Genomic DNA, 70806 nt, shown 5'->3' on the forward strand with positions numbered 1-70806 from the left:
AAGATGAAGGAGAAGCAGAAGAAGGAGAAGAAGAAGAAGGAGAAGCAGAAGGAGAAGGAGAAGAAGGAGAAGAAGAAGACGAAGAAGATGAAGGAGAAGCAGAAGAAGCAGAAGGAGGAGCAGGAGAAGGAGCAGAAGAAGGAGAAGAAGCAGAGGAAGGAGAAGAAGAAGCAGAAGAAGGAGAAGGAGAAGAAGGAGAAGCAGAAGGAGAAGAAGAAGAAGGAGAAGAAGAAGACGAAGAAGATGAAGGAGAAGAAGGAGAAGCAGAAGAAGCAGAAGGAGGAGCAGGAGAAGGAGCAGAAGAAGGAGAAGAAGCAGAAGAAGGAGAAGAAGAAGGAGAAGCAGAAGGAGAAGAAGAAGACGAAGAAGATGAAGGAGAAGAAGGAGAAGCAGAAGAAGCAGAAGGAGGAGCAGGAGAAGGAGCAGAAGAAGGAGAAGAAGCAGCAGAGGAAGGAGAAGAAGCAGCAGAGGAAGGAGAAGAAGCCTGTAAAGGAAGCGTACTTAAGGTAAAACAAAAAGATGCTAGCCACCTCTTATTCAGTCTACTGAGGTCCAACAAGCCGATCTGAAAGGACTTAAAAAAAAAACTAAAAAAACCACAAAGCAGGAAAAGAACATTGCAAAACTCAGAAAAGAAAGAAAGTGAAATTGGGCTGAATGTTGGACTTCTGAAGTCCACATACTCTGATGTTTCCTCCACTTCAACCATCAATCAAACAATTTCATTGTAGATAAATTGTGCAGTAAAACTCTTCAGACTACTTCCTGCAGGCGTTTAGTTTCCCCGTGGAAAACACGTTTTCTCCAATCTGAGAAAAAGGGTGTTGATGAAAATACAAACAAGTTATTAGGGCTATTAATAGGTTCTTTCATGGTCGTATATCATATTTGTTATTAGTTCTGTTCATCATAAGCCATAAATGTGTTTTTTTTTTTTTTTAAATTAACTGTCATCGAATAAATCAAATATCAAAGTAAAAATACAGATATTATTTGTTGTTGTTGTTTGGAGGTAAATTTCAGCTGCGATTATTTAACATTCATCATCGGGGAATCTAAAAATGAGGAAATAAAAGATCACAACAGAAGTAATAAATCACCAAAACGTCCCCAGAAACCAAAGAGCAACCTTTAAAAAAAAAAAAAACATGCAACATTAAAATATGAAACAATAAATCTCCATGTTTTGAGAAGTGTTTTTTTTAATGTAGATATCAACGAGAGTAATAAACAGGGTGTGATAGAAAAGTGCACAACTTCAGAAGTGAAACAAACTTTTAATATCGTGTACAAAAAGAAGAACAACGATTCAGCACAAGAGAACAAAGTAGTGAAGTACAAAAAAAAACAAAAAAACAGGTCAACAGTCCTGAAGAGAAACAAAAACCTGGAAGTGGAACCAGAAGACCGTTTTAATACCGTTTTATCTAGGAATCATCTGGAATGAGATAAAGTGCAGTCGGAGTTTATCGAGCTCGTAGTGCTGATGTTCGAAATCTGAACGCAAAGAAAATGCGGAGTCTCACTTCCTGTCTGAGCTCCTTTAAACGTGAAAAACAAGTTGTTCGGCGCTTTTAGCAGCTCTCCCAGAACATGAACCGCCTACTTCCTGCTTCCGTCGGCTTTAATAGATGAAACATTTTCATCAGCTGCAGTTTAAGACGTCAAAATAAAATAAAAAAAATCAGCTTTTCAATACAAAAAAATTGCACTAAAACATAAAAAAAGCAGCATAATTTGAATAGAGTATTAAGTGCATGTGATTTATATATATATATATATAAATATGTATATATATATATATATATATACACACATATATATACACTTATAGTGTTTACAGTTGAATAAAGTATGAAGTGTCATTTGATGGTAAATGTGGACGTCATTACTGCTTCAAAAGAAAAAAAGAAAAACATCTAGCAATTAAAAATTAACTAATGATTAAATGCTTTTTCACCATTTTTAAACTAACAATTTAACATTCTGCTGAATAAATGTGTTTATTGTCAGCGTTAAATGATATCGCTGACATGTCAGCGGGTTATTTCAGGACGGAGCTGGAGGCTAATAGTTTAGCATTAAGACTGGAAGCCGCTAAATTAGTGAATTTATTTCTACACTTTGAAGGGTTAAACATTCAGATTAAATAAAATAATTTGGATTTGTTACAGTAGAAAAATTAGCTGGAGCAGCTCCCTTCATTCGTTAAGACACAGAAAAATAACCAAAACCACCGGCTGTGCAGTCCGATATGAAGGTTCATTAATTAATTAATTAATTAATTAGCCATCCGCGAGCGCAGGCGCCATTTAATGATCTGGTGATCGCTCTCTTTCTCCTCCGGCTCTCTGCTGATGATCTAAAAACGAGACAATGAGGGCCAAATATTAAAAGATGTCAGTGTTGCTGTGTTTGACTGGAGGTGTGTGTGTGTGTGTGTGTGTGTGTGTGTGTGTGTGTGTGTGTGTGTGTGTGTGTGTGTGTGTGTGTGTGTGTGTGAGGGGGGGGGGAAGGAGGGGATGATGTCACTGGTGATGTCACTACCTGAGAGCAAACAACTGATCTATGAGGGGGAGAGTTGCTGATACGGTGTTTTTTTTTTTTCTTCGTTTTTTTTCAAACTGTCGACACCTCCCGGTTACCATGGTTACCACGGCTCACGCTGGTTGTAAATCACACCAGGACCGTTTCTATTCAGGCTTCGGTGGTGTCGTCCATCTTTATGTATACAAGACAATTTATAACCAGCTGAAGAAAGCGGAGACATGTTGACACGGAGAGTGTTCAGGAACAACGGAGAGTTTGGTGTAAAAACAACATCCCAGTTATTGGGTTTCATTAACAGAACCTCCCCACGAGGTCCGGTTTCATTCATCAACATCCTTTTATTAAAAAAGTTATCGATGGAAACCGTCAGGAGAAAAGAACCGCGAGCTGCTGTTGAACAGAAGTCTGTTTCTTCATATCATGAAGGAGCAATAAGGTGAATTATGAGGAATATTTTTGAGAAATTGTTTAAACGTGTTGTAACTTGGGGTTAAAGTGCGAACAACAACTCTCGAGAAAAGTCTTCTACCCGTTCATGAAATAAAGAACTGCTGAAATAAAAGTTCTGTTAGAATGAAATCAATCAAATCTACCGGTGCTTTTATTGTGAAAATCCGGGTTCATCTCGGGCCGATGTCAACAGACGGTCAGACAGTTAGCGTAACGATAAACTGTCAGGGATCCACTCACGACTTCCTCTCTGTGTGTGTGTGTGTGTGTGTGTGTGTGTGTGTGTGTGTGTGTGTGTGTGTGTGTGTGTGTGTGTGTGTGTGTGTGTGTGTGTGTGTGTGTGTGTGTGTGTGTGTGTGTGTGTGTGTGTGTGTGAGAGACTTACAGGGTGAGGAGGCATGTCCATGGGGGAGGAGATCTCAGGCCGGTAGAGTTTCTTTTTGTTCTTCTTGGCTCTCAGACTGGAGGAGGGAGAGGAGGAGGAGGAAGAGGCGGCTGCTGAGTCGGCATCACTGCGACCGCTCACCAGACTCATCATCTTCTTGGCTGCAGAGACGGTTGGAGAAGAAGAGACGCTGATTAATTAATTTACTTTCATTACTTTCATTGTTCCTGGTTGTGGTGGAATCTGTTGTTTTAATGAATCAGTTTGATTACAGGAAACAGAACCAGAAATAAATTCACCTGCTGACTGTTTGACTTCTGTAAACTGGACCTGCTGATTTAGTGGTCGGTTATAGAGGAGGAGGAGGAGAAGGAGGAGGAGGTGGTGTGTGTGTGTGTGGGGCGGGAGGGGTAAAATTATGAAGACAAAAGACACATGAAGGTGAGAAATAAAAGATGGAGGGATGGAGAGGAGGACAGAGGAGAGAGGAGGAGAGAGGAGGAGGGAGGAGGAGAGAGGAGGAGGGAGGCTCCCCAGGGCAACAATTAACGGACGGAGTGAAGCAGCCGTCTTCACGTTCTCCTCCGAGTCATCTCTCTCCTCCTCCTCTCTCATCCTCCTTTCTCCTCCAAGCCATCATTAGTGTCCCCCGACTCGCTGCCTTTGCCCGGTTGCTTTATGTCCAACCTGCATTCGTCCCCGAGGTTTCGTCCTTGTGTTGTCCTACATTATGATTTTTATTTTTTTATTTCCTGGAATAAATTGTAGAGATTGTAAAACCTAATGAGGGAGAACTTCCTGCAGGAGAACACAGAAGAGAAGAGAGGAGGAGAACACAGAGGAGGAGAACACAGAAGAGAAGAGAGGAGGAGAACACAGAGGAGGAGAGCAGAGGAGAAGACCAAAAGAGTCCACAAGAGGGGATACAAATGTCAGGCCAGTTCTTCTGAGGAGGAAGTAGGAATATTTTCAAAATAAAGTATTTATTTGTCAGTAATTTAATGATGTTTAAGATTAAAGCCGGTTGTTTTTATTTTCTTGCTATCCTCTTATTTTGTGGAGCCCTCTGTGTCGCTGTCTTCATACATCTAACATAAAACCACCCGAAGCACCGAGTCGTCACTTCTCATCGCTCTCTTCATTCACTCGGACAAAAGACACCAGATGAACGTTAGACGTGTCCCTCGGTGAAGAGCCTGACCTTTGGAGCCGAGCAGCGTCGGGGAGCTCTGCAGGAAGTCTCCGATCTTCTGCAGCGTCCCTTCCTTTCTGCCCTGGACGCTGCTCTGGGAGTCATGGCGACCGGCCGGGGACGAGCTCTGATCACAGAAAACAGCGAAGCGACGGTTAGTCTGTCAGCAGGTGGAACCGGTGTTCAGTTGGGAAAAAGATGTCTCCGTGTCCCCCGGTCCAAACGTCCTGGGGACTGACTTCAACCGTCGTCAGGAGAAGTAGATAAACAGAACTCGACTGCACCAATGAGACGAAAACACACTAAATGTTCTTCATGGTGTTTCTGTTGCTGCCGTTAAATGGACTTGGTGTGCGCTCAAGTAGTTAAATCATGAAAAAAAAAAAGGTTAATTTAATACTTTTTTAATTTTATAAAAGTTTTATTTGATGTTTTTGAGCATTCTCAGGTTTTCACTGACCAACTGGAATTAATTGTGTGTGTGTGTGTGTGTGTGTGTGTGTGTGTGTGTGTGTGTGTGTGTGTGTGTGTGTGTGTGTGTGTGTGTGTGTTTGTTTTCTCACCTCCTCGTGGCGTTGAGTCCGTTTCGGCGTCAGTTTGGCTCTCGTGTTCCTTCTATTCTCTGCCTCCACTTCCTCCTATCAACACACACACACACACACACACACACACACACACACACACACACACACACACACACACACACACACACACACACACACACACGTCATTTGTACCAGACAATCAGCAACAGTTAGAAGAGGAACTAAAAACAAGCCTGAAATGTTTCATGATGACGGGACGACGCAGACGTCAGGAGAAAAACACTCAATTCCAGTTTCACCGGCATCAATAATTTCCAAGGAGAGAAAACAGGCTCTAATTTGGGGTTATTTACCTGCCGGAGCGCCTCGAGGAGTTTCACCAGGTCGACTGAGAACAGTTCGTCTGGGTGCCTCTGAAACGGCCGATTAATCTGTTCACTCTAAACACGGGACGCTGCTGTCGGCGGCGAGCCGCTCAGCCGTGTGAGGAAAAGCTTTCATTACGGAAAACAAAGAACACAGAAGACTTTGTGTTGTTGTCTTCAGTCGTGGGTCAGTGAGGTTTTAAAGTGAAGCCTTTTATTTTCTTTTTTTATGTCTCCGTGTGGACGTCAAACATAATCAGCTATTCTGCAGGTATTCAATTTCATCAAGTGAAGCATCTGACGTTTTCCTCCGCGGTCTGCTGAGTGATGAGTTGAATGACATGATGGCAATGAGGTGTGAGCGAATGGAGAATGAAAAATATCATTAATTTTTCACAGAGTTTTTGTAGTTCTAAAAAGTTATTCCACCATCTTTGCTAGTTCGGAGCGGTTTGGAGCAGGAAGTGACCATATTTGGACGAGCTGGGGGAGGAGCCAGCGGTGGATCTGACCGATCTGATTGGAAACCTGACGATACTACGTCCCGCCCACCGATAGCTGTAACCTGACTGCACCACAGGCCTGTCAATCAAACAGACACGCCCCCAAAAACAGGTCTTCTTGAATCTTCTTTTCTAATGAATGAGGGATTATTTTCAGATGGACCTCCAGAAAACTAAGAAGAAGGAGTGACTTTAGCTAACAACACCGAGATAACTGATGGACACATTTTATTCACTTTGGATTTGATGAGAGAAGTTGAATGGGAGTCTATGGAGCCGGAGGCTTTTTGGAGCCGACCTCTAGTGGCACTCGCTGGTATTGCAGCTGAAGACACTTCTTCAGAACCATTTTACAGACCTGAAGCTATGAACACTTTTATAAACAGTCTGTTCAACTAACTCTGGTGGGTTAAAGGAAATAACTCGGTCTATAGAGGGTTTTTTTGTTTGGAAAGCTTTGTGTGTTTCAATAAAAACCGGTGTCCTTGTTTCAAGGTGTGAAAGCCAGTGAAGAATCATGTTTACATATCTACATTACCAGTAGGCTTATATGCCTACATGTAAAAACATAAATGCAACAACAATTTAAAACCCAGAGACTCAGATTAAGATGTTGATTTGTCAGTTGTTGTTTTTGCCTGCATCACTTCCATCACAACAAACCCCCGGAGGTGTTCTGGCACATCGAGCAGCTGATTGTGAGTCATAAGGAGGTGTTCGGGGATGAGGCGGACCTGAGTGGGAGGCTCACCAGCCGGGTGGAGGAGTGGGCTTGACGGAGGAGATAAAAAAAAAATACACGCTCCACTTTGGGGAAAAAAAGAAAAGGTCACAACAACACGTCAGTGACTCGGTGGACGTTTCTAAAAACTCGACGTAGAACGGGAACCGGAGAGAGAGAGGGAGGGAGGGTGAGGAGGAGGTGGGCGAGGAGGAGACGCAGATGAGCATGATGAGTGATCACGATAAACCATAATTGGAGTGTGTGGAGAAAGTAAACAAGATGAAGCGTGTGTGTGTGTGTGTGTGTGTGTGTGTGTGTGTGTGTGTGTGTGTGTGTGTGTGTGTGTGTGTGTGTGTGTGTGTGTGTGTGTGTGTGAGAGAAACGGTGGGGAGATGAGATGATAGCGGGAACGTGTGGAGAAAGTAAATGAGACGTGAGATAATGTGAATCAGGAGTGTGTGTGTGTGTGTGTGTGTGTGTGTGTATATATATGTGTGTGTGTATATATATGTGTGTGTGTGTATATATGTGTGCGTGTATATATGTGCGTGTGCGTGCGTGCGTGTGTGTGTGTGTGTGTGTGTGTGTGTGTGTGTGTGTGTGTGTGTGTGTGTGTGTGTGTGTGTGTGTGTGTGTGTGGGGCGGGGGTGATGCAGAAAAGATAGTTGCAGCGAGTCGGTGCCAAATTTTAAAGGTGAACTCGTTTCAGTTGTGTTTGATAATAATCGTATTCATTGAATATACTGAATATATAATAAATACAAATCACACACCTCCTCCCCTCAGATCTTTAGCACTTGAAAAAAGAAACACTTTCTTTTCATGTGGATTTTTAAAGTACTTCAAACCTTTTTGAACTGTAGTTTTTAAATATTTCTCCACTGATGCATACAGAGAAACAGACATTCTTGCTATAAGCTGACATATGCTAAAATAAATACCTGACTTGGGAAACACACCCTGATACACCTGTGGACAAATGGATGTAATTACGACACTGCAGTTACATTCATGCTCTCATATTCAGGAGGAACTAATTGAGCTAATCACCTGACAGCTGTTATTTTGTTTTTGACAGCCACAATCATTATCTTGGAGTAACTGATGACTAAATAAGATGACTGCACCACAGGCCTGTCAATCAAACAGACACGCCCCCAAAAACAGGTCTTCTTGAATCTTCTTTTCTAATGAATGAGGGATTATTTTCAGATGGACCTCCAGAAAACTAATAAGAAGGAGTGACTTTAGCTAACAACACCGAGATAACTGATGGACACATTTTATTCACTTTGGATTTGATGACAGAAGTTGAATGGGAGTCTATGGAGCCGGAGGCTTTTTGGAGCCGACCTCTAGTGGCACTCGCTGGTATTGCAGCTGAAGGCACTTCTGGATCAGAACCATTTTACAGACCTGGAAGCTACGAACTCTTTTATAAAGAGTGTATGTGAGTGAATTATAAATACTCTCTACTACAATACAGGCTGAAAGAACAAAGAGCACATGTTGTAAATTAACAGGGTTCATATCGTGCAGTGTATCAGTGGCTGACAGATTTGACTCCTCAGCACTTCTGCTGAAAGGGCCAAGAAGTTCTTAACACCAAAAACAACTAAAAAAAAAAAATATCTGATAAAGATTCTCTGGAACAGAAACGATGTCTCCTCGAAAGAAAAGTGTCAGCGTCATCAATAAATCATGAAGAAGCAATCTGCTGAACGGAAAGATGGAAACGGAGAGTGAAAAACGAGAGGGAGAAACGAGCAGTTCATTCTCTGCCGTGTGTTCACGTCTTGCCGGTTTACATGTCTCAGCCTGCCGTCGCTCCATTATCTCCCAGAGAAATTGGACAGCTGATGAAATCGGCCGCCGTATCGGCGTACGGATGTCAAACCCATCGGATAAGAGCCCACTTCATGCAGCTCCCCACCCGGGTGTCACACGCATGAAATACGAGCACTCCGGTTAGGATACGGCAATTAAATGTAAATGATCGCATGGATTTTAACAGTACAATTACTTGAAGAACAAGATGAATGGCGAGAGCGCTGGAAGCGTCTTCTTCGCATTCAACAACGTTTTGGAGTCAAAATCTCAGGAAGACAAACACGTCTTGTAAAAAGCATTTGAATAGAATTATCATATTATAATAGACAAAGGACAGAAATATAAATTATATGAGAAGTCAGTTTTGAAAAAAGAAGGCTCTTGGTAAATGAAATGCTGGAATGAATTTTGAATGATCAAAATAACTGCAAATATCTAATGTTATGTTCATGAATCAGAAGATGCGATCAAGGCAGAAATAGACGGAATTTTTTTTTTTTTTTTAAACGACAGCATTGATTAAATGTTAGCTCGGTTTGCCTGCAGCTGGAGTAATCAGAGTATGACATGAGGAGCGCTCTCCTTCGCTGCATGATTGACGGGCGGTTAAACTGCCGACCCAACTGTGACCAAGCTTTAGTTTTTAACCCAAAAACGATCGAGCACAGAAAGTTCTGCTTCTTTCTACTGAGACTTCTTGCTCACACCTCACAGAGAAATGTGTGAATGTGTTGCAGCTGGATCAAAGTCTTTTTAAACTAAAATTGAGGGACATCAGAAATTAGATATTTTGAAAATTCCTCACAGATCTTTTTTTTTTTTTTTTAAATCATATTTTAATTTGAAATACATTTTGCTTCCTTATTCACCTACCTTACCTTCCTCTCAGATGATTGACGGGACATGTGAGCCGTCTATGATTCGGTCTGTCCCCGTTATCTGAATGACAGAAGCAGCTCTCTGCATGATGCAACACAACTCAACAGCACCATAAAGTTGCATCAACCTGAACATGATCACCGGCTCTGGGTGGGATTTATTGGATGCACATCGGCGGTGCAGACGTGTATTTACATGCATCATGGAAGATGTGAGTTATTTGAGGCTGGAGGAAATGTCTCCAGACATCAGTCACACTTTACTCTGCAGCATGGAAACGAGTGACTCAACGGAAACGCTCCAACGAGGAACCCGTGTAAACATCCTCCACCCTCGCTTATTGTCTGTAATCAGATCATGTGCATGTAAATGAGAGCCTCAATTCTTCAGACTGTGAAACCGAGGAGAGAAAACGAGGCAGTCGCACCATCTGCTCTCAAAGGTTTTCCTGATGGAGGAAAAGCTGAATGAGAAGCTGCGATTTGTGAGGGGAAGTTGGGATTGAAGCCAGCGGCCTTATGGTCACTCAGCACACACAGTGTTTTAACTTCTGCTGCCGCCACGCTGGAAGTGGCTGAAGGAACGTGTTCGAGATGAGCAGATGGTTCAGTGGCAGCGAATTAATGAGAGTGGAAGTGAAATCTAAACTATTGTGATAAACGGTGATGAAAAATGCGATGAGGGATGTTTCTTTGGTTTTTAAGGATGAAAACATGTTTGTTTGGTGAAAATTACAAAAATTAAAAAGTACCTGACGTGTAGTTTGTCGTTTACTCCTCCTGAAAATGTGACACTTCAAAAAAAAAAGAAAAAAAAGAGACAACTTGTTAAAACAAGACTGTGATGAACCGTCAGTTTAAGAGTAATCTGATTACTTTACATCAGAGCACCGGGAAGTCCAGTATAGTGCTAATATACAAAACTACTAAATATAAAAATATTTTTCACAGCTTTTGGCAAAAATCAGTGAAACATTTTCATTTAACTGTGTTCATGAAGTGAAAAACATTATTTGTACGGTTTACTATCAGAATAACAAATACATCGCTGAGTGTGTCTCGTCTCAGTGGTGGAAACCAGGACGTGTCGGCTACATTCACAGAAACAGACTGACGGTGACAATAAAAAGGTAAGTACAGTTTACGTTAATGTCTTCAAGCATGAGTGACAACCGTTTTGTTTGTTTTTTTCACTTAAATAGCAGCAATTATGGTCGGGCAACAAAACGATCCTGATAATGATTACAGGAGAAAAAAAATTAAAGCGCAAACAACGAAATACTGATGAATAACTTTCAATACAGTCATCTGATTTGCATTTGAATGAAACCTCGTTGGAACAATCAGCCTTTTTTCTCGGGTACAGCGACAGGATGATGTAGCTGATGAGAGGAAGGCGCCAAAACAAGTGGAAAAAAAACAAAATCACATCGTTGGAAACGGAGCGACTGATGAGATGAAACTGAACTCGCACAACACCGGTGGTTCAGAACCGGCTGGATAAACAGCAGAGAGGCCTTCGGTGAACACAACCAACCCTTTCCATCATTTACAAAGAAAAAATAAAACCTCATGATGTCGGTGAAGAAAGTCTGAGCTCACAAACTGCAACACGACGAGTGAAACTCAAAAAACAAACCCGTCACGTGTTTCTGTCTTTTCAGTCATTACTCAATCTTTTTATAATTAACGTATTTCAAATTTTTATCGTAATGATGCACATAAAACTATCACAACTGTCAGCTCCACAGCGCAGCAGCACAATATGTGCAGCCTCTTCAATTAAAAGCACTGCGGAGGCATAATTGTTAAATTATATGTTGGCTGTGGAGAATATCAAATTATTGAATAATAGTTTAGAGACAACAACAAAGCTTTTTTGATATATTTAGGATTTAATGCTAGACTGAACACGACGTTCCCCCTTCGACATATGAAACACTGGACTGTGGATCCTTCTTGCAAACAAGTTCTCAAACAAACCTTTAACATTTTTATAAAAATTCATGTTGATCAATGTGAAAAATTGTCAGAAAATAACGACCCAATCTGAGCCGAGTAACCGTCAACGCTACAGGTGCCCGGATGCTAAAGCTGGTTGCCATGCCAACCAACCAAGACCTCCAGAAAGTTACCGCTCTTGACCTTCTTGATCTTCTAATCTAACAGCCAATAAGAAAACGATAAATCTATTGCTGCCTGCTTGATCATATTTAGTGTATTTGTTCTGAAACAAAAGCATACATCATGAACAACTTGCATCGGTCCAGTCAGATGATCAGAACCGGAGGGAACCGACGTGGTTTAATGTTTCATCTGGTTTTATTAAAAGGAAGCATTAAAAGTTGATAGAGTTCAGGCTCCTGATGGGATGTTATATGATCCTGATGTGATATGAAGTGCCACCACGCAGTCCCAGATGGAGGACATTAATATGCATGTTCTTAAAGTATATGTTCACACGCTGTGTCGTCATGTGTATGCATGTATGTGTGTGTGTGTGTGTGTGTGTGTGTACTACTCTGCAGTTTAAGTGCCACAGTGAAGATGAGGCCACTGAGAGGCCGTGTTAAAAATTAAGGTTTTATGTCTTCTGAGGCCACCAGACTTTTTTTTTTTTTTTTTTTTGTATTGTTTTTTTTAGATGCGCTCCATTAGTGTAGAAAACGCAGCGCTGGTTGTTTCATAGTGTTATTTTATGACTGTCGGTGCGACACTCCGGTCCGACACCACCGATATCGAGGAGAGACAAGTTTTTTTTGTTTTTTTTTCGATAAAAGATAAAACAACCATGAACAGAACATCACACGATATCTATACAACTTATACCGTATTAACATGCTAATAATCACAGATGCTGCAGCAGTTAAAACCAAAACATTCACGAGTGAATGCTCAGATATTCATTCATTTTCTCCTCAGTCACTTCCTCTTTCTTCCACCGCTAAATTTGTGCCAGATGGATTTGGTTCTGTTCAGTTGACCTAAAATAAAAGAATGTAAATGTGCAGACCTCTCTGCTCTGTCTGCTCTCTCCCCGACCTTCGCGAAGTGTCGTCCCATTAATCAGCGCCGACCCTTCGCTCTCGGTCCGGAGAGGCCACGATCCCGCCGGCGGACCGAGGAGATCCGCAGAGAGACGGATCGAAGGGTCGATTACAGAACACCTGAAAACACCCTCCGACGAACACGCGTACAAAACCCGCCGGACCAACCGCAGGTCCACACTTCATATTCTGCTCATTACGCAAGAAAGTCTTCCAACAACAACACTAAGAGAACTGCAAAGATACTGAGGCTCGACTGTTTTCAACCACCGAAGGGAAGAAAGACTTGAAAATAAACATAATTACCCCCTGAAGCTGTGTCTGCTAAGCAGATATAGAGTCTCGTTATTATTTGTAGTTAAACACAACTTCTTGTCCTCCGTTTGGTTGTTTCGCGGCCGCGTCTTCGTCTTTCTGGCGTCCGACCTCGTCAGCTGTTCGCTGCTTCAGGTACAAAACGTTTGCGAGTTCGTCGTCAGGGTTTCACAGCACTCGATTCTCTACTAATATCAAAAACATATCTCATAATAGGGTTTTAAAATAAAATCCGGGGACGTCAAAATCAGTCTGGGGGAGATTTTTTTATTCTGTCAAAATGCTTCACTACGACTCGACACAAATAAAATCGAGTCTTCGTCTTTTATGCCGGTTGGAGGATGAATTTAGAAGTCGTTTCGGTGCATTTATTTCTCCAATCGGTCTCCGTGACGACGGATGCGGCCGGTGATGCAACGATTTGGAGGCTCAGGTGGTGGAGCGGGTTCGTTCACTCATCCAACAGTTGGAGGTTAAGTTCCCAGCTCTTCCTCCTTTTCTTCCTCGTTATTGTGGAGTCGAGCACCTCGCACCGTGTATTTAAACATGTACGAGGTAATTTAGTACATCCGGTCACCGCAGAGCAACTTCAACACGCTGCGTCGTCTGCTGACAGTAACACTGTTGTGGACTGTATGAAGGATGTGTTGACACTCTCATGACCCCCTTTTTACTCTTTTACACTTCAAAAACCTCCCATATCGTTTTTTTTTTTCTTCCTCCCATGTTCAGATGAGTTTGGTTGCTTTTCCAGTAGAAACTGGGTCACGGCAGCAGCATGAACAGAAGCAGACAACAAACTAAAAGAGAGTCTCTGGGATGCTACAAACGAGATGAACCGCATTAACCAATCTTAAGATCCTATTGGGAGACTTTTTACGACCTCTTAAAAAAAAAAAGAGGTGATCGTACTCATGAATGTCGTCGATGCCCAGAATATGTCTCGATGTCCTCCACGACACAAACATCTCTATGATTTTCATTATATCTCTCCTCTCTGTGTTTTTGCTCCAGTTCCCTGTTGAATGCAGCACCGTCAGCAGAACGCCAGTCATTAGTGGAATTACTTTGGGGTTTGATCACACTGCACCCCCCAGCCTCCACCCTCCACCCCCGTACAAAAGAGAAAAATGTCGTTATACATACAGAGTACAAGGAGTCAACAAGGCCCGGGCACAATGGGAGGACGGATGGGGGAGGGGGAGGAGAAGGTTGGGGGTAATGGGTTCCAGCTAATGAGCTTTTGTCCGAACACGACCACATGACCAAACTTTCGATGTCCTTGATCGTCTGGTTTTAACGTTTACAGATTATTTATTTGGATATTTCTGGATTAAAATCAGTTTCAGTTTTGCTGATTTTAAGACTTCATTTTATTCCGCTACTTTCCCAACAACAAACAGGAAATGTCTTTGTAGACACGTTCCAACATTCACACCCACGATTGATCAATTGACTACGTCCCGCCCACCGATATCTGTAACCTGACTGCACCACAGGCCTGTCAATCAAACAGACACGCCCCCAAAAACAGGTCTTCTTGAATCTTCTTTTCTAATGAATGAGGGATTATTTTCAGATGGACCTCCAGAAAACTAAGAAGAAGGAGTGACTTTAGCTAACAACACCGAGATAACTGATGGACACATTTTATTCACTTTGGATTTGATGAGAGAAGTTGAATGGGAGTCTATGGAGCCGGAGGCTTTTTGGAGCCGACCTCTAGTGGCACTCGCTGGTATTGCAGCTTAAGACACTTAAGACACTTTTACCACTATTTGTCAAACTGCTGGTCAAAAACTCTTCAGTTGCTGCATCACAAAGTTGTCTCATTCAGTTTCCTCCCGATGTCCCCGACATCGATCTTCATCTTTTATTCAGGACGTTTCGCTCTCCGTGGAACGAAGACCCATCTGGGAAATCTGGTCTCGAGAACATTTACATAAAGTCACTAATTACAAGTTTGGATACTTTCCATTACAAAATTATAAGGCACCCTTTGCTCTCTGCTATTTGAACACGTTAATCTAATCTATTTTCCAATAACACATTATAAATATGGAAAAGTAGAGCAGAGCTGATGCCCATCTTGCTACCAACTGACTTAGTTTTTTTTGTTTTGAAGCCTAAAAGTCATTCTGACAGTTTGCATACCATTCAAACTTTTCTCCTCGGTGACAAAAACTCATTCAGGGAACCTTGTCGCCACTTTAGGTGTGAAACTTGCTGTCAAACGCGTCCCTGAGCAACGATGTCAAACTAATGCATCCGTCAACCGGCACGACGACGGGACGGCAACGTTAACGGGAGTCGAACTCATGTGGAAGACGCGTACATACATGTGATAACAGGGCTGCTCGTATGTTGGAGATCGTCATCATCAACCTGGAGTTACAAGCCAAGCGATTCAACAAACCAGCTAAACACTAATAAACCGTATGTTCCAGTACACTGGGACACATCAACCATATTTAAGGTCATCAAACTAAACAAACAGTTTTAACTGCAGCTCGCTCTGAATAAATAATCAATTATAAAAAAAAAAGAAAACATTATTTCGACTTGTATTTTGTTTTTTATAATTCCTACAATTTTATGCAAAAAACTCACTTAAAAACTCTGCAAATTACACCGCAAAGAAAATCCGCCGCAAAATCCAGCATTTTGGATGTTTTGAGCACTTCGTGTGATGCTTTAAGAACAAAACAAGCAAGACAACAACTTGTTTACAAGTTAACCATTCGCAGCACATTAAATCTAAAGCCCTGACCTGCAGACTTCAGCATTGATATAGTCGTCACTTCATGAGCTCATATCAACCATGACTATCCAGCAGAAGCCCGTCTCCTGTGTTTGTCCTTCAGATGTTATCATGTCATCGTTTTGTGATTTGTCCTCATTGCTCGTATGTTTTGTTTGTAAACTTTTACAAGAGAAAAAATAAACAGGCACCCGGTGTTTTCATGCCTCAGCACACTGCCGCCTGGGATTAGGTGGAAATAAGGAGGACTCGGTGTTCACAGGAGCAACAAGCAGCCAAGACCATAAAATTGCAATAATTATGATATATAACGTGGTGGTGAAAGCCAGACGGCTTTACTGAGGTGTACTTGGAACTATAAAAGTAGAAGAAATGTCCCCGCTGTCAAAGCAGCGAGGAAATCGTCGACTGGTTTATTTTTGGCCTCATCTGTTTGTTGTGATATATCCATGAATGCAGACAAGATGTTTCTTTAAATGTCTTTTTTCCAAAGGAGAGAAACAGAAAAGGAAAACAGTGAGTGACTCCTCCAACAGAGGAGCTGCAGCCGGCTTTAACCTTTGCAGACAATGACGGAGGAACAGCGATGTGACAGGTGACCTGTGCTCAACCCTGTGTGCCTTCGAAAGGGAAAGTTGTCTGGTGTGTTCACTGCAGGGTGTGGTGTGTGTGTGTGTGTGTGTGTGTGTGTGTGTGTGTGTGTGTGTGTGTGTGTGTGTGTGTGTGTGTGTGTCTGTCTATGACTTATGGTGTCTATTTGTGACGGGTACATGAGTTGTTTTTTTTACTATCTGCTCCGTTGGTTTAACATCTACAGGAATAATGTGTTGTATAATGTTGACAGCAGCAGAGATAAGCTTTTATCCATGACTGGAAATATACTGTCATAAGATAGATAGATAGATAGATAGATAGATAGATAGATAGATAGATAGATAGATAGATAGATAGATAGATAGATAGATAGATAGATAGATAGATACTTTATTAATCCCACAAGGGGACATTTTTTTCACTACAGCAGCATTATAGGTACATCAAATAAGAGCATGATGTATTTTAATATGAATATCAAAGTGAGGCTTTTAATGCTGTAATATATTGTGTTTATTTAGATTTTCTTGTTGCACAATTAGGAATTAGTTTTTTTCCGTCTTTGCATCTAACTGGCTGATTGGAAAATATTCAGGAGGAAAAATTGATTATAAAATAAAATTATATTTCATCTGTGATCATTTTTAAGACTGTCAATTTTTCAGGAAATATTCTAGCGTTATAAAAACAATATTACACACACACATGCACCCACACATACACACACGTATTAGGATTGGCATGAGTCACATGCCTCTGGGAACCCGAAGCAGCAGAAGCATTAGCCTACTTCCCTAACGTTAGTAGAAACAAACAAATTAACATAAGTGCAGCTCCTCCGCTGCGTTTTATCAAAATCCAGCGAGACGGTGACCTGAAAACGACCGTGACCCCGTTCACCCTCCGGCTCACTTCCACCTCCCGGTACGAGTCTCACGCCGTCTATTTCTCCGAGAGGAAGCTTCCATCTGTTTGGAGATCGTTTCTGAGACAATCTGACTTTCAATCTGAAGTACTGACCGATTTACAGGTGAAACCTGTGACTCGACGCGTCCGGCCGGTTGACCTTGTTATATGTACGAGTCACACGTCGCCTACACAGCATACAAACTGCATTTGTTGTGTTTTCCACCGTGTATATTTCATACAGATATGATTTCATGACAGGGAAGAGACATTTTGAGGCGGTGCCGTCTTACAGAAACTTCTCTAAATCCAGTGAAATTTTCGTGTGACACTGATTCTGGCATGTTTGTCCAACCAGCACTTCTAATCCCTCTCTAAGCTGCATCAACACATCACAAGAGTACATTGGATGACAGCAAACAGCAAACATGTTCATTTGCAAGCTAAGTTACGCCACAGATCGGTGCAACCGCTGAAACATTACAAAATAAATAAAAACAAGCCATGAAAACGTCAGCGGAAAATCCTCATCAACCATCGACCACTTAAACATCCAGTAGAGCCTCAAAAACACTGCAGAGGGTATAAGTTAATAACCAAGTCACGATTACACAATTATTATACAACAGGTAGCTCCGCCCCAGAGATCTGATTGGTCAACTGAACATCTGGAACAAATCATGACGACATCACATCCTGCTCATCACGAGAAACATCACTCCACCTCCTCAATGGAAAAATAGAATTAGAATTCAATTCCATCTAATATGTAATATAATGTAGTTTCTACTTGTTATAGGTCTACTAAATGACCCATTTGCTGAAGTCGGGTCTCTTTTGGTCCTTTTTGGTCGCTCTGAGCACCCGTACCGTAACACCACGGATAGTCACGCACTTACAATCCTAGCGGCGGCTAGCTGGACCGGTTTGGTTTGAACACATGACACGGAGCTGAAATGTTAAAAACACATGAGTCCATGGATATCTTTGTTCATCAGATATCTTTGTTCATCAGATATCTTTGTTTATCAGATATCTTTGTTCATCAGATATCTTTGTTTATCAGATATCTTTGTTCATCAGATATCTATGTTCATCAGATATCTATGTTCTTCAGGTATCTTTGTTCTTCAGGTATCTTTGTTCTTCAGATATCTTTGTTCATCAGATATCTTTGTTCATCAGATATCTTTGTTCATCAGATATCTTTGTTCCAACCAGACTGAACTAGCTGATCAGTTTAGTGTTTCGATGTTCTGTAATTATTCAGTTGGAGACTAGAAATCCTCTCCGTTGCTAGCGTGGTTGCTAAGGGTCGGACTACTTCCCGGAGTAATAAACATTGCGTATGTTAAGATAAGAGTTTGCTGATGCAACTGATTGTTTTCCAGTTGTTAGTCATATTCCATGTGTTGCCATGGAAACGGAGATCACACTAACAAAAAGTTTAATATTTTGAGAGTGACTCCTCCCACAATATGAAAACATGTTGATTACATATTATATTTAGTTGGTAACGACAAAATGACACTCGAGTTTGTGTTTTAACGTGATTAGACACGACAGCGCTGCGATCGGGATGCTACTCGCTGACTTCCCACAGACGAGTCCTCACGTTGTGCTCTGAAGTTATTCCCTCAGATCAAGTTTTTCAGCAGCAGAAACGCAAATAATGCATTTTTTATGAGTGATGTATTTTTCATCTGAGTCTACAGTACTTCAAACATATGAGAAATGCCAAACCTAACCTGTCAGAGCTGTTCGATTTCCCCATTTCTCTGTACAGGAGCACCAAATTGAACAGTGCCATTAGCTGCTCTTGTTCCGTTCCCAGCGGTAAACTCTTTGACCAATCCCGCGCCGCCGCCAGGGGAAAGGTTTCACTGTGACATTTTCTCCACAGAACATTTGTAAAAAAAGACCAAAAAAAAACGATCATCCCCTGAAAATAATTGAAAAAGCTCATCTCATCTCATCTCATCTCATCTTATCTCGCGCTCTTGTTGCACAGTTGTTGTTTTTTAGGTGTCTAGAGAGGAAAGCTGGAGGAAAACATGAATGTGGCCTCAAACAATGGGATGTTTTCGTGTGCACCATTTTGTTTTGGTAGCTGGACACATATAGTAGGAAATGTACCAGCAGAAGGCATGAACGAGAGGTTTGAGGCTTTCCTTCTGATGAACATGCCGATCAGTATCAGTGAGTTTGTGTGTACGGTCCTTTACCTTCTCCATCTCCCCGCTCTTCCTCTTGCGTGCCGAGCGGGTGATCTTGACGGTGACGGCGCTCGTCTCTCCCTGCCGCCTCAGAGCCATACGGTTGGGCTGCAGGGGGCTGAAGGAGATCTCCAGCTCCGGCCGGGGGAAGCGGCTCGCTCGTCCGTTCTCCGTGGAGATCTCGGAGGAGTCCAGGACCGACGGGCAGCCGGCGGAGCTCTGAGGGAGCAACGAGACGCCGAGGCGACGGGTTAGTTCGCTGTCAACTCAACATCATGTTTCCCACAGAGGGAACTGGTGCTGCTTTAAAGGGCCGTCACACCAAATAATGACTTCAGGTAGTTGCATGGTTAAAAAAATACAAAAACAGAAGCTGCAGACAAACTTCACACCGATGACGTGAACACGATTGTGGGATTATTAGGATGTTGAAAGTTACATAAACTTGTATCGACCTACGAAGCAGGAAGTGAAAGTGTCTCTTATGAACGTTGGTGTCTGACCAGCTGAAACTTCCCAGAGATGTCTTCCCTGTCCTCACCTGACTGCTGACCGACGCTCGGGTGTCCCTCCGTCCCGTCGTCCTGTTCACGGTTTCACTCGTGGTTTTCCCGACCAGCGCAGCAGGGCTCTGATTGGCTCGAGTCTGTTTCAGGCAAAAATCAGAAAATTTACATTTATTGTATCGTTTAATGCTTTTTTTCATCCGACATTTATCTGCCAGGTGCTCTGAGGTGTTCTTGAAATATATTTTATCTAATATATATATATAGGAGGGGTGAAATCTTGAACATTTAATATTTTGATCCACCATAAAACTGTTGAGACATGAACTCGAGATGCTGCTGTGTGTAGGATGAACCGACCTGTGTGACTGCTGAGGCTTTCAGCTCCTCCGTCAGTCGCAGGATCTCGGCCTCCTTCTCAGACAAAGCGGCCTGCAGCTCCGACACGCTGGGGCCGCCGTCGCCACGGTTACCAGCCTGCAACAGGAAGTTCATGAACGCTGAGGATGTTTTCTGTCTGCTTCAATTTTATGCTTTTCCACTAAAATCCAGAGTTATTAAACTTTATTGAAATAAAAAAATGAGATTAAAACAACTGTAACTTCATCTATAAACATCAACAAAGATAAAAACATTCACTGCATATTATGAAGATATGACGTACGACTAATAGAGCTGCAGGGACTGGTCAAATAATCAGCAACGATTCTGATCATTTAATGAGATCTTGCTAGTTCAGAGCGGTTTGGAGCAGGAAGTGACCATATTTGGACGAGCTGGGGGAGGAGCCAGCGCTGGATCTGACCGATCTGATTGGAAACCTGGCGATACTACGTCCCGCCCACCGATAGCTGTAACTCAACAGCTTTTTGTTTAACTGTTATTCTGACCAAACTAGACAAATATTACAGTCATTTTCTGTCATTTTGTAGATAAAACAATTTATCTATTAACTGAAAATATAATGGGAAGATGAATGAGTAACAATAATGACTGTTATCTGCAGCACTGATGGCTAAAATATAAGGAAATGAAATGAGGATTGTCTTTAAATGTATGAATCTCAAATGACATGACTAAGTTTACTTTTCAATGGAAGCCAAAGCAGCCGTCACACATTCATTTTCATCACGGCCGTGTGAAAGAGTCTTTGAAGGCACCACAGCTCGGTATTGTTCTGAATTGTTTTGATTCTGATTGACCAATTTCCTACCCGCATTTCAGCATGCTCTTTTAGTCGTTAAAAAATATACAAAGACAAAAATGTACAATTTAATTTGTCTTTGGTGTGATCAGCACTGCAAATTCTTCTCTCTCCCACTTCCTTCACATCATGAGTGGCATTTTTTTTCTGATACAGAGACTGAATTAAATCACCTGCAGTTCTCTCTTTCTCTCTCAAAGTTTGCCCGATACAAGTTTAAAAAAAAAAAATCAATACATCCCCGGCATCAATTTGATTGTGAGAATCATTACAGCCTCCCTTCCCCTTCACACCGTGTGTTTTGATGTTATCCTGGGGAGGCTGTCTGGTCACAATTTAATAAATTACACACACACACAAAAGCTCAGTGAAAACAAAATGTGAGCAGAAAAAAACAAGAGATGTGGTTCAGGACTCCTCAGAAGTGATTCATCTACAAAACCTGGTGGAAAAGAGGAAGAAGTAGTCAAACTGGTGATCCATGGTCGAACAAGCTGCTCCAACGTCATCAGTAGAAATATCATTATTATTTGTATGTCTTTCTCTGTTGACGTTTTTCTCTTCCAGGTTTCATGAGAAATCTTTTAAGACTCTTTCCCTGCACAACATCAGAGTCCTGCGCTCCAATTAAATCCTGTCTAAGGGGTGAATAAACTGTGAAAACTCTTCATCTTGTGTTTTCTACAGTATATTCTCACCTCTGACTAAATAATGTCTCAGGAGGTTGTTGTTGTTGTTGTTTTTTGCATTGATAGATGACTGCTCAGATAACCACCGATGGAGGTGAAACTTACAAGGACATTTCTCTACTTTTTGAAGGATCCATTAACAGCCTGAGGACTTTATACAGAAGAGAGATGTTGTCCGATTATCTGTGATACACCGATGCTTCAAATCAATACTTTTCCTCGACCATCTTCCCTGATTAGTATTGTAAGATTCCTGCAGTCAGGAATCAGCTCTCCCCTCCGGTGTGTGTGCTTGTCGTCATCTCTGTGTTACACTGACCTCTTGTGGTGGCCGTGTGTTACTGCGCCGCAGCTGCTGGATGAGTTTATCTTTGTCTGCTTGGCTGGAGAGGAGTTTGTGGAGCTGCACCTCCAGAGCCGACACCAGAGCGTCTCTCTCCATCCTCCACTTGTCCATCGTCTGCTCCTTCTCAGACAGCTGGCACTCCTGATGGGAGATATGAGAGATAACACTGTGAAATAACAACAAACTAAAAACTAATCTTCTGGATGGATTAAAAATAAGAAATGGGCTATTTTTCAACATGAAAAAAAAATATGTTACCAAATTAAATTCTTCTGCAGAGTTCTCAGCTCTGATTGTCAGATCTGGTTCAGCTTTCATCAGTCTCAGCTGGACTTCTGTTCGCTTCAGTCAGCTGAGCTCAGAGACTTTTAGAGATCGATGCCAACATGGCGGCACGTTTAAATGCTTCAGCTGGTATTTGGTGTGTTTCTAACACATCCTCCTTCTTACCAGCTGGCCGTGTTGTCGAGCATAACGTTCCCGGTCGTCGGCGAACTTCCTCATCTCCTGGTTCCTCTTGTCCTCCGCCTCTTTCGCCTGGCCAATCAGGGACAGCTTCTCCTCCTGCCACCTCTTACGTTCGGCCTGGTGTTTGTCCGTATACGTCTGCAGACGGAAACTATTTCTCATTAATCGTTTGAAAGCGGTGGTTTCTATTCGAGCTGGAGAGAAATGTTGTTGTCTGTTTTAATTAGATTTCATTGAATTGTCTATAATAGAAATAACAGAAACAAAAAGAAAAACAGTTGTGAAAATTTTAAATTTGACAATATAAGTTGCTGAAACTGAAATAAAAACTAAAGGAAAAAAAAAGAAAAGAAAAAAAGCAGTTGTTTCATTTTGGCCGGAAATAAGATGCAGTTTATTATCTGAGAATCAGTAAAAGACTAATTATTATTAGGAGAATTATTTTCTTTTTATTGCAAATTCTCAAACATTTCTGTTCCCACACAAACATGTTAAAGTAAACTTCTATTTATCACCTTCAAACTCTCCTGAGCTTTAGCAGCTTCCTGTTTGGCCAGTGTGAGGTCATGTGACGGGTTGTCGACTTGTTTGCGTGCGTTGTTTCCACGATCCCGCTGTAACAACATCCCTTTCAACTTCTCCACCTCTGAAACACAAAACCAACTCGTTTCAGCAACATTGAGATCACATTACATTCAAAGATAAATACTTCAAGTATAACTTTATCATCACTAATCAAGTGAAGTGATATTTTTTTTTACATCTGTGTCATATATACAAGTACAATAAGTTTTGCCTTTCCTTCATGTATATTATAATCCTTGCTCGTTCTAGTTTTTGTAGTTTAAATAAACTCGCTAATGTTTCTGTGTTTTTCTGTCTTCTCAGCATTTTGTCCGCTTTAGTATGAAATCACAAATGAACACGGAGAAAGTAAAGTTATCCACATTTTCCTGCTTCTGCATTCACGTGTGCATCTTCTGGCGACGGCTCATCACTTCCCACTTCCTGTTTCTGTCTTCGCAGCGACACGACACCGATTCATTTACCGACCCAACTTTGGTGTCGAGTTAAAAAGTCTCGTTTCTGGTAGAAAACAGCAGTTTAACGGCGGCCTCAGTGTCCCGATTCATTTAACACCTTATCAACATTCGGTTTTCTCTGCTGTTCAGAGGATCAGAGGATTAAAATAATCTGTCCGTGTGTCTTTTCACATTCTTTCTTGATTTCTAAAACAATCCCGTTTCTTACCGGCGGAGAGCTCCTGGATGACGTCACGCTTCTCCTCCAGGACCTGCTCCATCTGCTCCTGCGTTTCCTCCTGCTCCATCAGGGCCGAGCGCATGTCCTCCATCACGCGCTCCTTCGCCTCCAGGTCTGCACGCCGATCAAAACGCAACAGTACTCAAAGAAATTCAAAGACATACTGGAAGACTTGTAACTGTTAAAGTTGTGACTTTGAATGAGTGAAGTGGGTTTAAATTAGGTCAAGCGCTACTTTTAAGTTAGAAGTCATTCGTTTTTTTCAGAGAACTTGTGATTATGATCATTTCTAACATTTTGTCTTTGACAAAAATGAAAACATTTAATGAATCATGCGTGTGGTGGATAAATAATTCCACACAAATTGATTAGAGTCCTAAAAAAAAGAAAAAAGAGTTGACTTTAAAAGGTTTCCCACCACATACAAAAACATGTTCTACCTTTACAGGCCTTCTGGTAGAGCAGGAGGCTCTCGGCAGACTTCGTACTCGATGATTGTTCCTAGAGGGAGGAGAGAAGGAGTCGATGAGAAGATACATAAACGTGAACAAAGAAACCGAGCGGAGGAAGCTGATTACGTCTGATCTCACCACTTTGAGCTGCTGGATGGTTCGGTCTCTGCAGCCGACGTCAGACTGAAGCTGCTTCTTGGTTTTCTCCACGTCGCTCAGCTTCTGCTTTAAAAGCTTCTCCTCTTCTCTCATGGCCGAAATCTTCAGAGGGAAAAAACATTCAACTCGTCTGTTTATACGAGCGTCCGAAAGCTTTTCAAGTAAAGTCGTGAAGGAAAGAAGGAACGTATCAAAAAAGGAGGATATATTTTTATTTTTCCATTGGATGTGTTTTATTAAAGATTTCTGACCATTATAAATACTAAATGTGACGTTTTCAGTAAAAAATAAATAAAATCAACCCATCAGCTCACTGATGGACAAATGCAGACTTTTATAAACTCCAAAGCTGTTTTTTGAGCTTTATACCCTCTAGTCATATATTAGAAATAAAATAATATCTATTAAAAATGCTAAAAACACCTAAATGGGCCCGTACCTCCTTCTGGACCTGCTGGATCTGCTTCTTGTAGTCGGCCAGTTTCTCTCGGAGGTCTGAAGAGTCGTCCTCTCTCCTCTGCAGGTCGACGTTCAGGCTCTTCATCTTCTCACAGTCCTGCTTGGCGTTTTCCTCCAGACTGGAAGAGAAACAGGAAAAACTACGATAAACTGCAGCCAGACACAGAAGAGCATCAGACTCTTTGATGGTTTAATACAACTCTCCCTGGAAGTAAAGGTACTTTGGAGGAGATGAAAAAAATAACATTTAGTTTTTCAGTTTTGATCATTTAAAGGAACAATATTTTAACTGCATTTTAACATGTTGGCTATTTTAAACAACACTCAACATCATGGAGATTGTATTTATTTTTTAAGCATTTATTATGAAGTTTATATTCCTACATAATTTATGAAGGATTGTTTCTCATGTACATGTTGACTGACTGGTAGAAAAGCAATGTGCAAAATGTGTGAAAAATGGCAATTTAAAGAGCAGAAATTGATAAATGTTGTAGAAAATGTATTTGGCATCTTATCTATAAAGAAGAATAAAGAATAAAGTCTACGGCAGAAGCTGCTTTAAAGTGTTATCTGTCTCTGAGGGAATTTGTCTGGAAAAGAAATCCATAAAATCATCAGACACACTGATTTCTTTTGAGAATTTCAGACTGCAATTCACATTGATTATCAGATTGATTATTAAAGCTGCAGATTAAATGGAAGAGAATCTGCCTTCAGTGAGGAATCTGTTACCTGCTGATCTCCTCGGCTCTCTTCTGCAGCTCCTCATCCTTCTGAGCGATGGCCTCGTGCGCCACAGCCAGCAGCTCCCTCCTCCTCTCCGCCTCCCTCCTCCTTGCCTCCTGGACCGCTCGGCACTCCTCCTCCTCCCGCCGCTCCTGGGCCTCCTGTAGACTTTTCTGCAGGGACGTGACCTGCGCCTCCTTCTCCAGCAGCTGTTTCCGCAGCTCTTCTTCTCTCCGTGCAGACGCCGGCGTCTCTTCCAAGGTGGAAACCTTCGTCCTCAGGGACGCCACCTCAGTCTGGAGGTCAGAGTTCAACCTCCTGAGCCGTTCCTCGGCCTCCGAGCTGGAAGAACATTTCACCTTTGCCGCTTCCAGTTCGTCTCTGAGCCGCTCTGCAGCTCCCTCCTGCTCGCTGAGCTTTTCTCTGAGTTCCTCTGAGAGTTTCTTCGTTGCTTCTTGCTCGCTCGGTTTGCGTTTGAACTCTTCCAGCTGCTGCAGCGACGACTCGTTGAGCTGCTCCGAGGCCTGAAGTTTGGCTCTCAGCTCGTCCATCTCTTCTTTAGCGGCGCGTTCTTGGCGTTCAAGTCGCGATCGCAGCTCGTCCAGCGGTCGGCGTGACGCCTCTTCTTGCTCCTGGAGCTTCACTCTCAGCTCTTCCACTTCCTGTTTGGAAGCTGCTTCCTTCTGATTCAGCGTCTCCTGCTGCTGGTCGGAGATCAGCCGTTTGTGTGCCGACTCCCGTTTGATCTGAGCCAGCTCATCCTGCAGCTCCGTCACCCGTCTCCGCTCGCTCTCAGTTTTCTCCTCTTCCTCGGCCAGATTCCTCCTCAGCTCCGACACCTCCTCTCTGAGCGGATCGCTGACACCACCTGATCCTGCAGAGGTCTGCGCTTCCTGTTTCAGTCTGTGAACTTCCTGCGTCAGGGTGGCGATCAGGGAGGATCGTTTGTCCAGTTGTTCCTGAGCGGCTCCCAGTCGGGCGAAGGCTTGTTCAGCTTCCTCCGTCTTGCTGCTCACCTGTGGAGATTTGAACAAATGTTAGTTTATTTCAGCACAAACAAAACATAAATAATAATTATTTAACAACATGATAAACAACTTTCTGGCACAGAAAACTCAAATATTGAACTTCTCACCTGTTGTTGTGTTGCTTCCAGTTTTTCAGTCAGTTCTTGTCGAAGTGCGTCACCCTTCTGCTCCCTCTCTCCTCTCTCCTCCACCAGCCTGCTCATCTCCTCCAGAGCATAGTGCACCTCCTCTTGGCTCTGCTTCTCTTCTGCCAGGGTCGCCATGACATCCTCCCTGGTTCTCCTCTCAGCCTCCAGGGTCGCCTCGACATCCTCCTTGGTTCTCCTCTCAGCCTCCAGGGTCACCATGACGTCCTCCCTGGTTCTCCTCTCAGCCTCCAGGGTCGCCATGACGTCCTCCCTGGTTCTCCTCTCAGTCTCCAGGGTCGCCTCGACGTCCTCCCTGGTTCTCCTCTCAGCCTCCAGGGTCGCCATGACGTCCTCCCTGGTTCTCCTCTCAGTCTCCAGGGTCGCCACGACGTCCTCCCTGGTTCTCCTCTCAGCCTCCAGGGTCACCATGATGTCCTCCCTGGTTCTCCTCTCAGCCTCCAGGGTCGCCACGATGTCCTCCCTGGTTCTCCTCTCAGCCTCCAGGGTTGCCATGACGTCCTCCCTGGTTCTCCTCTCAGTCTCCAGGGTTGCCATGACATCCTCCCTGGTTCTCCTCTCAGCCTCCAGGGTTGCCATGACGTCCTCCCTGGTTCTCCTCTCAGCCTCCAGGGCAACCTTGGCCTCATCTTTGTCTTTCCTCTCTTCTTCGAGGGATGCTAACATCTCCTGTTTACTTTGCTTCAGCTCCCCGAGTGAGGCAACGGCCTCCTCTCTGGCTCTCCTCTCATCCTCTAAGGATGCCAGCGCCTCCTCTTTTCCCACAGTCTGGTACTCCAAAGCAGCGAGCGTCTCCTCTTTGGCTCTCTTCTCCTTCTCAAGGGCAGCCACGGCTTCCTGGGTGAGTGGAGTATAGATTAACTCCTTTTTTTTTTTTTTTGACGACAGAATTATAACTCTAACAGGGGACTGAAAGGTGTTATTTCACTGCTGAGGATTGTTACCTGCAGCTGCTCTCTCTCCCGTGACCTCCTCTCTTCGACCGGTGAGCAGCGGCCTCGTGAGCTCAGCTCAACTTTCCTCTGCAGATCTCCTACTTGTTCCTCCAGCCGGGAAACTTCAGACGACTTCTCCTGGATCTGCGAGAGAAGCCTCCTTTTCTCCTCATCCTCTGACCCTCGAGCTTCACCTAGAAAAACACAGAGAGATGTTCGTGTTTGACCTCTACACATTTATCACTTTAAAAATACTTTATACACTCTTGAAATGATTCTCCATAGCTGCCCCTTCATGTCCACGTTCACATCCGTCCATTTACCGTTGTGTTTGTGAGCCTCAGTGGAATTCTTGATGCCGGCCAGTTCAGAGGAATAAGAGTCCAGCAATATATCCTGAAGGGAGGAAGGACACATCAGAGAAACTAGAGACGAGTGAGCACTTCTTCACAATCAGGAATTAGAAATTCAGATCTGGCTGTTGGATCCCAGCGTCCCGGGAGAAGGATATTGAACTCTTCACTGCTTGAGCGGCTGCATACATCGTTTTGGGGTAATTAATGCAGGCCTGACCGAGTGGGAATGTTAGAAAACCTTAAAATTCCCTTCAGCAAATAAAGTTAACAAGAGCATCATTATTTTAGAGGGCGATGGTGAGAAGCAGGTCAGACGAAGGTCAGACGAAGGTCAGCTCAATCATTAACACAACTCTGCTGCTGAAACCACGTTGAATAAAAGACTTGAAATTGAAAAGTAAAATACAACATACTTTATAATAAGTGAACAAAACAAATCATACACAGAATAAAGATCCCGTTACCATGGCTTGTGCATCCCGACTTGGTCCAGCGGCCATTTTATCAATGAGATTCTTGAAAATCTCCATCCTCCTCTCAGCTCGCTCCTCCAGGATTTCTCTCTCTCTCGCCAAGCGGTCGCTGAAACAAACACAAACCGTCTCGCATAATTTTTCCTCTTCTTCATATTCGTATTTACCGTTTTAATTATTTCAATTTACTGCTGTGAAAATTCTATAAAAATATGAATGATTATATCAGAAAAATCAGAAAATTACATAATGTGGCCTTCAGAGGAAGACGGCAGAAAAACTACACACTGCTCGTAAAAGCAGGAAAACAGATGTAGAGTACAGATGTTTCTGTTCATACGTTTAAACCAAAGTGTCTCACTTGTAGTCGTTCTGCATCTCGGAGAAGAGCTCGGAGAACTCCCGGCTGATCTCCTCTCGGACTTGTGCCTCCATCAGCAGGCTCTCGGCTCGCTCCTTCTTCAGCTGAACCTGCAGCTGCTTCAACAGCGCCACCTGCCTCTGAGGAGGAGGAGGAGAAGGAGGACACACGCACAAGAGAGAGAGAGAGAGAGAGAGAGAGAGAGAGAAACATGTTACGACTTGTTGTGATGAGCAGACAGATTCAAACTTTAAAAAAGTTCAGTATAAAAGAAGTGAACACAAACGATTTCATGTTTCCTGTACGTGTTACAACCTTTCTGACGTTTTAACAGGAAAAGATTTGAGGCAACGTCTTCGTTAAAAGCGCGTCATTAAATGAAGATGGACTAACCTGATGCGTCTTCTGACAGACCAGAATTTTATCATCATTTTCATCACCACCTCCTTCATTCGTGGTGTCCTCCATCAGGCTCTGCTCTTCCTCATACTCATCATCTTCATCCTCCTGGACAAAAATATTTCAATAACATATTAAAGATTTAATCAGAAATCTGAATTTAAAAGTGATGAATCAAGTCTTCGCACCTGTACATCCTCCAGGCTACTCTCCCAGCCAATCAGGGAGCTCCTCCTCCTGCTGCTCCGCAGAGTCTTCCTCTCGGTGTTGTTGAGGACGAAGGACTCATCCCTGTCGGACCTCTGTGGCATGATGGGAAGGGGCCGAGAAGTCAGAACCACGACCTGGAAAGAGACGAGAAACAAAAAAGCCAATATAAACATTTTTTTTTTAAATTACATGTTAGAATATTTATGAATTAAAATGATATACAGACAAAATGTACTGCGTTTGGTCTTCCTGTACAAACTGCTAGAATAAAGATGGAGGATTTTGTGGGGGGGAACATCGAACCTTCTGCGCCACAGCGGAGAACTTGAGGACGTTGAGAGTCTCGTCGTACACGGAGGCGCACTGGTTGACGTTGACGATCATGCAGGCTTTCCCTCGGCCGCAGAAGAAGCCCTGCAGGTAGTGGGTGAGCTTGCTCTCCCTGAAGGGAACGTGCTGCAGCAGCCTGAAGGGAGGCAGCAGACGGGCGGCTCGGCTACTAGATGTTCAACTTTCTACACACTTCATCGATAAGCTGCTGCTCGTGAGTTTATCTCTTTTTTGTTTTTGGTCCTAAAAGGACTAAAAGCTGAGAACTATGATAAAACCACAGGGTAAAATAAAACAGCCATTTCTATCAGTGACCCATCAAATTGAATAATTCAAGATGAATTAAAGATTAAAATCTCACTTGGCCTGCTGATTGTGTCGCAGCGCGTTGATGCATTTCCCCAGAATGAGCAGCGAGGTGTTGATGTTTCCGGCTTCCTTCAGACGCTCTCCTTTGTTCTGGGTTTTGGCGCAACGCTCGGAGCCGGCGAGGTCACACAGACACAACCTGGACACAGAAAAAAAAAAACACGTTTATCCACGGAAACACGAAACAAGAGGGGAAACAAACGAGGTACAGTCACGTTGAGTTTCACTCACTCGCTGACCGCGTGGACCCTCAGACTCCCAACATCCTCAATCTTCAAAATTCGAATGGAGAAAATACTGTGACTGAAGACAGAAGCACAAACACAACATCGTTTTGAAATAAACAAATGCAAGTTGTTGTTTATTTCTGTACAAAAGCACCAAGAAAAGTAACAGGAAATGTAAAGGAAAAATAAAAATGGCAGGAACATCTGCTCCTTATTGACAAGTGTGAAAATAAATATGTTGGACTCTCTAATTATCTTTAGGAAGAACAAGTTTTCATGAGAGGTCCAGACCTGTTGGACAGTGAACAGACAGTCGAAGGAAAACTTTACACTTTGGAGTGAATTTCTTACTGACATCAATATAGAAAGTGGAAAAAAAAAGAAAAGAAAAAGTCCTATATGATGAAATCAACGTGATGCACCCATGGCAGGATGAAGGACCTATTACATTTCCTAACTACTTAAACTCCAGCAGCCTGCTGTGATTTAACCACTCCCGGTGAACGGGGAGGAATTTATTGAGTTGACACCAACACAAAGCAGGTTGGTTGATTTTGACTTGAGACAATTGTGGGAAAAAGCCTCGCAGGAAAAAAGTAAAAGTGCAGCAGGATTTGATTGACTGTCGTCATCCTCACCTCCTGCTGGACACACAGTTGAGTCGGGTGGAGGAGAAGCTCTGGTTCTTCTTGCCCAGCTTCATCACTGTGAAAGCCTCTTCTGCACTGTTCACCTGAACCCAGCGCAGATCTGATGATTAAGAGACAAGAGAAAGTCTCTTATTTTAACAGCACAACAGAAACAGTTCAATTTCAAACAGAAGGCATCACGGCACACATTTCTTCTTTTTCTGTTCCTTTTATCTCGCCACAGTTCAAACATCCAACCTTTGATGAAGGCGTTGCCCTTGACGTCCTGCGACAGCCGCAGCGCTGCCCTCCTCGGGGCGCCGCTGGGCGCGGCCTCCAGGAGGTCGTGAACGTTCTCGTTGTAGATCTCGCAGAAGGAAACCCAAACAGAGAACTTGGTGTTTGCTTCTAGCTCCAGGCGGATTCTGTCCTCGGTTTCGATACTCGTCATCAACATGCAGGAGCCTGCAACACCCAAAAACAGTCAGTCAGTTATAAATCAGTCAGCACTTTATTCTTTCAATCATGAGAATTTTTAAAAACTACATTTCTGCCGCAGGGTTAAACCGTACATCTGTCAAAACACGGGTGTGGTTGGGATTTAGAGTTACAACAACAAAACAACACGATACCGAAGGAACAGATAACAGATTAGAGGATAAATCGACATCTTGCCTTCAAGGAGACTCTTATTGGTGGAGTTCAACAGGCTGGCGTTGCTCCTCTCACTCTGAAGAGGAAACATGTTAGAAATGCATCAAAGACAACTTCATTCATTTTACACACGTCGGTCAGTTTTCACCTGCGACGCCACGAAGGAGATTCCTCGTTTGTATTTCTTGAATTTGTTATGCCCTGAACACTTTTCTTTTGACGAGGGAAGAGAAACCTGAGGCAACAGATACCTTCTTATTTTAATCAATACAGCAGTGAGTGACTCACATTCAACCCAAAAATAGAAATCCTTTATTCCTGCTTTAATTCTATGCATTCAGTTCTAGGTGCACAACTATAGAGTGTTGCTGTGTGTTGCTGTGCTTGAACGCAGCCCGTTGGGACAGTTCACCTCCTTGAGTTGTCTGAAGAGGTTCCTCTTGAACGCCGCCTCCTCGGCCTGCTGCTCCCGGCCGAGTCGCGTGAACTCTCGGCAGCGGTGAGGTCTTACGCTCATCCCCGGGAAAACCTTGTCGCCGATGCTGCTGAAGACGGCGTCGAGAGAGCGCGGCAAGAGGCCGACGTCGGCGTCCGGACCTGCAGCGACAACGGTGATGAAGATGGTGTCGCGTCAGGGGGGAACTTCTGTTATCGTGAACGGTGTCAAAACAGCAGCTGGAAGAAGCTCACTGGTTTGTGAGTCAAGAAATACATCTGCACACAAAAAGATGCAACGGCTTGCAGCTCTCAGCAGTCACGTTGTAATCGGATTTATTATATTTATAATGTAAAAACGACCTGTCAAAGAGACTGTATTGTTTCGGCTCTGATTCCCTGAATGTGGGTTAAAGGTCCCGTAAAGGACGCCCCGACCTCAGGAACTCAGTGTCTGTGATAAGTGTTGATTGTGGTCCCACTAGACACAACATGTCTGACAGTATTCAGCCAAGGACGCGTTCTTGTTCTTATCGGAGCCGATGTGTTCCTTATAGTGGAGAGTAGACGGAGAGACACGTCGTGGCCTCTCTTCTCCATCGAGCTGCTGCCAGTAAACAAACGGTCTCCTCTGACTTCTTCACGTCATCACACTACCGAAGAAAAAAGGAGCATCTCCACTTGCATGTTGTTTTTCTGTTTGTCATTCTTTCCCGTCTCTCTCTTTAGTCTGTCAGATCTCACATGAAGGCAAAATGTCCCAAAATAATCTCCAAGACTCTTTTTTTTTTTTTTAAACCAACAATCTGAAAACTTTGTTGAAATACAGTTTTTATAACTTGAGCTGAACTGAAAATCATGTGACACCGTGTGTCTTGTTAAACTGATCAAACACATGATGACGCCTGTCATACGGAGGCTGGTGGTGAAGAGTCAGACTGAGAAGCTGCTCTTCAACTTCGTCTGTCCCCACAGGGCGACTGGTTTCACAACAAGACGTAGATACAAGACGATGAACTAGAAAAAGGCGTACGGTCGGTGGGAACGAATGAGTGTCCGTGTGTCTGCGGCTGAACAGGAAGCCGGAGGGTCGGATCTGAAGCTCGAGTGACAGATCACGTTTCAGACTGTAAACAGTGATTTGAAGCCACGAGGGACGTTGACGTACCTAAAAACGTGAAGGTCTTCCCGGCGTTACTGATTCCGTATGTGAAAACCAGAGAGTTCCCTCCCTCGAGGACATCTTTCACCAGATCTTGGACGGTGCCTTCGAACAGATCTCTCTGGGTCGTCTCGGGACCATACACCTGGAAAAGGAAGGAAAAGGGATGAATATAAATATAATGAAAACAATTCATGTTTGAAACATCAGGTTCATCAATCTTTTCTGGCCTGCAGTCGCTTTTCGGCGAGAAAATGAAGAATACCAGGATTTATATTCAAAGGTAAATGTTAAATCTTTCTGTAGCCAGTGGAAGAAAACTTTGTTTTTGGTCCGACAGGAAACCGACCCGAGAGAACTGGAAGCGCTGTCCGGTCTGTGGGAGCGATTTGTCGGCGCTCAGTCTGGCTGAGTGGGACAAACCGGGAGGCTTCAGCAGAACGGAGTCGGGAGACTCGATGGTCACACAGTCCTGTTACAAACAAAAAGAAGAAATGGTATAACGTGTATATGTAGTATAATATTTGAACTGTAAATACCATAAACAGATTTATAAGAGCTACTTTGCGCATTACTCTACATATGAAGCGTTCTCAACTGCCTTTGTTTTTCTTACCTGCGACTCTCCGTTGCTGCTCTCTGCGGAGGTGAAGGGTCGGATCCTCAGGTAGACCTGAAGGTGTTCCCTCTCCTCCATGTACGGTTGCTGCGGAACATATTTGGGTTTTTTTTTAAGGTTGAAGCTCAGTCAGAGGAAGAAGAAAGTCATTGTCAATTTTGGGCTGATGATGATGATGAACAGCTGGTGCATGCTGGGAGAAGGCCGAGGCCACGAGTAGGTGAAGGCGTCAGCATGATGCTGTGAAACTTTATAAACACTTTATAATGCAGTAGAGTGAGTGTGCAGATGGTATTTCTACATATTAGGGGTATGTTCTGCCCTACAGATACGTATATTATCCTTCCTCTCTGCAGGTATCTACTTTATTTGCAGAGCAATTCAAAGTGCTTCACATAAAACCATTAAAAGCATCAAAACATAAGGCAAAAGAAAAGGACATTTAAAAACAATTAGGAACAAGTGATTCAAACATTTTTTTAAAGTGATCCTGATTCTGATATCCTGATAAAGACATCCTGATTCAGTGAAAGCAGCACATGTATTTTGTGGTGATATTTGGAGGGATGTGGTCCAGTGTCTCGGTCTCAGTGAGGACTGGAGCTGCAGCTGCCTGATTGAGGTTTTTACAGAGACCCGTGAACACACCGTGGCAGGAGTGTGCCTGCGGGGAGATGAACCACCAACCTGCCCGGTGCTCGTCACTTTACCTGCGAGTCCGGGAAGGTGCTGAACACCGATGACCGATCTTCTCCCGGTTTGTCAGCCTTGTTTTTCAGGCCTGAGTCCATCATTCTGCAACGAGTACACGAGGGAACACCTTAATCATTAGTCCGGCGGGGCAGCAGGTCCGCACGTCACGTCCTGTATTTAAAATGTCACTTGGAGTGAATTCAATTTGACAATGATTCACCAAATAAACCTGAAAGTTGTTTTTAACCGACACCGAAGCGCTTCAACGGAAAAATAACGTCAACTTTAATGCTCCATAAAGGAAAAGGGTCGTAAAGTGTTCAGGGTGTTTCTCTGGATTCGAGCCAAACGTTTCTTTTGTTCACGTTTTGACGCTTTTTCAGCCACTTTTAAAGCGTCAACTTTGTTTTACAGCATTTTTAAAACGTTACTCGGACTGAGCTAACGAAGCTAGCTGGGAAAATGTCCCCTGACGAGCACCTGTCAACTGGGAATTATAACACAGTTTAATATGCGTACGCTTCATTTTATGAACACGACTCAACGTCTACATTTCAACGGGGTTATTCCTCGACGGATATTCTTACCTGGCAGTTATATTTGGGACATTAAGGCAGGAAAGAAGTCCTTTTGTGCGCTAACAAAACGTTGAGCCGAGCACAACACACACGAGCCGCGGGCTGAGTTTGAAACGGACCAATCGGAGACGAGCAGAAACTGCGCATGCGTGTTTTCCGCGCTGCGTTCACGAGGCTCTTCTGTTGTCGGAATCCAAAAGAAAGAAAACGTCTGACAGCAGCCGTTTATGTCTGAAGATGATATTAAGTACACAATGTAAATGATCACGATTTAGTTACAATAATAATGATAATAATAAATTAAAAAAAATTGTCTACGTGAAATTTGTGTTGACATTTATATAAAGCTGCTATTCTACAAACAAAATCATGATTAACTTACAACAACAATTAATATTGGTAGGCAGACCGTTGGTTAGAGTGTGGGGCCACATTATTTAAAATCATGGATGTATAACAGGCCCCAACTCATCCTACAGAGAACCAGGATTTCAGGTCGTTTTCTTCCAGATGTTTTGCATCATTTTGCATCTATTTGTAGCCATTTTGCATCTCGTTGTGGTCGTTTTTACAACCCTTCACCATTGTTTTGTGTCTTAAATTGATTTTTATATCTCTTTGTGGTCATGTAGATTCAATTGCATTTATTTAGTGCCTTTTTTGGTCAGTTTGCGTCTCTTTATTTCCATTTTTTGCCTCTTTGTGATTATGTTATGCTTCTTCATTTTATTTCTCTTCAGTCACGCCTCATTTTAGATGTTTTTTTGTGTCACTTCCAAGGATACGTACTCTGATTCTGAGCTCAATATGCTTCTACTGTAATATTTAAAACCAACAGTCATGCATTGTTGCACCAATGTGGTTAAAAGCATTTCTCGTATTTCCAGTTTTCTTGTGAAGTGCTGCTCCTCAGAAAGAAACTGCAGTCAGTCAGACATCAGTCATCCTGAAGGAGAGCAGCTAAATCAACCATGGCTTTGAATATCCCCGGTGTGATATCGATGGCGTTCTTCTACCTGCTGGTCCTGGGCATCGGCATCTGGGCTTCTTTCAAGTCCAAAAGAGAACAGAAGAAAAGCGCAGGCACTGGGATGGAGATGGTTCTGCTGGGGAACCGGCAGATCACCTTGGTGGTGGGGATCTTCACGATTACAGGTGAGGGGGGAGATCACAGCATGAGATCTGCAGGATTGTAAAAAAGGAAAAAAAAAGTTTATTCACTAGGCAACCAGATGATTTAGAAAACAATCATTTGGATGAATGCTCTGTACTGAATGCAGCCTTATGAAATACAGGCTTGAAAATATGACTTCTGCTCTGTGAGGTTGTGATTATGAACAAGACATACAATAAATCAATTGGTAAAAACAAATAGAAAAAAACTCTGCGTTTGAATTCATCTCTCAGCTACGTGGGTTGGAGGAGGCTTCATCGTCGGCACGACTGAGATGATGTACACGCCCTCCAAGGGACTGACGTGGGTGCTCATCATGTTAACAGCGTTCAGTGCGTCTTTCATTCTCGGTAAGAGTTTAAAAAGTCAATATAACCCGATAATGTGGACATTAATGAAAACTCAGAAAACATCGAGTCAGTCAACTTTAAAAACAATTATTAATATGATAAATGGTAAAAAAAAAAAAAAAAAGCATGTATGCAAAAGAAAATGATGCAGAAAAAGTACCATGTAATTTTGTAATTTTGTATTTTTTTTAATTAAAAACATGTCTTCAAAGTTGCATTGCAATTTAAAAAAAAAAATCGAATAATATTATTATAATAATAATAATTAATAATAATATTATTCGAATTTTTTTCATATATATATAAGTGTTAATCTGCATATTTACTGATAATTAGATAATTTTGCAATGGTAGGCTGAAACCAAATGGATTATATTATAGTTAAAATGAAAACTTTAGTGGTGGATGAGACTCACCGGTGACCTCTGGTGGGCAGAATGAGAGATGCAGGCTATGAAAAGGAAACCTGTATCTGATCTTTAAACCCTTTTTCCTTTTTTTATTGTTTTTTTTTATTATTATTTTACTGTTTCCCCATCATTGAGTATGTCTTTTTAATTGTGATTCTAAATCTTGTGTCACATGGAGGCGGTTTGGTGTTCGCAAAGCTGATGAGAGAAAGAAGATGCATGACGATGCTGGACCCTTTCCAGGTCAAATACGGGAAAGTAGTCACAGCCAGCCTGTCCCTGGTTTCTATGTGTACGGATGCGATCTGGGTGCCCACGACACTGATCGGTCTAGGTACACTTCACACACACTGTTCACGCTGCATTTCTATGTGATTCCTTTTACCTGTGAAGTACAATAACTCCTCGACGTGCAGGAGGAACCATGAGTGTGATCCTGGACATGTCCTACTCTGTGTGCATCTGGATCTCTGCTGCCGTGGCGATCACCTACACCCTGCTGGGAGGCCTCTACTCGGTGGCGTACACCGACATCATCCAGCTCATCCTCATCTTCATCGGCTTGGTGGGTTCGTTGTACTCTAACTTTGTGTTTAAGGCCTTTTCTTTTTTTTACTGTTAATCATTGACATTTTTTAATTTGTCTCTGCAGTGCATCTGCACTCCCTTTGTTATGATGAACCCTCACTCCTTGAGCATCAGCGACACCCTGATGAACAATACCTTGCACGCTCCCTGGATCGGTTTCCCCGTCCCAAAGAGGACCTGGATAATGATAGATGATTTTTTATTCATGGTAGGATGAAGCAGAAGAAGTATGGTCCATGTCCGAGGCATTGCACTCTAGTTTTAATAGATGAGTCGGGATGAAAAAGTTCATAGACTGTACTTTTAACAACCAAAACCTGTACTGGTTTAACTGGTTTACTGCTTTTTTCCTTTATATAAATGGACACTTAAGTGCTAAAAGCAGGCAGAGACTTACCAGTTTACCCGACTCCAGACCTGACAAACTTTTTTGGTCTCCAGGCGCTGGGCAGTCTGGGAAATCAGTGCTTCCACCAGAGGATCTTGTCGGCTTCTTCCGTAGCCTCGGCCAGGATCACATGCTTTGTCGCCGCTGTCCTCATTATCGTGTTCGGGATACCTCTCATACTGCTTGGGGCTGCCGCCTCATCCACAGGTAGCGACAGCACAAACATAATGATTAAACGCTGTCCGTGTGGAGGGTCTAAATCAGTGGCAATCAGTCATTAAGGCCACACATTAAGAATTATATTCATCTTTTACTTTATTAAAGAAACCAAGAGACACCTACATCTTGACTTGGACTACTTTGATTAGCAAGATTGTCTTCTTACAGATTTCTTGAGGGTTTTGAGATCCAGGTTGGTTAATAAAAATATAAAGAGAAGTGGTGAGCATTGCAAACACGCCCTGAAATGAACACAAACCCGCATTGGTAAGATTGGAGATGGCAGCGTGTCTAGAAATTAATTCACACGCTTCATTATTAAGTCAGATAAAAAGACATTTGTCAAAGAAAAATTAAGGTAATCTACACATGTGATTATTAAAAGCTTTTTTAATCCATTTGCACAAAATTAATAAAAGAAATTTGCTTCAGGAGTTGTCATTTCTTAATCGCATTGACAGAATCAACTACAAAATATAAAACAGTATCATCTGCATATGGACGAATTTACTATTGACGACTATTGTAATGTCCCCATGATTTAAATATCAGCAGTATCAAAGACTTTAAAATCACTCAAACCGAAACTGTGATCATTTCTCGGTCTCCCGTCTCCAGACTGGAACCTAACCTCCTACGGTTCTCCTTCTCCATACGAACGTGGGGAAGCAGCTCTCATCCTGCCCATCGCCCTGCAGCACCTCACGCCGCCCATCATCTCCATCATCGGTATCGGATGTGTGGCTGCAGCCGTGATGTCATCCACTGACTCTGCTTTGCTTTCTGCAGCTTCTATTTTCACCACCAACATCTACAAGAACATCCTGAGGCCTCAGGTGAAGACGTGCACTTACTTATTTAATTTTTTTCTATCACACCAAAAAAAAAAAAAAAAACCTTTGGAACATTAATTTTTCACTTTTTTCTTCAGGCATCAGACAGAGAGATCCTGTGGGTGATCCGAGCTGTTGTGGTTGTTGTGGGCTTGGTTGGTACATCACTCGCCAACTTGACAAACAGCATCATCCTTCTTTTGTTCCTCAGTATGGAAATGGCCTACACCGTCATCTTCCCTCAACTGGTCTGCGTCCTCTTCTTCAAAGTCTCCAACGGTTACGGGGCCGTTACAGGCACCCTAGTGGGAGTGGTATTAAGACTGCTCAGTGGGGACCCCACCCTCGGACTGCCGGTTGTCCTTCCCTACCCAGGATGCACTCTGGAGGACGGCGTGTATGTCCAGTACTCTCCGGTTAAGACCATCTCCATGGCATCTGGCTTCGGTGCCAACTTGCTGTTCTCCCATCTGGCGTCCATGCTCTTCAACAAAAACCTGCTCTCTGAGAAGTGGGACGTGCTCAACGTGAAAGCCCAGGACTCGCCACAACCGCTGACACCAGCAGGTGGCGCCACAGAACCCAGTGAGAATGAGAAATTAGATAGAAACACCTCCAATTCAGATGCATCAGAGCCAATGATCAGCACAACTTGTTAGCGTTCCTGCGTGCAGCATTTTCCCCTGTGGACCTGCAACTTCGCATGCAACAGGAACAATCTCAGAACTTTTGATCACATCTCGTAGACCAGTAACTTCTATTAAATAACTCCATCATTCTGGAAATGTCTGCATCCCAAACATAAATGTTTGAATGCGCTCCAATGTGGTGCTCGTTCATTCTCACTGTGTTACTTGGTTGAGCTTTTGCTTTACGTGGATGCATGAAGATTTAAATATTCAATCTTTTCAGTAAAGAAATCACAACACAAACATGTAATGAGACGATGAAAATGGCATAAATTCAAAATGTTTATTTAATTCATGATTTCAATCCATAAATACAAAGAAAAAAATTACATTTATCTTTACAAAATATAAATCAAGACCTAAATTAGCCACTGAAACTCATGTAAAACATCCTCTGAACCTTCAGTGACTTCTCAGCTCCCTCACACTCATTCGTTTGTGTGTAAATGCATCAGAAGTTCAAATTGATCTTCAGTAGAAGAAAACGTCAAAATCTGAACAAGATGAACTTTGTCTGAAGCTCATTTAAACTAAACCTGCAACCAAATCAAAGGTTTGAGGAAGTTTAGGGAGCTTTTAGCAGCAGAAACTTTAAACTGAAAGTAAATTATTCACTAGTTTATATTTAAAGAAAAGCTTGTTTTCCTGTAAAACAATTCAAACTGTAAAAGGTAGATTTTGCAAAAGACGTTTGACGACGCAACTTAAATGCACGTTGCTGCATTTGCTCCAGAGGATCCAGAATAACTGTGTTTAAATCGGCAGATCATCAACATAAAGTGAGAGTGGAGAGATTCTTCTCAACCTTTAAATAAAACGTATTTTGTCCCATCTCATCTCTCCATCTTCATAATGTATAAGACCAAAGAACAACAAGTATAACACACATCATCTACCAAAGACAGGAGGCTCAGTCTCCGTCACACTGACCAGAAATATTTTTAGAGAAACGATTAACTCCAGTTTGACGCTGGATTTGTTCTACGAGTAAACCAGATGACGCTGAAAACGAAAGTCGTTTATCTTAGTTAATAAATAAAAATATATTTAACGTGTTAAACCTGACCATAAAAAAGTTAATTACACCACCTACAGTACAACTAAACAATCACTTAGTTATTAAGTGTATAGTATTGAAATAAATCAATCAAACCTAATAAATGTGAGAACGATGACAACCGTCATTAAATCAATAAATAATTCACCTTCTGGATGCAGCATCACTGACTTAAAGTAAAAATTAAGAAAAAGAAACCCCGTCTTGGTAACGTCAGCCGAGACATTGTCCAGCAATATTTGGTGATCGATGAATCTATCGGAGCTAATAATCACATTATTAACGACTTCCTGGTGAGACTTCACATCGTCGGTCGGAGGCTCGGTCGCTCCACAGCGAGCAAACAGCCTGAAGGGTCGCTAGTTCAAATCCCAGAACCGGGAGGCAGTAAGTTAAGAAGGAACGCTCTCTTGGTTCTTCGTTAGAAGATCCTCCTGCAGCCAGTTTCCTGAAGGGAAAGACTCCAGCTTCCCTGTATCGTTTACTTAATGTCACAGACTTTTTTTCTTTTATCACTTTATCCTGATAAACCAGCAGAATCTCACTTCGACTTCCTGCTTCCTCACTTCGACTTCCTGCTTCCTCACTTCGACTTCCTGCTTCCTCACTTCGACTTCCTGCTTCCTCCTGGACGCCGTTGGTTCCTACATTTTGGGCTTCTCCTCGCTGAAGTTGCAAAGGAGGCTCTTGGCTCCGTTCTGCCACGAGTACAACGTCTCCAGCGGAGTTTTTCCATCCTGAGGAACAAACACACGACACGGTGAATAAAAACATTTTATTCTTTAGTATTATCTCTGTGGAGGAAGTGCATAGTTTCCTAGATGATAGTTTCCTTCTTATTAAATAGTCTGTTCTTGTAATTAGATACTCTGATGCTTCGTATATCACTACTTCAGGAATTTCATGGTAAAATATGTCCACCTGATTCATTATGAAAGCATCGGGATTCAGGAAATTTAACAGAAAACCGTCTGTTAGAGTTTAATAGAAAAAGTGTTTCCTCGGTTTGTTTCCGGAGGAATGAAGCTCGTGTCGTTCTGCACTCACGCAGTTCTTCGTGTTGAGACCGGCTCCGTACATCATCAGCAGCTTGATCATCTTGAACCTGTTTATTCTCACAGCGTCGTGCATGGGCGTGTCTCCATCCTGGAGTCACGGGGAGGAGAGCAGATACGACAACAACTCTTTTTATCATCCACGTACAAAACGGGAATTTGTGCTGTAAAATTCTGAGAAACTGTTGGACTTTTTATGCTGAAGCTGTTCTGGTCTGTTCGTCTCTGATGAGTTTGGTTTGTTCCTTTTCAACTCGGTGTTTTAACAAACGAATAACTCATGGTTAGATTTGTACTGTCATGGTTTATAGGGAAAAGAACCTTAATTCATGACGGCGACACAAAAATTTTAGACAACAAAAGAACTTCAGATTCAAATCAGAAAATCCAGGCAAAAAAAAAAAAAAAAGGGGGAAACTGTCTAATACACACATCAAACAAGGAGCTTATATGCTGGCTGGGTTGATGAGTAAGTGACGCATGGTGCTGATTAGGGAACTGAGAGCAGGTGAGGCGGGTGCAACAGGAAGGAGACCGAACACACTGGCGACCTCTGGTGGTTGGATGCAGTAAATGAAAAGAAACAAACCAAAGTAAAGAGCAGCAAATAACGAGTTATTGACAACTCATTCTCAGACTAGTTAAAACATATTTCCTGTCGGTCCCGTTGGGATTTTCTTACTCTGTCTTTGGCGTTGACGTCCGCTCCGCAGTGGATGAGATGCTCGGCGCACTCGCAGTGTCCGGTCCGCACGGCGACGTGGAGCGGAGTGCTGTTCAGCTGAACAGAGCAGAGAGACGAGCTCAGTTTGATTAATGCATGAAAAAAATCTCTGAAACATTCACGGCCCAGGCTGCTCGTATGCATGTTGTGATTTGCATTACCGTCCGCCACCATAAGAGGGAGCCAAAGTAAGACTTTTTTTTTTTTTTTTTTAAAGAGGTGACCTTTCAATGACCCCTCCGTCCCGGCTAAGTGAGGACCCACCTTGTCTCTGGAGGTGATCTTGGCTCCCTGGTCGAGGAGGAGCTGCAGGGCGGGAAGGCTGCCTCCTCTGCAGGCCCAGTGGACCGCCGCGGCCTCCAGCTGAAACACACACACACACACACACACACACACACACACACTGTCAGGCTGATGCTGTGTGTGTCTGTTCATGTGTTTATTAGAGACACAATGTCAGAAAGAGAAAGCATTTTTTTTTTTTTTTTAACCTCTCACTTTGTCTTTTTTCTCGAGGGCGGCTCCGGCCTCCAGGAGTCTCTTCATGACCTCCACGTGACCTTTGAACGAGGCTTTGTGCAGAGCTGTCCTCTGGAACTGGATGTTACATCAGTGATTGATTAACACTCCTCTTAAAAGAGCTTCACGCACATAATTATTGTACAAATTAAAACATCTTTTTAGGGGTAGACTCACGTTGTCGGCCGCGTTGGGGTTTCCTCCGTCGCTCAGGTACTTCTCCACTACGGGAAGTTTGTTCTCCATGGCTGCCGTCAGAAACAGCTGATCATCCACCGTCTCTGGCTGCGAGAGTCAGTAAAGACTTCTGAAGCTGCATCTTCTCCAATATCAACTTATTTTCACACAATTTTTAAGTGTCAACAACAAGAGTTGATGCTTTATTGAGACACTGGAGTCACTTATAACATGTATAATACCTGATATTAAAAAGTAAGTTGTGAAAGTGGGAGGTTTGTTATTAACGTCTCACCAGGTTCTCGGGCTCCGGCTGCTGCTTCTTGTGGACGGGAGCCTTCCTCTCCCTCCTCCTCTTCTTCATCTGCAGGATGTTGAACAGGTCGTCCACCGTCTCCAGCTTCAGGCGGCCGCTTCCATCCGTCTGACCGGGTCGAGACAAGACAGAGGACTTTAACAACAACAACAATAACAACAACAACAACAACAACACAACACAACAAATTGAGAATAAAGCAGCTTTTATTGTTTCATTTATTCAGTGGACAATAAACAAGTGAAAAGGCTGCTTTAAAAGACAAACAAGTATTTGGCAACATAAACCTAAATATAAAAAAATGCATATTCCCGAGTGTCAATTAACGACACAGAATTTTAATGTTTTTATAGCAAACAACTTATGAGCAGATCTTTAAATTTAAAATAAAATATGCTAATTAGTTAAAATGTCCAATATTATCGCTCTAAAAAAACGTATTTTCATTTTTCACACTGCAGCTTTTAAGGATTCATATAAATGAGGTTTGCTGCATTTAACAAAAATGTATAATCTGCACCTTAAATTTATAAATGGAGTTTGAATCAACATATCTGCCTTGTATTGTGATTTTTTTTTTGTCATGTCTCATAAACTTCCAGAGCACCAACTAATGCCATTATCATCATTATGAGGTTTAGAGTTTAGATAAGTATGAAGACGACGTGTTGTACTCCTGAACGCCTCCAGGTGGCAGCACTGAAAAAGAGCTAAACAGTATGTATAGTGTCAGTAGTTTTAATATATTGACCTCGTGTACTTGTGTACAGTTTGGAGGTACATGCAAGTTACTGGAGTATTCTCCTTTTATGTTCCTTTATAATTGAACCCTATTTAAAAACATTTTTTCGTTCTAATCCCAGTGGCAGAAACTTTCGCTTTATCAGCTATAATATAATATAGTATAAAAATGACTGATTATAACACCTACAAGTTCACTGATATCATATTTACATTTAATTAGTATTAAAATAAAGACTGTGTTTGTGCTTCTTACATTGAGAACCACCAGGCTGACCTCGTCCTTCAGACCTCCACCCAACCCCATCTCCCTGTGGGACCGGCGGTCATCCTGCTTCTCCTGATTGACAGCCGCCTCGTACACGCCCCCTTGGAAGTCCTCGTCCTCTTTGCCCTCTGATCTCTTACCGGTCACCTGAAGGAGAGGAGAGGAGAAGTTGAGCTGCAGTCCTTAAAAAACGGATTCAAAAAGGCCCTAAAGTCTCAATTTCAGATTTTTATCTTTGAATTTGTGAGCATTTTTTTCTTAGTTTGTGAACTTCTTGGTATTTTAGGAACTCCGTTATATCCAGCAGCTGAAATCCTGTGCAGAAAAAAACCTGAATCTGTTATATGTCCTGAACAAAGCTTTTATTTTGTGTCAAACACTTGAACTCAGCAGAGCTGAGTCCGTAATGGAGGAATGTGAACACACCACAGCGTCAACACATTACACACACACACACACACACACACACACACACACACACACACACACACACACACACACACACACACACACACACACACACACACACACACACACACACACACACTTGAGCTCTTTCACAAGCTTCAACTGTTTGATTATCAAATCATTCCTTTAATCATTTAAACTGTAGTCTGTGAATCATTCTAACGAAACCTGATGGTTAAGAGAGTTAAAGGATTTAATTACCTCCATGTCTCATTACCTTTACTTTAAGTTGTAATTAAGCAGCTTCTCTCCTGAGCTCACAAAGTAAAGAATAATTAATCAGTGGCAGCAGGTGATTAATGGACCCCTGAGTTTAAAAAGAAGTTGTGTGCAGATAATTCAGCTCATTTTCTGTTGTTGTTTTTAAGGATCGTTTGAATATTTGTTCTGATTCTTTTCTTCTTTTTTTTTTAAGGTTTTCTAAAATCACATGAAAATGTTTAATTTCAGTGTTAAAATGTTCAATTTGTTGTCATTTTACACACAGGTCACATGCAATAATACATACTTATACAACATACTAAGATAATTCAGACTATAAATTATTATAATTTCATTATTTTAGTATGTTAAGAATTCCTTTTTCTCTTAAAAATACTTGGTTTAGTTTTACGAATTGAAACCCAAAAAAATGTAACGGCAAAAAATAAATATCTTTTCTAAATATTTTTCCCAATAAAAACACTTATTTAGCTTTTAGTTTTCATATTTTAGATTCAATTCGAGCATTTGTTTTTGGTGGGTTTCTCGTTCTTTAAAAATTTCGCACATGCTCCGGTCTAGAAATCACACCTCAGCCTCCTCGTCCTCTTCGTGACTTCCTGCAACATCTGCACACATCTGCCCAGGTCTTACCAGCTCTTCCACGCTGTGCAGTCCCATTGTTGTCCTGGATGTGAAGTCGTTGAGCAGTGATGTGGGGACCTGGAGGAGGATGTAAGTCCACTGATGTTCCTCTGTGATGGTCAGCGTGCGTCTGTCTGCCTGCAGCCGGAGCCTCGGCCTCTTTATAGTCCTGTCAAACCTCTGTAGGAAAAAAAACAAAAAGAAAGATATGACTCCTGTCACTCAGCTCAGATCACATTACTCTGTGCTCATGTGGCCTGCTTGCTGCTACCATCACCCCCCTCCCCCCACACCCTCCACTCTCAGTCCTGCCCAGTTTGGGCTTCGACTGGCTTCGCTGTGTCACCATGCAAGATATGGGAGAGAAAGGAGGTGTCACTCTGCCTCAAATACTGCTAGTGTTCATTTAAATCTTGTTAGAAAAAGCTGTAGAGGTGAAAGATGGTTAAAAAAATGTATTTACATGATATATTATATCATATTTATCTACATTATTATTTTTGGTTTATTCTCATTAACTTCATGTGTGCATTTGTATTTGTATATTTCTGTCAGACAGTTTCTTGTATGGCACTTGTTCTAAAAAATGATGTCTGATGAGACAACAAAAATGGATGCACTGTAAAAGGCAATTTTCCCCTAATTAAAATGCATTTAGAAGCTTGAAATAGTAAATATTTCATATATCAAAATGAGAATGATGCTAGTAATACACATAAACATGTAAAAAACGCATTTTTCTCCTCTGACAGTTAAATAAAAGTAACAAACTCATGAATAAAATAAAGGCACAAAATCAAAAACCTAAATCTAGAATTGAATGCCCAAATTATAGATGCAAAGTCAGTTGTTTCTAGAATAACTTAACTTAAACTTCAAACTCAAAATGCAAAATAAACAAATATTTATACAAAAATGAGCTGCAAGGGTAAATGTGACCTTTATCCAAACACAGAAACACCAAAGTCAATTTCCCAACACAGTTTGTGGAGATAAAATGTTAAGTTTTAATGTTCTTTATCATTAAGTTAAACAAAAAGTTGATGCGAACATATAACAAAAGTATGCATCATAGTTATAAAATTTTAGTTGCAGAGAGATTCATCCTCTCAAATAGACAATCTTTGTCAGCATCTTGTCACGCCGGGCATGCGGCCACAGAAATGCAGTGATGTCACTCTGAGGAGACGAGTTCACGGTGACCGAGGAATAAATAGTCACACTTCCAAGCATCTTCTCACCACCTATCACAGATCGAGGTCAAAGGTCGGCCTGACTGACTGACTGACTGGCTGGCTGTGGCATCAAGTCAGGTGCTTTTGGACTTGCTGGTAAATGTGTCGGAGCTGCATATCAGACACCTCAGAGCGACGTACAGTACATACTGATGATGGGCCTGAGCTCCCCGAGCACCAATCAGAAGTCACAGAGTGATGATGACACATGTAATGCATGAAAGAAATGTCTTATTGTAGTCACACTCAGATTAAAGCGACACTGTGTGACTATTTCCCCGTCAAGTAACACCTTCGAGCACGTATGAGGTTCGTGGCAAAATTTAGCTTCTGATTCACGAGTTTGAAGATCATGGCGGAGCTGCAGGAAAAGTTGGAGCATCATCAAAGTCGGGAGGACGCATCGTCAGGGTGCGACGAATCACCGCACCAACGGTGGAGCCAATCAGGTGCGAGAGAATCAAATCACGGGACCATCTAGGTCGTTGGGATTCATCCTCTGGGCACCAATGACGTCTGTGCAAACTTTAATGGCAATCGATCACGTGGCTGTTGAGTTATTTCCGTCCTGATGACATGACATCAACGAGACTTCAGCCAGTCAGCAAATATAAAAAAAACTCCTCTGGTTTTTTTTTTAGCATCAACAGTATAAATTGTACTCTGTAGGCTTAGATTAACCAAACTTCCACACTTGTACGACTCCGACCGAACTGTGCCGACATTATCTCGATAAAATCACCTGGTTTCAGTTGAAGTAACATTAAAACACCTTTTTTTCTCTCTTTTCAAACCAATTCTTTCGCCTCCACAACCGTCTGAGTGGAGGTACCCTCACTGAGACCTGGATTAAACTCTTCCCCTTTCAGCTGCACGAGTCTCTGAATCAGTCACCTACCGACCACTTCAACAAAGTACCGACTCAGCACTCACAACTAATTCTTAAATCCACACTGATTATCTTTTTCAAACCCCCATTTTCCTTTGCCAACCTGTCGGTCGTCCTCCAGAGGTACAATTCCCAGGGATTTATCCTTTTATGGAAATTCTTGTGTTTTGAATATAAAACATATTTTTACCAGAACAAATACATAAAGTAAAGTTAAAAGTGGCAGAGTTAAATAATGTAAATGATGAAGAGGGTCAGATAAGTAATCAGGGGACTTTATCATGCCGAACTTGAGACAACAGAAAGTTTCTTTAATTAGAAGTAAAAATAAATAACAGTGTCAACTTTCTTTGTTTCTCTTCCAGCCGTCACGCGACGCTTCGATTCCTCTAAAAGTGGAATTCAGAGCCGCGAACTATTTCTGAAGCCGACCTTGTGACTGAAATAGACGGTTAAAAAGGGGGGAAACTGTTTTGATGAGGACCTTCACAGTTAATAGACACCGCTTATGACTTTGATGTCTTCTTCCAGTGAACGGCTGCGTGAAGGGCAGGAGGAGTCGAACCGAACCTGCAGCTTCTCCACCGCTGAGAGGACGGACTGAACGATGACAGCTGACTTTGCAGATTACTGCACTAAAAACAATCAACAATTAAAACTGCAAGCGCCGCTGGATCCTCGACGTGAAGCACGTGAGGGTCGGCATATTCCCGCTTGCAGTTTTAATTTTTTTCTCGATCTCGTTCCTTATTCTTCTTTTTTTTTTCTTTTTTTTTTTTTTAAAAAAGGCTTTTTTTGCGGCTTTAACTTCTTCAAAAACTCATGAAAGTTGGTGCCTGACGCAAGTTTAATGAGGTTTGGAGCATCGTTTGACCTTAAACATCAACTTCCTGTGTCACGGCGAAACATCAAACTTATATACTATAACTATACATATATCAACTATATACTATATACTATATACTATATACTCTATACTATGTCCTATATACTATATACTCTATACTCTATACTCTATACTATATACTATATACTCTATACTATGTCCTATATACTATATACTCTATACCATATACAAAAATGAATTTTGGGTCACTTTTTGGACGACATGCTTAGGACGACTTTTCTTTGGATATTTTGGATGACTTTTCATGACTTTTTGGAGTATGACCTTTTTTCTGAACTGACATGCATGACTCAAGTTACTTCTCACTGTGAGGTATCTGCTCTAACACCACTGTGTCATACTATATCATGTCTGAAATATGAAAAAAAAAAGTCACTCGGTGGTTTTGCAGCTGAAGACACTTCTGCATCAGAACCATTTTTCAGACCTGGAGGCTACGAACACTTTTTATATCCAGTCTTTGGATTCATCTCCCAACAGTGGTTGTTGGAGTAACTGCGAAACAGATAGAAGAAGTGTCATATTGTTTTTTTTCCCGGTCTCCTTTCTCTTTTTTTGTTTTTTACTCTCTCAGAGTATCCAAGTGTATGTTTATACATCCACATGAGGACTTCTGAGTTTCCTCTGACTAAAAATTCATCATCACAGCTACGTTATATTTTCTGACTCTCCTCTTCCGGGAGCAGCGGAGTGTCACGAAAATGCATCAACCTTTCATTGGGGTTATTTTTTGTCCCGTGATGAAGTCTGCCGTTGCCTCGCTGACAGCTTCACGGCTCGAGCGGCAGCAGAAATATCGTGTTGTTTCAACGACGCCGCGGTGACACCAAATAAAAAAAGGTGCAAGTCCACCGAAATAAAGTGTGTCTATTAGCTGAAATAGCAGCTGAGCCACTCCTTCATCCTCAAACACACATCTCTAATATCAGTCAGCAATTTAAAAGGAGTGAGAAGATGGGGCTATCTTTGTACAACATGTGTGTGTGTGTGTGTGTGTGTGTGTGTGTGTGTGTGTGTGTGTGTGTGTGTGTGTGTGTGTGTGTGTGTGTGTGTGTGTGTGTGTGTGTGTGTGTGTGTGTGTGTGTGTGTGTGTGTAGCTCAGGTGTTAAACCTGGAGGGATACATCATAGGATTCTGTAATTATAAATAGGCCTTGTGCAGGATTCCTTCTCTGGAAATATATCTAGTTTACTCTATTATTAGCTGCGTAAATCCTCTTCATTCAAAGAGTGGGGAGGGGTTGGGGGAGGGGGGAAGGGGGGGCATCTGTGCAATCAATAGCAGGGGCCTCGCCACTGTTTACGAGTGTGTCATCGTACGAAGATAATCCTTCACTCAGAGAGACAAACCGTCCGGTCATAATTCACAGCGCTGTTTGCTTTCTGACAGCCCCCCCCCCCTCCCTTCCTCTACCCCCCCCCCACCTCCTCCATCCGTCTGACAAAGCTGTAACTCTGACAACGATAGAATTTAAAAGGTGATTTGTCACGCTGCTGTGTTTTTTTTAAGAGAGACACGAAGACATGAGATGAGATCAAATGTCCTCGTCGACGTTCACGTCGAGCGTCTCATTTATTATTAAACGGCCCCCAATTTACATCTAACGGCGTTACAGGAAGTTATGCGGCATTTTACCGGAGAAGACATTCATTGGAAAAACAAAAGTGGAACTGGAATTTCTGGGTTTGGTTTCAGGGATAGGAAACATTCGCAAAACCCCAAAAAGATCCAGTCTGGTAACGATTTCTTTGACGATGTGAAAAAATGATTGATGACTTTAAAGTATAACTTTAAAAAAATCACCAAACGTTCAGCATCTCGTCGAGCTGCTGGCGTTCATTCAAACTATTTAAAAAAAAATGTTACTCAGGAAAAAAAAACTTTGTTGTATAACATCTGAAACTTTTACTGGAAGTAGAACAACATCGTTGTTCGTCCTTCCAAACTTTCTACATAGAGCTGTTCAATTTAGGCTTTTATCAAATATTCAATCACATTTTTACAAACTGTTTGTTCACATGACAAAAAAGGCTGAAGTCACCATTGGTCGGCCGACATGCAGTAACTTCCTGTATTTCTTTCAAATTAAAAGCCCTCGTTTCAAATTAAAAGGTGTGTTTTTCACTACTCTTTTATTTACTGTAGAAATTTCAGACTATAATGATTGTGAATAACATGCGAGTGCTGACACGTATTTCATCACTAAAAATAAATATTTATTGGCCGGCTGTATTTAGCGTGTGAAAAAAGACGGGTGTTTAGGTGTTCAAGTGTTCAGGTGTTCATGTGTTCATGTGTTCAGGTGTTCAGGTGTTCATGTGTTCATGTGTTCATGTGTTCAGGTGTTTAGGTGTTCATGTGTTCAGGTGTTCAGGTGTTTAGGTGTTCAAGTGTTCAGGTGATCATGTGTTCAGGTGTTCAGGTGTTCATGTGTTCAGGTGTTCATGTGTTCAGGTGTTCAGGTGTTCATGTGTTCAGGTGTTCATGTGTTCAGGTGTTCATGTGTTCATGTGTTCAGGTGTTCATGTGTTCAGGTGTTCATGTGTTCAGGTGTTCATGTGTTCATGTGTTCAGGTGTTCATGTGTTCAGGTGTTCATGTGTTCATGTGTTCATGTGTTCAGGTGTTCATGTGTTCATGTGTTCATGTGTTCATGTGTTCAGGTGTTCAGGTGTTCATGTGTTGCTCTTGTAAACGTTCCGTCGCTCCGTGTTTTTCACGTGTTGCAGACGTTCCTGATAACGTGCGAACGGACAAACTGTTTGTGTGCAACGGTCCAGTTCATGACGCTGTGAGAATGAGGTCAGCTTGCTGGATGTTGTTGAGTCAAAAGGGAAACAATGACCTGTTGCCCCCCCCCCTCCCAAATCCCTCCCCTCACCAGAACCCCCCCCACTATAAACACTTACTGCGTGAGTACTAATAAGAGCTTAACAGTGAAGTATCTCGACGTGTATTAATAGGCATGGAGAGCTCGATGGCAGTAATTGGGGGTCTTTAGGAGGGTGGAGATGTGTTGAGATTAACACACACACACACACACACACACACACACACACACACACACACACACACACACACACACACACACACACACACACACACACACACACACACACACACACACACACACACACACACACACACACACACACACACACACACGCACACACGCACACACAACCTGTATGCCTACATTAGCATATATGGACACACGGGAAAAAGCCTGCATATCAAGAGATTCCCCACTCAAAGTCATGGGGGCAACTGTGTGTGTGTGTGTGTGTGTGTGTGTGTGTGTGTGTGTGTGTGTGTGTGTGCCCCTAAAAAAAAACCTGGAGGGGGGTCAAAGGTCAAGTGCAGCGAAAGGGGCACCTGCTGTAATCAGACCAGACACGATCGCCTACAGAAGTTATTTCTGTTGGACACCTCTGATGAGAAACAAATCCCTAATCCTGTAATCTCCTTCATGGCTGCGACAACAAGAGAGGAGTTGAACAAAGAGACGTCCAGCTGCGCGACACACACACACACACACACACACACACACACACACACACACACACACACACACACACACACACACACACACACACACACACACACACACACACACACACACACACACACACACACACACACACACACACACACACACAACTTTAAAACTGTATTTAATACACGTCGGTTCTGTTTGAAGTCATGTTTCTTATGAATTATTCTTTACATGTAATCCACAATAGTGTTTAATGTTTCTAATATTTTCTGGTAAAACCTACACTTCATTAGGAACCGCATGCTGAAACTGGGTCAGGTTGTTCTGCCGTCTCAGGTCGTGATGATGAAGATGTTGGAAAACCTTCCTCCCAGATTTTATTTATCGCATCGTTTTCTGCAGATTTGTCGAATGCACATTCAAGCTGCTGTTCTACCACGTCCTAAAATACACGGAAATATAAAAAAAAATGTGTGCAGTTTGTAACGATTTTGAGCTGCTTTTAATTGGCTTCATATGTGAATATGTTAAAGAGAAACTGGGCCATCAAAAGTAGATTTTTGAACTTTATCTTTGTAATATATACAGTTTTAATAGTGAAACTTTGCTTCATTTACGATGAGGTCTACAAAGTCAAAAATTATATTCAGTGTTTTTTATTATATAAGGTAATGAATTATTTTCTTAAGTCTTAAAAAGTAAGTAAATGTTATGTGGTGTATCATTAATAATTATTTGACTATACATCATGCATTATTATATTGTTTATACCAATGTGGCGAAATCGCTGAATTTCATTGTGCAGCCACGCCGTGATAAATAAAGGCAATTAGATATAATATAGTATCTATTAATAAATATATTCATGTGGAGAGAAAGAGGTGGAGGGACATGAATTTCTCCTTTAAAAACTTGAGTCATTATCTGGCCGCTCCACATGCTGCTAACTGAAGCTGAACCAGAAACAGAGGCAGCCATCCCGTGTCATGTATTTTTGTGTGTAGCATGTCTCAGGGTGTGTGTGCGCTTTTTTTCACGCGCCCACAAGAATGCCAACTGCTCGCCACGAACAGGTGGCGTGAACAATGTTCTTGAGAAACGCACACAAACAGTAACGTCTCTGACTTTAAAGCATTTTTAGGCCCCAAGGAACTTAAAATGAAGTGGCGGCTCACCGTGACGTCAACTGTTAAACTGCTAAACATTTCTGGTGTCGCCTGTCGGCGCTCAGAGCCGCGGTGTGGAGGGAATTCCTCGGACCGCTGCCCATCACGCCCTGAAAACAATCCCGGTTCGGTATCTTCTGACTCAGCTGCCGCTCAGCTGCCGGGCGCTTCCTTCAGAAGGATGGGCGCCCGAACACATTTGGCGATACCGAAACGAAAGTAAGGTTAAATTTACCGGAGCTAAGATAAATCCGGCGTGTCGATGGAGCAAAAGGACTCCAAAGTTACTCGGACACAGGACGACATTTTTGGGAACAAAAACTCCTCAAAAAACAAAATGATAAAATATCTACGTAAGAAATCGCACTTCTCACATAGTATAAAGCCTAATAACATCTTTGTTGTTGCCTAATTCAGTAGCAAAAGTCTTGTGGATGCAAAAGCCCAAAAAGGGGGTGGAGCCTGTGCCATGTAGGCTACATCTTGGACCGGTCCACCAATTCATCACATGGTGCTGCCAATAGAAAATGTCTGAAACTGCTGTTTAAAGTGGACATTAGATGGAAGAACCAAAGCTTTCTGTTATTCTCTTCAGCTCTCTGATGCGTCACTCATCCACGCCGCTGCTCGCAAGGACAAAAGCGTTTCTCTGAATATGAGCGGTGTAAATCAAGCAAAGAGAATAATGAGTCATTCAAAGTGAAATGATAACTGGGGATGAGTCAGTCATCCAGTCCGTCAGGATGCTCTGAGACAGGACAGGTGAAGGGGGGAGGGGGGAGCGGTGAGAAAGAAATGGACATAATTTGAGGTTTAAAAATCAAAAGGACTGAAGAAAAGGAAGCGATGGCGGTGAAAAAAGGGGGAAAGAATAAAAGAAAAGTTTGGGGTTTAAAGGGAGAAATGAGCCGAACAGGGAGCATCAGATTGGAAGAAAAGCGAGCTGGGAGAGGAAGTCGTGGAGCGGTGGTCAGTAATTGGGGGGTTCAGAAGTTGATCCACATTCCTGTAGAGTGAGGATATATAATGATCGCTGCTGGCTGCGTATGCAGGACACAGAAACGCTCCGGTACTGTTCAAGACCACGGAAATAAAGGAGGACGGATTCATCTCTGGAAGGTGCGATCAAAAAGGTGATCGACATCAGCGCCTGAGTTCCTCACGTTAGCGTGACCGCCGGTACGGGAACATTCGTTATTTCACTGTTGGACCTGAAACCGGAGCAGAGAAACATCCGATTTTGGGTCAAACTTTTGGGGAAATCTTAAACACACCTGGCTTACAGCAAAGTGTTCCTGAGCCCATGCAGTGATTTCCACCACAGAATCAGGGCTGTTTTTAAAGCAGCGCCGCCTGACGGCTCTGAGAAACATCCAGTTTTTGGGCTCAAAATGGTCAACAGAAATTTGAAATGACTCACCTCTTATTTAACTTCCTGCCCTTTGTAGGATTGTTGGCCCCGCCCCCTGATTAGTTTCACCTGTCCCTCGTTGTCCTTCCCTCCCTTCTGTATTTTAGTCTGTGCTCTTCTTCTTCCCTCTTTGGCAGTTTGTTTCAGTTACCTGTCTGTTGCTGCGTCTTTTGAAACCTGGAGAAACACAAATCACCTGAAATGTGGTGCCATGGCAACAGGGTCCTCCAACGTGACAACACGCCCACTCGTTTCTCGCCCGTTTTCAATGCACTGTGAGCGGGCGTGTTTAACATGTCCTGTTCCCCAAAACCCCTATGTTTCTCCGGTGGGCGGGGCATAATGTCCTCAGTCAGTTCCACCTCTAGCTCCTCCCCAGCTCGTCCAAATATGGTCACTTCTGGTTGACCAAGATGGCAAAGGACGAAATGCGAGACTGGAGGCTTCAAAATAGGAGTTCACAAACCAACAGGTGACGACATGGTGGTTTGTTGCTTCGTCAGAGCAGCTGTAGACACTCACTTCCTCTGCAGCCGTAAAACGAAATATCCAAAATAAAAGAGTCCAAATTCATAAGGAAGAACACACTATGCACCACACACACACACACACACACACACACACACACACACACACACACACACACACACACACACACACACACACACACACACACACACACACACACACACACACACACACACACACACACACACACACACACACACACAGCTATAAAAATATATATACATGGCTTGTATATCTAAGTATATTTAGCTCGTGTATCTATGTAGACGAGCGTGAGTGTTACACAATAGATTAAGGATGACGCTCGTTGGATTTAAATAAAGAGATAAAAATAAAAAGTGGTGAAACTGTTGCCTGCAAGTTCACAGCTGAGACTCCTCTCACACACACACACACACACACACACACACACACACACACACACACACACACACACACACACACACACACACACACACACACACACACACGAACATAGCGACACACATTTTTTATTTCTCTTTGACTCTCTGTCCTTTTTTCTCTCTTTTACTTTCATATCCATCTCTACCTGCGTCCTGTCACTCTTCTTTATCTCTGCCTTCGACCCTCTTTTGTTTTTCCCGTCTTCGTGTCAGTTCTGCCCTCAAATTCTTCAACCATGTTTTTTTCCCTCCTCGCTCTCATCGTTCCTCTCGTTATCTTCAACACGCACCAGAATATCTCCCTCACATCCTCTTTTTATTCACTTCTCTCCTTTGTCTTCTCACTTTGTCTGTATTTCAGTTTTTCTCGAACTTATTGTCCGGACTCCTTCCCTCCCTTCTTCCTCTCCCGGGTTCGACCCTCACATCTCTCTTTTCCTTCTGTCTCGTGTTCGAGGTTTTAACCCTAATTCGGACTGACACAAACCTCAACACGCATATTCTTACAGTTGGCACTAATTGGTCTAATGAGAGCGTCAGAAATGTTAACATCAGTCGTAAAACATCCAACCATGGATTTCTTTTACCTTATTTTTTATGAGTTTATTTCCTCTTCACACGCATCCAAACTTCTGTGGCCACATTTGAATATGAATACGTGAACACAACTAATAATTAAGCTATTTTCACACTCCGTTTTATATCAAATAAGTTGTGACATAAACAGACACATCATCTTGCCTTACTTGTTATTTTATTTATTTTTTTTTGCAGAAAAATTCCCAAAACGAAATATTTCTTTCGTGAAGCCTGATGGAAGAATCACAATGATCTTTCACACTTTGTTGTCTTATTTTCATGATCTCGTTACTCATCGACCCTTTTGGGAGGAAGGTGTTACTTCCATTTTGTCGGACCCGTCCTGTCTGAACCAGCTTTAAAAAGATCTGCTCGCACCTTTTGGGAACGGCAGGACCAGATTCATCCAACGCTTCTCAAGAGAAAATCACTTTTTTTTTTTACTGTAGTTGTTGAAGAGCCACATTTTTTTTTATTTTTTTTTTCATTTTACAATCTCGAGGTCGGTCTCTCATTTAGAGACTTGGGAAATTTTGTTGCCATGGCGATACATTCCACTTCACCAAAACAAGAGGTCGTATCCCACAGGGTGATGTCACTGAAGACTCGGTTTTCCCTCCAGTGGCCCCTCGTGACTCAGTCAGCCCGGACCAACAAGCCTGCTGAAGGCAAACGCAGGCAGATATGAAATTCTCTGGATTTAAAGATCATTAATTGTGCAGGTACAAGTTAGACCTCTGACTAATAAAGTTAAAGATCAACACAGTTACTGATGACATCAATGTCATGCCAATAAATTCACAAGTCATTGAGGCCTTTCACTGAAGAAGAGCAAATTTAAACCACACGGTTGCTCTTCAACAAGTCCTCCAACCCATTTGATCATATTGTTTGTTTCCAACCTCACATAAGACCCCAAAAGAAATCCAGTAGTTGATGAGATGAATCGTTCTGCACCAAGCGGCCCCCGTTGGTTTGTCGTTTTAGAGCCTCTAGTTCGGTAATTCGGTCGTCGACCATCTTGCTATTTTGGAGCCAGATGTGACCATATTTGGACAAGCTGGGGGAGGAGCAAGAGGAACCACTACGCCCCGCCCACTTATAGCAGCAACATGACACCTGCACCAATCAATCAATCAAACAGACATGCCCCCAAAACATACTGCTTTTTGAGCTCTAATATCTCATTAATAATGGAATTATTCCCCCCAAAAATCTTTGAAATATGAAACAAATCCATCATGAAAAGCTTTAAAAAAACAACAACATGCTGAAGTAGTCCTGTATGTAATATTTAACATAAGCAGCAGTGATGGGATGTCCCTCCTGAGCTACTGTAGGACTCGACAGCCCTCAGTGAGTTGATGAAGATGGCACAAAATGTCATTTCTTCAATATGAAGAAAAAGGATAGATTTATTAGATGCGATTGCATTTTATGTTTTGCCATGAAAAAGTAGTTCAAATAGCTCAATGTGTATTTTTTGGGGGTGCATTCAGAAATGTTATTTAGAAACTTGAGAGATTATCTGCTCATAAATGTTGATTGATGATTAACTTGAGATTTATCATAATAGATGAAACACTTTGTCATAAAAATTACAATAAATCCAATTTTCAATCATAAAATGTGTCCCTGTTCTTTTCATTTTTTGTCAGAAATGACAGTAAGATTCAGAGTCTGATAAGATGTGGTGTCTTACAGCCTCTGAAAAATAAACCTTTAATATCTTTGACTTATTTGGTTGTTGTTTTTTTGATATTAAAATGTTGCTTCGAACTCATTAAAAAACAAACCAAACTCTGCAGCTCCATCCCTGTTCATCACTACGCGCAGCAGATGCAGCGCTGTGTGTGTGTGTGTGTGTGTGTGTGTGTGTGTGTGTGTGTGTGTGTGTGTGTGTGTGTGTGTGTGTGTGTTGTGGGCCAATAGTCACTCAGTTACACAACCGCTTTCAGTTTCCGAGCCCTGCCTGCCTGCCTGGTGGCTCCCCGCCCACCGCTGCTCTCTGCTGCCTGCCTGCCTGCCTGCTGGGCGGACTGGGGCAGATCCGATCCGACCAGTTCCGTGTTCTCTCCTCACCCAGTGCGCGGAGCAGACTGATCGGGAGGACCAGGCAGTGTCATGGTGGACATTCCTGCCCAGCCTCGGCATCCGTAACTCCCGGGGTCGAGGGGGGAAAGTGTGGACGGAGGTGAGGAATGTGTTTTCATTTCTTATTATTTCTGCGCGGATGGCGGATTCATCCGCCGACGTCGGTCGCGTTACGTTTCAGCCAAACTTTGACGCTGCTGGCTGGACCTCCTCTCCCTCCCCAGCCCCCCTCCCCCTCCCCCTCCAACACCCCTCTCGCGCTCTCTCCCGAAACGCAAAGTGCGTCGCCGTGCACACGCACATGCGGGATTACGGTACGTTCACGCAAACGACCAAACAGCCCCGCGTGCGTTCGCTCTTCTCGCTCGTGTGTTTAAAGGCCGAGGCGTGGAGCTGTGCAACTTTTACTGTCCATACGCAGCGCGTGCTTGTGTGTCTGTGCGCGTGTGTAAAACGGACGGTGTACAGTAACGAGCTGCGACACGCGCGAGCGTTTTTCAACATGTGTTATATGTCGGTGCGTGCCACTGAAATGTGCGTGTGGCGTCCATAGATGTTGTTTTGACACAGGTGACGTAGTGCGTGACGCGCCTTAACGATGAGATAAGCAGATCCTGCTCCGTGTGAATAAATAACGCGCGCGTGTGCGTGTTTGTCTGCGCGCGCGCCAGTGTGTCTCATTGACAGACACTGAGGGGGATTTCGGAGCTGCGCACTTCAGAATTTTCCAGCCAAAAGCGACAGCAGCAGGACTGAAGTGAAGTGTTTGCTCTGCCCCTAGTTTGTTCCTGCAGCGAGGAAGCTGCTCTGCGTGTGTCCAACACCTGACGTACACGCACAGCACGTCAACATGCAACGTGTGTGTCGTCATCACCAAACGGGGCAGTGTTGCGTGAGAACAAAGTGGTTAAAAATAGTACCTGTTCTGGTAATGTCTCTGTCAGGTGTGCAGGCAGCAGGTGAGCACCCGGACAGGTATTGTGCAATACCACGAAACATGCACTCAAAACTACATCAACATTTCTCTATTTGGCTTTTTGTAATAATAAGCTGATTAACGCTCACCTGATTCAAATGAAATCAAACACCATACAATAAGTTAACATGATGGAAATCATAAGAAGCTTGAAGTTTATTAGTTATATTCAGCGAGTGCTGATCTAATCAAAGCACACCGTACGTTTTAACCCTGGCAATGAGCTCATTTCTGTTTGCTTATTTATCTGTTAATCAATGGAATAAAAATGTTTTATTTCAGTGTACTCGGTGGAAAGTTTTGCCAAAGATTGAGGAGCAAGCATCCAGTTCATTAACATATTACACTTTATTATTCCAAATCTTGCACTAAAGTTTTTTGTTTTGACTGAGAAAGATGTCGTAAACTTGTGCTCAAACAGCAACAAGTCTTAATTTTTGAAGTCTACTTATTGTCCTTATTGCTGCATATATTTTCATCATGTGAAAAAAAGAAAGTCCCTTATTGGGCTAACTTAAAGTTATAATAACCACATTGCTGTACGTGTTGTTTTAATCTTCTGTATTTTTCACGTGCAACATTTCTGTGGCAGCTACAGTACCACAAATCGAATGTTTCACCATGTTATTTACTTCCAGCACAATCATATATTTATTTATTGAGTAAATTATTGCTCCATATAATTAGCTGAGGCAGGTAAACCCACCAAAACTCCTTCAGACTCTCATTAATTCCCTCTCAGCTAAATTTAAAGCAAACTGAACAGAGGTGTCAGATGAAGTAAATAAATACAAGCTGCCTGCACAACATAAACAGTTTATTCAGTAACTGGTTTTATTGTAATCTGCATGATGATTAATATTTGATGGTGTTTTATCAGGTAATGGACAAACTGCTGTTTATAGAAGAGAGTGAATCAGACCTGAGAACAGTCAATTGTCCAGAAACATTTACCGACACCATCCCGGCTAAATACCTGGTTTTATGAAGTAAATATGAAAGTTGAAGCTTAATATTCAATATATTTTATATTTGAATCGACTAACATTGATTCAGATCCGTCAAAGTGGGGATGAAATGGGGACAAGTGGGAGAGGTGATCTATTCATAGTGGTGGTAATCCAGAAACAGATGCATGTAGGTCAGAACTGCAACTATCTGACGGGGTGATTGATCATGTCAGTGTTAATTCATAATAATTACATTAATTACTGAGTGTGACAACATGATTAACAGCAAAACAGGTAGGAGAAAGAAAGATAAATTGGAGGTGGAAGATTTTCAAAAAATACAAAGGAAAAAAAAACCAGGTAGAATTTTAAGCTGGATGATTAATGATGGCGTTAAATGAATAAAAACGTATTTAATTGAGTAGTCTTAAAACCCTACGATTATTAAAACGACTGTGTGACGACACCTTTATGTTCCCGAGCTTGACATTATTAAACTTAGCAGAAAAATGACAGCATTGGTCCGAAGAGTCGTGTTTACGTTACTTCCTGTGATTCGATCAACGATGAGTCCCGGAGGCAACGACGCGAGCGAGGTGACGACGTTAGCGCCACGAAATCAGGTTACGAAGGAGGTCGGCGAGGTGAAGCGTCCTGCTGAGAATCTGCAGACCACCAACCAGCAGTCCTGCTTGCTTTCTGACGTCGCTTTCTCCAGAAAGCAGTTTAAATGACCTAAAAGAGAAATCACGCTTGGGCTCATTATCCCGCTGCATGATAATAATGATAATAACAATAAACTTGATTTGTAACGCACCTTTCATACTAGAAATGCAGCTCAAAGTGTTTTACAACAAGAGAATTACATGCAGTGTTTCACATAAAAACTAAATATGAAGGAACATTTAAAATTATAGAAAAGAAATGAGATGCATAAGAACCGATCAAATTAAACAGAGTTCAAATATAAAACAAGCAATGTGCATTTTAATAGTTCAAAGTGCAAGAAAGCTTCAAGAGTAACTAGTTAAAAGCTAAAGTAAAGAGATGTGTTTTCAGCTTTCTTTTAGAAAGCGTTAACTGATACATTTCCCTGACGGATAAAAATCGAAACAACATCCTCAAACTTTCTGCATGACATGTGAATATATTCCCACGTGTATCTTTCTAAATTTGTATTTTCATCCTCCCCAGGTGACTTCAACCTGAGTTTAAAAGACTCACCGTCTCTGTCCTGCGTCACCGCGTCCCTCCAGAACAATAAAGACAGCAGCAGCAGCGCGATGATGAACGAGCTGGCTCGGACGAGGCAGGCGCCTTCGGCCTCACTGTAAGCTCATCGCCGAACCCGTCATGGAATAAAAAATGGCACCGCGACCGAGACAGCGAGCGAGGCGAGACGTCTTTCTCTCGGGGAGTTCTGGGAAGGTGTTGGTTTGAAACGGGGACCTGAACGAGCATGGAGTAAGATCTGGAGCGGGAGATTTTCCTGAAGAAGAACTGACTACGAAATACAAGTCGAGGATGGAGCAAGATTTTACACAGTAGGATCTCTATGGCTCCCTTTAAATCTGGATAGTGACGACTCTTTTGCACTATCCGGGTGGATATTCCAGCTGTTAATTCATCCTGAAGCAGACCTGAACTCCTGTAACTGTAACTGTACACTCCTCCATCCCTCACTGACTGTTGTGAACGGATGTCCGACTCCTCTAAAGCCCGAAGGTGACGTTTTCCCGCCTTCGGCTTCTAACTGCATCTCTGTCACCCAAAAACAAAAACAAAAACAACTCCAACAAACATGGCCACTACAGGAAGGAAGCACCTAGTGAAAGACTTTAACCATTTCATCACCTGTTACCTGTGTCGAGGTTACCTGATCAAACCCACCACGGTCACCGAGTGCCTGCACACCTGTGAGTGAAATATCACACACACACACACACACACACACACACACACACACACACACACACACACACACACACACACACACACACACACACACACACACACACACACACACACAGATGACTGTCAGTTGAAGCTTCATCACGACTTCTACATCTAAATGAACATCTGTTACATTCAAGCACAGATTGTTTCTAAAAGAGTTCGTAGCTTCAGGTCTGTAAAATGGTTCTGATCCAGAAGTGTCTTCAGCTGCAATCCCAGCGAGTGCCACTAGAGGTCGGCTCCAAAAAGCCTCCGGCTCCATAGACTCCCATTCAACTTCTCTCATCAAATCCAAAGTGAATAAAATGTGTCCATCAGTTATCTCGGTGTTGTTAGCTAAAGTCACTCCTTCTTCTTAGTTTTCTGGAGGTCCATCTGAAAATAATCCCTCATTCATTAGAAAAGAAGATTCAAGAAGACCTGTTTTTGGGGGCGTGTCTGTTTGATTGACAGGCCTGTGGTGCAGTCAGGTTACAGCTATCGGTGGGCGGGACGTAGTATCATCAGGTTTCCAATCAGATCGGTCAGATCCACCTCTGGCTCCTCCCCCAGCTCGTCCAAATATGGCCACTTCCTGCTCCAAACCTCTCCAAACTAGCGAAGATGGTGACGGACAGAATCTGAACTGGAGGATTCATAACGTTAGGTTTTAAATACGTTTATATCATAATAATGTTGGCATGGCTACAAAAGAGTCCGACGATGACTCAGCAGAGCTTTAACAGTCAATCAGGGCTAAATGCAGCTAAAACACACACATCATATTAATTTCAACTCCCATAAAAAGTTTGTGTTGTTTTCCTCTGCAGTCTGTAAGAGCTGCATCGTGCAGCACTTCGAGGACAGTAACGACTGTCCTAAATGTGGCATTCAGGTCCACGAGACGAACCCGCTGGAGATGCTCAGGTAACGTATATTTCTGCATTTATTTATTTTTCTTCTTTGTCGTCGTTCTCATCTTATAATTTGATCCTCTTTCTCTCCTTGTTTTATTCCTTCTCGACCTCCTCCGATCTCGCTCCTCTTCCCTCCTCCTCCACCTCCCTCTCTCCCTCCCCTACTCTCAGGTTGGACAACACCCTGGAGGAGATCATTTTCAAGCTGGTGCCCGGGCTCCGAGAAAGTGAGTTTGCCAGATGGTTTCATCAATCTGTCTCCTCCGTCTGCAGTCTGCGTTAAATTATGTGACTATTCATGGGAGGTAGGAAGAAGAATTTACAGCCGTCCAATCACATTATTTATTTAAAAAGGCTCGCAAAGCCTTTGTTACGAGGCGCACGAGCAAACATGTTGCTGCTCTACGCTGGATCGTAAACATTTTAACCAGCAGAAAAAAAAGCAACAAAAAAACACAATTACAGCACTTTTAAGAGATTAAAAAAAAAAAATCACTAAATGTCAGCACTTTTTTTTTCTCCATGTCATCCAACAGTGAATTATTAGGTAGGTAGGTATATACTTTATTAATCCCCGAGGGGAATTTTTTGTTTTTTTGTTGTCTTTGGCAGGACACGCCTCCTGAATATTCTGCACACTTCTTATTTTTCTGTGTGGTTGTTTTTGCTCCGTTTGTTTGTAGTGTTAGATACGTGTGGCTTATTGAGAAAAAAAATCTGTTCAGTTTTTATGCAAACCTAAATATGCTGCAGTGTTTCCCCGAACCACTCTCCTGAAAGAAAGAAAAATATGAATGTACTCATAGAACTGTAGTTATGTCCAGTAACTACTACTACTATTACTTTAGTTCCTGTGCACCTGTTTCATTCCAGCTCAGCGTGAGAGTCGCTCAAGTGTTTTTTCTGTCCCTGAAAGTTGCACTAATTTGTGTTGTTTCTCTGCGACGAGCAGCGTAGCGCCCCCTAGGGGAAACACGGTGCTGTGCAATGTCTATAAAAACAATGTGGTAATCACCAAGCAACACCGTCACCATCCCCACCTTAGATGCTACTGTACTTGGCAACACCTTGTAAAACAGCAGAAACACCCTAGCAACCAACCTAACAACCGACCTTAGCAACGCTCTATCAACCGTCCAGAACACCTCGTGACCTCCAGCCAACCTTTTTGGCGACAACCTCGCCATCCTTCAGTCCGGGGGAGTTTTATCAAGTCAGCGTGCACGTAAATTATCCGGACATATTTTCCTATATCGTCTCTTTATGACCGTGGTTGATATTCATGCAGATTTTTAGAGTCCTTCAATAAAAAGGCAGAAAGCAGGCCGTGCTCAACTACAACCCTGCTTCTCTTGCAAACAGTGACACGCCTTAAAACCCAGCAGATTTACTATCAGCTCCACTGTTTACGGCCCATTTTTATAATGAACACGAGCTCCCGGTCGCTGCTCGGCAGGTCGGCTCACCTTTGATCTTTTCTCCGAGATCTGAGCCGCGTCTCACGGCAGTTAAAATATTCATTCGTCAGTGTCTCATTATTTTTTGGTGACTTCGAAGCTCAACAGTTAAAAACAAGATGAAGATGTGCGACCCGCCTTCCTCTCCGTAGCGGGAAGCCAAGTCAACATGTCTAACGAAAGCCGTGATGGTACTATAATTTTACGAGTCCATAACTTCCCGTCAGCTGACGGAGCACCTTGGCAGCGGACAGACGGAGCAAACCTCGTATATTTGTGTGGGACTCATCGTGCCGCTCGGCCAAGTGGAGTAAAAATGTTTGAGTTCGGTTTGATGGTTTACAGAGTGAAGACTGATTGGACTGTTCACACAGCTGATGACTTCAGCTCCAGTCTTCATGATGAGCATCTTCCTTTAGGACTATTTGTAAAAGAGGTTCAAATGCAGCTTTGGCAGAAAAACGTCATATAACTCAGTTTGTCTAAATACTCACGTGTCACTTCTTTTTAATGTGTCGTTCACGTGAACCAGAAGAAGAACAGCAAGAGGTCGACTTCTGGAGGAAGAACCAGCCCAAAGAAAACGGCCAAGGTCAGCTGGCTCAGATGAACTGTTAACTTTTCAGTGATCTCTAGTTTAAAAATATGGTACACATTTGTTTTTAAACTGTCATGAGCATAAATATTACAGATACTCTCAATATTTCTGTGGAGAGAAATTAATCGTTTAGTGTTTTTTGATTTTCTTTTGAGGTTTTTTTTTAGCTACTAATTCTGTTTTTTTTTACCAAGTTTTGATTCATCACTTATGATTAATCACCAGATTTTTTTTGGTTCCCTAATTTCAGGGGAATTTCTTGCTCATACATATTCTCTGGTGTAAATGGGAGCTTTTTACTTTCCTTATCAGTGGGTGATGATTCAATAGTATCATTTCTGTTAGAAACCGTCACTGTATTTTTCAAATGAAGTAAAGATTTGTGTGAATCTCGGTCCCGCCCGGCAGCAGAGCCGCTGAGGCGCCAGAGGCTCGGGCTGCCTGACGGCGGCGGCGACGGCGGGTGCGACGACGGCGACGGCCGAGGCGACGATGACTACCACAGGAGCGACCCTCAGATCGCCATCTGTCTGGACTGCCTCCGCAACACGGGCCAGTCGGGGGAGACCACCGTCACGGTGAGAGGGTTGGAACTTTTTTAAATCTGGAGATATCAAGTACTTCTTAATAACTTCCTCCAGTGAGAATGAGCGTTTTAAGCCTTATTTAAACCTTAACGTGTCCATGTGGTGTTTTTTTTTATTTGATACAAGACATCATGAGTAAACTAGACGCCCGGTGAATGAAGGTGTCGAGTTACCGTGTTGCCACTTTGACCCTTTGAGCTTTTCAGAGTGATTTCATCACCTTCACTTTTAAGCTCATATCTCGGTCATTGTCGGGGCGAACCGTTCCTGCTATATCTTGTTTTTTTCAGGACAGTCTAGGCTTTCAAATCTTTCATCATTTGTTTTGATAATACTCAGAGATTTTTAATATTAACCTTTATATGAAGTAAAACATTACTCATTCTTGTGTAATTGTTCTGTTTTTACATCGCCAGTAGAGATATCTTTTTATAGTTGTGTACAGGAGATTGTCTAGAATCTGTTGTCACACTGGATGACTGTATATTTAAAAATAAATATGTGCTTATTGCCTGATGGAAAATAAATGTCATGCGGGTGTCCGAGCATCCAAAACCAGAGAGAGAAGAGAAACGACTGGTCAGATCAGAAAGGGGAAGTTCTGCTGTTTCTGCTGGATTTCAAATATAAAAACAAGGACGTTTTTAATTCTTTTTCCTCAGAGAAGGAACAATTACTTTAGGGAAATGCAAATTTTCTGGTTTTTAAACGTTTCCGCTCCTCTTTGATGGGCTCTATCTGATCTTTTGTAAAGGTTTGATTGGTGTTTTGGTGTATTTTCCTGTTCGCTGCCTCTCGTTAAATCAGGTCGTGATGAGGTTTGTCTCTCTCCCAATTAGGACCTGATGAAGAGGTTCATCCGCTGCTCCAGCAGAGTCACCGTAGGAACAATTAAGAAGTTTCTCAGTCTTAAACTAAAGCTGCCGAGCTCTTACGAGGTGAGAGACACCTTCAGTCATTGTTTTACTCACATAAACAAATTCATCGTCAACGTTATGTGAAGGTTTGTGGATCAGTGAGGATAGTTTGGCGTAAAAATAAGGCTTAAAATAATGAATTCTCAGTCCCCATAAAAAACATATATGAATTAACATATCTAGTTTTATTTCTCTGTTATGAGTGTTTCTCTGTTGGTGTGGAGACGACAGTTTAGAGAAATCACGCTGCTGATGTAGCGGCACGGAGAATTGCAAATTTCTTTGCCTCTGAATAACTTTTGCTCAACAGTCTCATAAAGCCGACAGTTACTCAGAGCATTAACTAAACACAATATGTCCCAAATGTTGGTGAGTTAAATGCAAGATTAGGAAGATTTACCTGAACAGCAGCTGTCAAATTATTTTGATTTGGAAAAATTGCAGACCGTGCAAAAGAAATGACACTTTATAGACATGAAGTCTAATTTAAAGCATTTAAAACATGCAGGTGACAAAAATGTAGATGAAATAAATAAAAGTGGGTTAATTTTTTAAAGCAGAGACCTTAAACTTTTGGCTTCCTTCATTCATCACACACACTCAGAGCAGCCTCCCACTCTTCACCACAGACAACTTCCCCTCTCACACTCACATCCTTTTTTTCATTTTTGTTTGTTTTTCTCCATGTTGTCGATTCCTTATTGTTTATTAAAATGATTGCATTTCTTTATTTTTGTTGTTTCAATTATTCACGTTTTTGTTTTTGCTTCCCTCCGTGTGCAGCTGGACGTGTTGTGTAACGGAGAAATCATGGGCAGAGATCACACGCTGGAGTTCATCTACATGACCCGGTGGAGGCTACACGGAGAGAACGTAAGGCGGACACACTCACTTCCTGTTTGTGTGTCGTTGCATGTGTAGATGCAACAGTGCAGGGAAGCTGTGTGTGTGTGTGTGTGTGTGTGTGTGTGTGTGTGTGTGTGTGTGTGTGTGTGTGTGTGTGTGTGTGTGTGTGTGTGTGTGTGTGTGTGTGTGTGTGTGTGTGTGTGTGTGTGTGTGTGTGTGTGTGTGTGTGTGTGTGTGTGTGTGTGTGTGTGTGTGTGTGTGTGTGTGTGTTTGTGTGTGTATTCATTCCAAATCTGCACAAAAACCTCAGTTTTCAGTGTTCAAAATATTTTTTTGCAGAAAGAAGTTTTTGTTCATTCGTGATTCAGATGTGCGTTGATTCGGTCCTTTTAACCAGAAGTGACTCCGTACAGTAAACTCTGCTGCCTCGGCCCGTCTGTACTTCCTGTTTGGTTTTCACTCGGCTCTGAAGGTCACACTGCCAACTGAAGGAAATCTTCTGTGCAGCTTTTGTGTTTTTTTTCTTCAGATCTGCAGTTTCACTGCTAAGCGTCTCCATCTGACTCCCACGGTTTTAATTTATTTTATATAATTGTTTTTGTTGTGTCGGCACACTGGAAATAATCTGCATCGTCACAAATATAAATAATAAATCGACAAAACTGTAAAGAATCAGAAAATAAAAGTTACCTTTGAGCGTCATTTGAAGAGGGAATGACTTCTTATGAGTATGAAAGTTTAATATTGACTAAGTCAACAGATACAGATTAGAGGAGTAATTATAACAATTAACCCTGAGAAAGAGGAAATATAAGCACAAGTATTTTTTTATTACCAATTTAGTTCAAAAAGTAAAACAGAAACAGAAAAGAAGGCAACATACTCAAAGTTTAAGAAACTAAATCAAAGTAAAAACTGATTAATTTCATCCCTCTAAAAGGTATGAAGACAAATGAGTTCAGTAAATTACAAGTCGAGCCGACAGCAACAAACAGCCTGAACGCTGATTAACGTCCTTCCAGCTGCTTCGTCTGCAGAGACTCAAACTTGATGAGCAACACACACACACACACACACACACACACACACACACACACACACACACACACACACACACACACACACACACACACACACACACACAGAAACAGTTAACTGATGTGATAATCTTCAGAGGATGAAAAATCAACATCTCTGACTGGAAACCGAACTCTAATCTGAAGTTTCCAAACGGTCCTCACAGAGACTGAAGTTCAAACACACACAGCAGGACGAGTTGTCCTGTTTGAGTCTGTCTCCGGTTCAGGGTCATCGGTCCTCTGACGGTTCACTGGGCCAGTGTGTGTGTGTGTGTGTGTGTGTGTGTGTGTGTGTGTGTGTGTGTGTGTGTGTGTGTGTGCATACATTCCTGCATTCCTACATACATTTATCTGTATCTGCACACGTGCGAGTGTGTTCATGTGAGCGATGAGGTGGTGAATGTGTGGGAGGAGCTTAAACAGCTGCCCCAGCAGGAGGCGTCAGATACAGGAGGAGGAGGAAGAGGAGGAGGAGGAAGAGGAGGAGGAGGAGGAGGAAGTTGATATTAAATGAGACTTCCTCATGTCCTCTCAATACATTTTTTAAAATCCTTTTTTCACTGAGCTGAAATGTCATTTAAGGTTCAGTTTCATTATTTTCGTGGAAGAGGATGAAAAAAAAACAAAAAGAAGACATTATTTTTCCTCCTCGTTACATAAGCACATTGCATAACGGACAGAAACTTATATCAAAAGTCAGTCTGAGTTTAAATTGGTCCCAGATTGATGCTAAATTAAATACAAAAATCAGGACACACAAACAGTGAATGTCTGTTTTCTGTTTTCTTCTCCAACAACACAGATGTTGTTTGTGATTATTAATCCACTTTGATTTTCCATCCTTCTTATATAATAACCACGTACAGATCGTCGGCTTCGGTGTGCACAGATTGAATTGCGGGTCGCGGAGTGAAAGAAAGCATTCAAAGTTTAATCTTTCTAGTCAGAAGAACGGTGATGAAATAGTTTTATATCTATTTATATTGTCAGGCAGATAATCTGAATCTCGTTTTAAAGGTGTGGTTCTTTGTTTCTTAATTAATCACGTGTGTGTTTTTCAAAACTGACATTTTATTCGATGTCTTAAAACAACATTTCAGAGACAATATTTCTGTCTTTCACTCGGACTTGCTAGAATTTTAAATCCAGTAACTGTCTTTGAAACAAGAGTAATGTTTTAACTTAGACCGAATAAAACCCTCTTTTGCCGAGTTTGAACTCCTTTAACATCCTTTGACTCACAAATCAACATTTTATTCCTTTCTTAACTTCTCAGTGTTTCCTTTCCTTTGTATCAGCTAGCGGCTCAACATCCTCCGTAACAAACTAAAACACGTGGTTTTATGGTTTTTTTGTATCTCGGTTTTGAACTTCGAATGAATTTATATTTATGAAGAGAAATTCTTCACCTCAAACCTTTTTTTGATGACCTTGCGCCACCAACAGCAACATTTTCTCCAAAACGTTTTCCTCCGCTCACGACACCGACGCTCCACAACGAGAGACCGAACTCAGTCCGTCGGGATTATTAATGTGCTGTTGGAGTCACGGGGATAAACACCAAGACATGACGCCGTGTTTGAACCCCGTCCGGCCGAGGACACGGAGACGAGAGACGAACGAGTCCTTCATCGGTCTCGTCCTTCTGAAATCAATCCGTTGTCGTTTAACAGGAAACTGGTGGTGACTTTAAAAAAAACATCTCTGCTCTGAGGTCTGTTATTACTGGCTCGCAATTAACTCTTATTATTAAGACATCTGCTCGGAGATTTCCGTTTGAAATAATCAGTTTAGAGAAAAATTAACATTAAAAGGATTTTAAATTCCGTCTGTTTGATTCAGCGCTGAAACAATATTTTGTTTTGCCAAGATGT

General features: G+C 42.4%; 4 protein-coding genes across 8 annotated transcripts in view; 2 read left to right on the forward strand and 2 right to left on the reverse strand.

Moving 5' to 3' along the window:
* Nucleotides 1–1860: 1860 nt before the first annotated feature.
* On the reverse strand, nt 1861–35235 carry kif20ba (kinesin family member 20Ba). The gene is made up of 35 exons (XM_069709348.1): nt 35150–35235; nt 34580–34664; nt 33867–33956; nt 33600–33722; nt 33257–33395; nt 32066–32250; nt 31668–31729; nt 31258–31442; nt 31009–31120; nt 30375–30446; nt 30136–30282; nt 29748–29910; nt 29423–29578; nt 29229–29342; nt 28836–28975; nt 28466–28583; nt 27969–28041; nt 27655–27839; nt 26672–27547; nt 25543–26552; nt 24788–24926; nt 24328–24450; nt 24178–24238; nt 23726–23851; nt 22990–23120; nt 22457–22612; nt 21980–22147; nt 20128–20244; nt 19803–19907; nt 19271–19480; nt 10175–10216; nt 5141–5215; nt 4587–4704; nt 3386–3546; nt 1861–2362 (listed from the first exon to the last, which is right to left on the reverse strand). Exons 2-35 carry the CDS (start codon nt 34661–34663, stop codon nt 2282–2284), a joined length of 5847 nt encoding a protein of 1948 aa, XP_069565449.1. The 5' UTR covers nt 34664; nt 35150–35235; the 3' UTR covers nt 1861–2281.
* An 876-nt stretch (nt 35236–36111) lies between these two features.
* LOC138627157 (high-affinity choline transporter 1-like) lies at nt 36112–39761 on the forward strand. The gene is made up of 8 exons (XM_069709296.1): nt 36112–36295; nt 36548–36664; nt 37253–37408; nt 37491–37639; nt 37727–37870; nt 38104–38257; nt 38888–39105; nt 39201–39761. The coding sequence occupies exons 1-8, from the start codon at nt 36112–36114 to the stop codon at nt 39759–39761; spliced, it is 1683 nt and encodes a 560-aa protein (XP_069565397.1).
* Nucleotides 39762–40060: 299 nt separating this feature from the next.
* Nucleotides 40061–46128, reverse strand: ankrd1a (ankyrin repeat domain 1a (cardiac muscle)). Of its 5 annotated transcripts, none has more exons than XM_069709340.1 (9): nt 45909–46128; nt 44637–44795; nt 43619–43747; nt 43324–43431; nt 43119–43224; nt 42892–42990; nt 42586–42684; nt 41896–41994; nt 40061–41585 (listed from the first exon to the last, which is right to left on the reverse strand). In XM_069709340.1, exons 1-9 carry the CDS (start codon nt 45996–45998, stop codon nt 41128–41130), a joined length of 1347 nt encoding a protein of 448 aa, XP_069565441.1. In that variant the 5' UTR covers nt 45999–46128; the 3' UTR covers nt 40061–41127. The 5 variants fall into 5 exon arrangements, with proteins under 5 accessions (XP_069565441.1, XP_069565440.1, XP_069565442.1 ...); XM_069709339.1 differs by having other exon boundaries at nt 43619–43774; XM_069709341.1 differs by having other exon boundaries at nt 43619–43774; nt 45972–46112.
* Nucleotides 46129–58526: 12398 nt separating this feature from the next.
* The window catches only part of LOC138627183 (polycomb group RING finger protein 5-B-like), a 15568-nt gene continuing 3288 nt past the window's right edge, over nt 58527–70806 (forward strand). The window contains exons 1-8 of the mRNA XM_069709346.1: nt 58527–58770; nt 61791–62512; nt 63362–63458; nt 63620–63675; nt 65438–65497; nt 65912–66081; nt 66930–67028; nt 67791–67880. Coding sequence (XP_069565447.1) covers nt 62398–62512; nt 63362–63458; nt 63620–63675; nt 65438–65497; nt 65912–66081; nt 66930–67028; nt 67791–67880 — 687 coding nt within the window. The 5' untranslated portion in view covers nt 58527–58770; nt 61791–62397. The remainder of the gene's footprint in view (nt 58771–61790; nt 62513–63361; nt 63459–63619; nt 63676–65437; nt 65498–65911; nt 66082–66929; nt 67029–67790; nt 67881–70806) is intronic.

This window comes from Brachyistius frenatus, unplaced genomic scaffold (genome assembly GCF_029030835.1).
Source record: "Brachyistius frenatus isolate BFR_SWC_R1_liver_20210118 unplaced genomic scaffold, ASM2903083v1 Contig_82, whole genome shotgun sequence".
NCBI classification, from domain to species: domain Eukaryota; kingdom Metazoa; phylum Chordata; class Actinopteri; family Embiotocidae; genus Brachyistius; species Brachyistius frenatus.

What these genes read in the sequence shown, in the direction of transcription:
- LOC138627157 (XM_069709296.1), top strand. Translation starts at nt 36,112, where the DNA reads ATGGCTTTGAATATCCCCGGTGTGATATCGATGGCGTTCTTCTACCTG. An exon ending in TAGATGATTTTTTATTCATG is followed by an intron (nt 37,871 to 38,103) that starts GTAGGATGAAGC and finishes TTTGGTCTCCAG; the next exon opens with GCGCTGGGCAGTCTGGGAAA. An exon ending in GGCTGCCGCCTCATCCACAG is followed by an intron (nt 38,258 to 38,887) that starts GTAGCGACAGCA and finishes TCCCGTCTCCAG; the next exon opens with ACTGGAACCTAACCTCCTAC.
- kif20ba (XM_069709348.1), bottom strand. Translation starts at nt 34,663, where the DNA reads ATGATGGACTCAGGCCTGAAAAACAAGGCTGACAAACCGGGAGAAGAT. An exon ending in GCACCTTCCCGGACTCGCAG is followed by an intron (nt 33,957 to 34,579) that starts GTAAAGTGACGA and finishes TATGTTCCGCAG; the next exon opens with CAACCGTACATGGAGGAGAG. An exon ending in AGCGCTTCCAGTTCTCTCGG is followed by an intron (nt 33,396 to 33,599) that starts GTCGGTTTCCTG and finishes TTCCTTTTCCAG; the next exon opens with GTGTATGGTCCCGAGACGAC.
- ankrd1a (XM_069709339.1), bottom strand. Translation starts at nt 45,998, where the DNA reads ATGGGACTGCACAGCGTGGAAGAGCTGGTAAGACCTGGGCAGATGTGT. An exon ending in TCAGCCTGGTGGTTCTCAAT is followed by an intron (nt 43,775 to 44,636) that starts GTAAGAAGCACA and finishes TTGTTGTTAAAG; the next exon opens with TCCTCTGTCTTGTCTCGACC. An exon ending in GAAAAAAGACAAAGTGAGAG is followed by an intron (nt 42,991 to 43,118) that starts GTTAAAAAAAAA and finishes TGTGTGTTTCAG; the next exon opens with CTGGAGGCCGCGGCGGTCCA.